The 72,089-nt window shown below is 36.2% G+C and overlaps 2 protein-coding genes and 1 long non-coding RNA gene across 3 annotated transcripts in view; 2 read left to right on the top strand and 1 right to left on the bottom strand.

Annotated features, from left to right (window-relative positions):
• WRKY75 (WRKY transcription factor 75) overlaps positions 1 to 2,513 on the bottom strand; it is a 2,598-nt gene extending 85 nt beyond the window's left edge. Inside the window, 2 exon segments of the mRNA NM_001323315.1 lie at positions 1 to 237; positions 2,136 to 2,513. The exon segment at positions 1 to 237 is cut by the window's left edge and continues 85 nt beyond it. Coding sequence (NP_001310244.1) covers positions 60 to 237; positions 2,136 to 2,476 — 519 coding nt within the window. The 5' untranslated portion in view covers positions 2,477 to 2,513 and the 3' untranslated portion in view covers positions 1 to 59.
• A 6,968-nt stretch (positions 2,514 to 9,481) lies between these two features.
• Positions 9,482 to 38,539, top strand: LOC138348525 (uncharacterized). The gene is made up of 2 exons (XR_011221177.1): positions 9,482 to 9,635; positions 38,274 to 38,539. It is a non-coding gene; the product is annotated as an uncharacterized lncRNA (long non-coding RNA).
• Positions 38,540 to 44,643: 6,104 nt separating this feature from the next.
• Positions 44,644 to 45,201, top strand: LOC138348657 (uncharacterized). Its single transcript, XM_069298221.1, has one exon. It carries the CDS (start codon positions 44,644 to 44,646, stop codon positions 45,199 to 45,201), a length of 558 nt encoding a protein of 185 aa, XP_069154322.1.
• The last annotated feature ends 26,888 nt before the right edge of the window (positions 45,202 to 72,089 follow it).

Here is a 72,089-nt window from a genome sequence, read left to right on the forward strand (position 1 = left end):
TAACTAATATATATTGAGATAAGATATAAGCCTTAGGCATTGAAAGATAAAATAAATATTTAAAAGGAATTATAGATTTGCATTTGACTCAAAATGTGCTCAAAGTTATCCGTAGATTTGTCAATTGGATGTGAATGCATGCCTTCATAAGTAGTTACTACTACTTCTTCATCCTTTGATAATCTTTGTACTTGTTTCTTCACGTTACATCCTTGATGTGTGCATCGATAATAGCTCCTGTTGAGTACCACAACAACCAAATATGCATTAGACTTTTTTCTCTATTTTTTTTTTGTATAATTAATTTCACCTAACATTTTCCCATGTCTAAACCACTAGCCCTACCCAAATAATAGTAGCCATTTGAAATAGGAAAATATATCACATATTTTTTATATTTTTTTTTTGTAATGACTATAGCCAGATTAATTTCATGGAATAGAGAGTACTCCTGCAGATCATAGTTGTAACTTGGTAGTATGTGGGGATAAATATAGATTCCAATTTACTATTCCATTTCCTACAACTTTTGATCATTTCAATTTCATGTTTTCACTTCAAAAGTTCTAGTATATCAATAACTTTTTTTCTGATAGATAATAAATCAGAATCCTGATGAAACTCCCGCTATTCAAAAAATCACTATTTTCTTATTGAAATTCACCACAGAAAAATGTTCAGTTAGGTTCCAGTCTTTTACAGTTTTTCTGATTGAATCAGTGAGAATAGAAAAAAAAGGTAGTATTTTCACATTAAAAAAAATAAATAGAAAGCTTAATTCTTAGTATTTCAATAAAAAATTTGTTTTAACAATCCTTTTTTCTAAAGTTGAATCGATGGAAATGAGATGGGAAACTCATATTTTATAACATAAATTTTACATTAATTATAATAGAAAATATTTGTGTTTCTAATAGTGTCCTCGATTTCGCTGGATCCTTACATCTCTTATTTGTCATCAAAGGGCTAAATATAAGTTTCTTTGGACGTTAGTTTTACAAAATTATAGTATCTAGCATAAACCAAGTAATATTCTGAAGTATAGAACGAAGTAGATCTAAGGCAATTTCAATTGCTTTGGATCAAATTATATAAAAGAACGAAAATATATGCATATAATGAAATCATACTTATTTTAAACAAAATAATCTAAATATTGATTCACCCTTGGCATGTGAAGTCTAGTATATTACAGTAGTTGGACAATTATTGCTATAATTCCGTCAAACGTAACATAGATCACTTTTGAGGATAGATTAACATAGTTCTTAAGATCCCTTTGAAAAGGATCAATGACGCTTTCAAAAAAAAAAAATAGTCCCAAATATTAACTTGAAATGAATCTTCAATCTTGACTTGGATTAGAACCTAGAAGATAAAGTATTGAAAATATTTCTAAATTTGGTGTGAATTATTAGTTTCATTTCTAAATAATTGACAACCTTAAAAACACCTTTAAACAACACAAATAATTAGTTTCATTCCTAAACTAATAACAGCCTTAAAAACACCTCTTTGCTTGACAACCTGAATTTAAATACACCCTCGATATATCTTGCAACATGAATGAAATACACTCCTAAATTCTTATTAAATTTAAAGTTATTTTGAACCCTTTTCTCAGCTTTTTATTAAGAGTCTATGCTTATACAAGAGTTTGAGATCACTTTCCATGTCATGTGGTAGATCAGGATACGTATGTATCAAAGTTTAGTTAGTCAAGTAAAGGGGTATCAATAGTTTAGAAACAAAACTAATGATTTGTGTCAGGGTGTATTTTCCATACTTTCTCTTTCTTTATTTGGCCTAAAAATACTCCCTCCGTCTAGTATTATTTGTCATAATTTGTATTTTTAGAGTTAAATTATAAAAATTTTGACTAACATTTTTAAGATATATTATTCCATCATATTGATATGCAAAAAATTGCAACTTATAGTACTTTACATATATTTTTAGAATATCTAATTATTTTTTTGTTTTAAATATCGAATTAATGTGATCTAAATTAAATTGACTTTCGAAAATCCCAAATGACAAATAATTCCGGACGGAGGGAGTAGTAATTAAGTTACTTGGGAATTTAATTAAAGTGTGTAAAGGTAGATTGAATATGGAATTGATATATTACTAACCTTGGGAATTTGTTGTTTTTGACAGCTTTTTGTCCATATTTCCTCCATCTATAACCATCATCAAGAATATCAACTTGACTCCTTGTTTGAAAAGCATATCTTGGTTTCTTAATCTTCTTCTTACACGATTTGATCACTTCATCTTTTTTAGTAATAATATCTCTTGGAGTTTCCATGCTTGCCATTAGTCCCAAGAAACCGGCCTTATTCTTCCCTTGGAATAATAATTCCTCTTTTGTATCGTCACTGATACTACTCTTGCTATTCATTAATGAAACATATCCATCGTGATGAGACGACGACGATGATGCTGATGGAAATATTGTTGCATAATTCTCCATTTCAGAGAGAGTAAATTATATGAGAGCTATTTCTGAGAATGTAAAAGTGGAGACGTTTTGAAAAAAAAATAGCAATGGAAAATGTGGTTTTAATGGTGAATTTATTATTAAGAGTTGGACTAGTGTGGCGGCTGCCTTGTTCAATATTATTCTATTTTAATAACAAAGTCGTAAACGACACGTAAAACTTAAATCATTATAATTATATTTATTAGTAGAAGAATTTAAGTTAACTTCTCTAAAAATATTATTATATATATACGAAATCAAATTTGTGAAGAACGGTTATTTGTTATTGCATGTTAATTTAGCCTTATGTGCAAGAGAATATACTAAACTAATAACAAGGCATGAAGTTAATTTTTCCTACCAAGTTAAAATTCACGCTCATAAGTTATTTTATACTGATTAATAGAGGTGTTTATAAGCAGTTTTGATTGGTAGTAACAATCAAATCAATTTCGTTATTATTAAAATCAAACTAAATATCATTATAATACATTTATAATTGATTGTTACTGAGTTTGATCCCATTATTCATCTATTAATTATGTAAAAAAAATTAGAAAAATAAGCTGAAAAAATAGAAGAACAATTTAGTTCAAAAAGAGACATCCATCAATACTGTCTGTCATAATATATTTTATCTTTGAAATTGAAATTTCACTGCAAATGGAGAAAATGAAATCAAAATCGAAACAGCCAGGCTTCAGCAACTGAATCATGCTCGTCATAATTTTCAATAAGGGAGTTCAAAATTCGTAGAAATAAACACACGGATTAGTCGAAAGGATTTTGACATCTACTATACATACATAAAATATTATTTTAATAATATATAAATAATATAATTTTCCGTCAAAAAGGATTCGGATGAACTCCTTGTACCAAAATTACTCTGCCCCTGGCTTCCTAGTTGATTCCACTGAACTTCTTAGATTATAAATAAATTTTAATGATAATACATATAAGATAGATAAAATGTTCATAAAAATAATATATTAGGTATATAAATATAAAAAAATATGTATATATTTGTTGATTCAATTTTTATTTTTTTTGAAAAAAACCAAAACTAAACTAAATATTACTCAATTATTATAAATGTAAAACAAAATAAACAAAACTCAAATTTAACTTTCTTAATCAATTTTTATCCAAATCATATACACCCCTGCTGATTATGAATGCAAGTTAAATTAGTTGTTATAGAAGCCCCCTAGTCCACCACTAGTATTCCCACAACGTAACGTTCCTTCAAAAATTTCATCTTCAATTGTCTATCATATACTAATTCTAAATATTTATATATATACCCTGAATTCGAAATAAATCATTTATTTATATTTTAAATAAATATAGATAAATGAGTAAAGGAGATGTGGAGAATAGGGACGGATTATTTTAAATGGGTTGGGTTATTTTGGTTAAAATAAGAAAGATTTTTTTTTTTAAAAAAATTGAGTTAAATTGGATCAATCCGTTAAATAGAGGGTAAATTTAGTAAAATTAGTAAGGAGAGGGGTAAAATTAACTCCATTTTAACGGCGATGATAAATTTAAACAATGAATTAAAGTTAAGGAGTATTTTTGACCCTTTTCACTAAAAATTATAATAATGAAGCTGATAAGACAAAAACACGCTATCTAAATAATTTTATAAAATTTTATCTTAGATATAATTTAAACTTATGACAAGATATATATATATATATATATATATATATATATATATATATATATATATATATATGCCAAGATCTCAAAGGTAAAATACTAATAACAATTGATTTTTATCAAATTAAATTTTAAAAAAGAGATATCAGTTGCCCTTTTAGCAAAATCAGTGTAGGATAAAGGAGCTGCTTCATCATATTTACCAAGAAACTATGTAACTCCTTCAATTTATCTATTATAGTTTAAATTTTAAATATGACTTTAAATGTAAAATAAATTTATATATTTGAAAATTATGTTTAAAAAATACAATAATTTCATAATAATTAATAGTAAATCAAAATATCTAAAAGACACATAAATCATAAGTAAATAAATTTATTTGACTCTCAAAATACGAATATAATTTCATATATTGAAATCGAAAAAGTTTCAATTTTTTTTTTATCTTTCTTATTTATTATCAAAACGGGTAATTAACTAACATGATAAAATTTTAATTATGCGTGTTCCACTTGGTCATTAGACGATGACTTTGGATCTTATCTTTTAAGATTTAAGATAAGATATGATTAGAAAAATAAAATAATGATATGAATTAGGTACTCCTCTTCATTTTAAATTTTATTTTAAGGACATAGAGGCTCACAAATACATTTATTAAGTACTAGCAGCGATTATAAATAGCTTAAAAGATTCGCAAATACTTTTTTTTATTTCATTTTAGTTGATTATTTTTTATTTTATATTGTATTTATAAAATGTCAATAAATAATTTACTTGTTCAATGCTTTTAAATTACTATTATTTTAATAAATAACTAATATAAAATAACTATTTTTAATATAATAATCCATTAATATAAAACAGATAAATTAAAATATATATTAATTATTCACGTGTATTGTAGGAAAATATTTGTGAAATTTAGGACATCTCTTTAGGAGCTGACGGCTATATTCCCTTTCTTTTTTGGGTCAAACCACGTGCTGATGAGTTTTTAAAAATTATACTTTAAATTTCAGACTTTAAAATTTCCAACCCAAAAAGGAAAATAAATAAGAGTGATCGTAAAAGAAATATTGGAGAACTTTGTGAGTGCAAGAGAATAGAAATTGGATATTTTTTCAGCATTTAATTTTTAAGATGTATTATTAGGAAAAAAATTAAAATACTTAATTATGTTTTATATTGTTTGATTCATGTTGATAAGTTATACCTCTTAAAAAATTTAAATAAATGTGTTTTTTACTGATAAATGATGCTTTAAAATTTTTAAATTTATTTTTTATTATTTTATATAGTTATGTAATACGAAAAATTAAAAAAATATAATAAAATTTAAATTGAACAAGTGTTACTATTATTATTATATTAACTATATAAGAAATGTCAATAAGTTGTTTTCTCTCAATGCGTCTGCTTGTCGATGGAGGGTATTCTGATAATTTTATTTATCATTTATTTTACAGTGCTGCTTCATAAAGAACTGCTATTTTATCTTCTATTTATTATACCTTTAGTAAATAATATGTGGATTAAATAATTAATTTTGGGGGCAATATATATATATATATATATATATAACGTTTAAATACATTGTGTTCATCATAAATTCGTAATACATTATGTATATTACAATATATTGCATTAAATAATATATCCTATTGATACATTGTGTAAATATTACATTCAAAAGCATAAAAGAGTAAAGGTTTTTGTAATTTTTTAATTAATAATTTTACTTAAAATTATGCTAAAATAAACTATATATAATTTGCTAAAACTTAATGTTATTAAACCCGTAACACAACATAGACTATATTAATTAGTATTCAAACAACAATTTTTACTGCATATTTCCTCTGTACAATAATACTTATTCAATATTGATTTAATATTTTTTTAAAAAAATTATGAATACAAAGATAATTTTATTATATTATCATTTAAATATAATAATTAAAGTACAATATTTTTAAAAATATAATACAAAAATAATTATAATAAATGATAAGAATAAATTAGAAATTGAGTGTAAAATTAATTATTAATTTCATAACGTAAGCAAATACTTCCTCTATCGTTTTTATATGTCATCTTTTTAATGCATTTGCATTAAGAAATGATGTAACTTTTCGCTTTTATAATAAATAAAATTCGTTAACTATTTTATTAAGAATAATAAATAAAAGATAATAATTTATATATAAGTTTTATAAAATAATAAATATTATAATTTAACTATTTATAAAAAATAATATATAAAACATAATTAAAAAAATATTAATAAATATTTCAAAATAATATAATAACCAACTATGTAATTAATAAAAAGGAAGTACATGAGAGATTCATTTAATCTAAACAATGTTGTATTGTTCCAAAGGTCATCAAAATTGGAAAATGTATGGCGGCTCTCTTCTTTTCGCCAGTCAAGATTACCACCTTTGCCTAAATGAACTAGCGACTTTTATTCAAGTTCCTCAATTCTAGATTAATGTTTGATTTTTAGTTCTTTCTAATTATTTAAAATAATTAATTATTTAAAATTTACTATTTGATTTTTTATTATTTCTCTTTTTCTTATTGTAGTTTTACAATTTTTTATTTCTTTCATTGTTATTTACTTGTTAAATATTTTTAATTTATTATTTTGTTATTGTTGGCTAATAAAGGGAGAACAATTTTTTTCTATTTTATTATATGCTGAATTTATTAACATCGAATTAATATCAATAAAAAAATGTAGAATCTAAATATGTTTAAGAATATCAAGTCCTGATGGTAAAATGGTAAAATTATTAATCAATCATTCTTTTTAATAGGTGCATCAAATTAAGTTAAAAGAGACATAGGGAGTAAGAGATAGATTGCACTAATTATAAATATTATATTTATAATTTCATAAATAATAATAATAAAATTATGATTTAAATTATATTTTAAAATATTTCTCTTAATAAATGTATATTATCTCACAAATTCAATTGATAAAAGAAGTAATCTATATTTATCAAACGTTGTCTTAAATTCCTAGTTTCCAATTTATTGATGAACGGAAGGAAAAAAACATAAAGTATCATAGTGTAGCTGCATATGTGTTATTTATGAGCTAATTTATGATATATTTTGGACATTTGGAATTAAGTTTTATAATTTTGATACAGAACTTTTTAAGTATTTTGAAGTGAAATTTGAATATTTTTTAATACATAAAAAATATTATCGCCACAATTATTGACACTTTTTAAAAAGGATGTAAAAGATATTCACAATTTTTACATAAGTTGAGAGAAGAAAAATATCTTATAAGGACAATATTCAGTCATTTAATAAAATCTGAATAAAACTTTTATATCCATTTATTTTTACTCGACATATTTAGACTTTGATATACTTATTTAAAAATTATGCATAATTATTTTTACCACACCACTCTATTCACTATTAACTATTGTTTTGTATTAAATCTTGGAACAAACATTTGGGAATTAGCGCTTAATGCTCAGAGTAAGACATAAAAAAAAAATATTCCTCCTTTTAAGATACCTTAAAATGAGAAATTAAAAAAATTTAAATAATAACCAAGTAAAAAAGAATGGATAAATTCATACGCATCAAAAAAAAACAAAAAATAATATAATAAATAAAAAAGGTAACACGTTTTCTAACTTTTTCGTTACTTCTAAATTTCTTATTCCATTGATGAATACATATAGTCCACAATTTTGGACTAACAATAGTTAATAAGTTGCAACTTTTCCACGTACATTGAATTCATTCCTGGTGATTTTTCTAGTGCACATGAGCTCTTTATTTTGAATAAAAAGCATATTTTACTCCATTAGGGTTGGTGGCAGACTGACACTTTGACTGACTTATTAAATCTATCCTTCTAGACATTTTTTTTATTATTATTTGATGATGATGTTTTATTAATTCATTTTTTCTAGAAATGGTAACTAGTGTACAAAAAAGAATTAGATGAGGTGACTTCAATATGAAGATTGCTCTTACCAAGCCATCAATGAAAATAATCAGGACAAGGACCAAGAAGTGATCAAACAGTCAACCCCAAAATATATACAGAAAATATTACGATTTTATTGGATTTAAATTTATAAATTAACTTGGATTTTATTAAATTTAAGAAAATAGTTCAAAGGTATATGACAATTTGAGATAAAATTAAATGAGTCACTAAAATTATGACAAGTGTCAAAGTTATGTGATTATCCAAGTATAATTAAATGAACCACTAAAATTATGTCACTTGTCAAAGTTATGTGACAATTTAAGTCAAATTAAATAAGTCACTAAGATCATGTCACATGTTAAAGTTAAGTAGCAATTCAAGTCAAATTTAACAAGCCACTAGAATGATGTCGCGAGTTAAAGTTATATGACAATTCAAGTCAAATTACATGAATCACAACAAACATGTCACATGTATAGATGACATGTTCCGATCAATCAAATCAAAGTTTTTTCACATAGGAATGTGATTTGTCAGTTCAAATGGACCAATCAAATCACACAAGTACCTCGCCCCCACAACTAAATAAGTGCCTCGCCCCCACAACTAAATAAGTGTTCTCATTATTCTTAGATGGAGGAGTTCAAAAGAACAAGAGCAAGAAGAGAGCTCGTGGATCAAATGTTGCAAATTCTCTACTAGCTGCAAGTTCAAGCAATCAAGTTCAAGATCAACAACAAAGGAAAATATCAAGATAATCAAGAACAAGTTACTTGTTCATGTGCATTATTCGTCATAACCATACGAGTGTTCGTAACGAATAATTCAAACCCAAATTCAAAGACAAAGATTTAAAATCAAGTTATTCAAGCCCTTGACTCTAAATCAAAATCAGTTCCAATATATTTCACATTACTCGAAGAATCAGAGGATTGTCAGGGAGATTGTAACATGCACTACTGTAACACCCCGACTTCGAGAAGGTCAAAATAGCAAGTTTCACCAGCCTTTGGTGTCCATTGACGGAGGCCAACCAAGACATGTGGACTGAGTCACGTGGGTTTGGTATGTGGATTGGCTACCCAAAAGGGGTCATGGGACCATGAACCACGGCCGTACCAACGCACCGTCGTTGGGTCCACAGTCCGTGAATCATGACCCCTAAATCCACTTTCTGGCCAGGAAGGATAGACCAGCAGGAAGGGCCGTCGGTCCAAGATGTCATGGGTAGGACAAGAATTACTTAAAGGGGTATTTGGGTCTTTTCTTGATTATTTTATCCCTATACTACATCGTTTTACCCTTCATCTACGGACCTATATAAGTGGTTTATTTCAACCCTCAAGTTAGTTCATTCACTTCATTCTCTTAAAAATCAACAAATGAAGTTTAGTCTTTCTCTCCTAAGGATAATTCTTTCTCTAAAAGCTTGAAGAAGAAGATTCTATCTAGGGTCCAAGATCAAACCTCCATTCTTTAAATACTTTGGGTTTTGATATCAAGGTATGATAGTTTTCATCCATGGATTTCTTCCATTCGTGGTGTTCCCAAATTTCCTATTTTCAAAGTTAGAATCTCCAATTGAGTTAGTATTTTCTTCATTGCCATAAATTCTCTTCAATGTTGATTTAAATGATTGAATTATGATCTCTTATGTATGGATTGATTAAATACTATATTTTTTTTATGATGATTCCCCATGAACCCATGTAAATCTCATGTTTTCCAATTATGATGATGTGATAGTGTTTTTGAATTATGAAAGAGGAGATTATGAAATTAATCATGTTATTATGAAAATTATGTATATGTTTTAAGGTTGCTTTCACAGTAAAGTATCAATGATGATGTTTTTGTTGTGTTGTTGAAAGGATTTTCTCATATACACATGAAAGTATGATTGTGAATATTTTTTTTTGACATAGTAAGGATTCTAAGGTTGAAAGGTTTTCTCACCTAATTGAATCAAAGATAAAGAGCTATCCTAATGAAACCTAGCTTGAATTGGATACTTAATTGTACCTTTCCATGATATTTATGACTTAGATCGGATTGACCAAATGACATGCCATTCCATGGATAATAAGAACAAGTAAGAACTGACTATTTTGTGAATTTTATGCTTAACACCAAGATGATATTGAGATGGAAGCTCTCCTGTTAGTAGAGGTCGAGCTTCTAGAAGCAATCTCCTTATCCCTTACCTATGTGGCACCATAGGATGTTGTCTATATAGACATTAGATGGTGGACCCACTAAAGCTAGAAATTCATGGTCCTTACCTTGGCAAGTAAGACAACCCTTTTCGGTGTGGGAGACACCGGAGGATCATGTTACAACTCATATGGTCTCTATGTCGGTTAAGGCTACTTTCCACAATTATAATGAATTAAGATTACTTCAAGAAGTATCTCATATGTGTCAAAAGGTTCTAAAGGTATTAGCCTGTGAGGGAGAGAAAGAGAGCATCTAATTATTTTTTTTTAGAAAAAGATGAATATTATACCAAAACGGAATTGGTGATCTTTGTCCTTGGATAAAGATCAATGGACGTTTCTCTCGGAAAAAAGGAAGGGGGAAAAACGAAAAAAAGCAAGACTTAGGGATTTAAGTATTGTTTGGGGCATGAACTCGTTTGGTATGCGCTTAGACAGATTGGGTTATTATTGTTTGGACTTAACATGGATCTGAACTGAATTCTTTTTGGCATTTTCCTTTTTTTCTTTAAATTATTTTGGGCTTCTAACTTAATAACTAGTATAATATATTAAAAGATAACAATTAAAAATTTACATAAGAAAAATATTAATATCACGACTTTATGCTAATATAATATACAAATAAAAAATATACTTATAAATAATTTAATAAATACAAATGTTGAAATAAAATGACCAAAATTGATTATTTAAGAAAAAAAGGCGTAAAAACTGAAAATGGTAATTTTGATGATAAAATATATATTTTTAGTGGTAATTATAAAAATACAACGACGACGATAATAATAGTAATGATTAATAGCCATAGTAGAAAAGGAAGTTGTGAAAATAATAAATTTAGAAGCTCTAATACAATGAATTTGGAAGAAAGGAGGGCTAATTGGTGTCAACAGGGACAATTGGGGAGGTATCCTTGGACATGTTGATTAGTCTTGCTACCTTTTCCATATTCTTTCAAGTCATGGCCTTTCCTTCTTTATACAACCTATTGCTTGGTCACCCATGGATATATATGGATGAAGTGGTGCCTTCCCCTCTTCGTCAATTTTGAAATTTTGATGAAAGCAGGAGAAAGTGGTATTACAAGGGGAACGAGAGCATCCTATCTATGTGGTCGAAGGGAGATATCATTTAGATGGAGAGCGAGTTTCCATATATCGAAGCTCGTCGGCAATGTTGAGGGAAAGCCTTGGTATAACCAAAAGATCTTGGATATGATGCACACGCTTGACTTTGAGATTTGGAAAGGTTTGGGTTAAGATTACAAGGAGTTGTTAAACCCATAAAATTTATTTCTAAGTCGACACTCTTGGTTGGGCTACAACTATGAAGAGTGGCTTAATTGGCGGCCACCTATAGATGGCTACAATTACCTATTGAAGAAGCTCATACTACCACTACACCAGTCATTTCGACCTTTCGGGTTCATAAGTAGTATCACTTGTGAGCTTCTAGAGGGAAAGAAGGGTTTTTCCTTAACAAAGAGAAATACATAGAAGAGCTTCGATGTCGTTATCAATGAGGAGGAGGAGGACGGGGACCCTAGAAGAATCAAGAAAGCAAAAGCCACCGTAAGCAATTGGAGTTCAACCCTATCCAGACCTCACCAGACATCTTGGTAGATTTGGAAGATGATTTTATATTAGTTTTCAAACATTTTCAATAAAATATTCATGTTTTTTACATTTCCAGTGTTTTAGTATTAGTATTATGTTGAAACTTTCAATGTTAGACATTGAGAAGTTAAAGTTTTTGTTTACCAATTTATAAATATTCTTTATTTATTTTTTCATTGTTTTCGTTCAACAAAATTACTTATAAAATTTTTGAATTTAAGATTGTGTCACATAATGAGACTGTGCAACTTAATAAAAGTGAGTTAGAAGAGGTTGAAGAAAGTGAGGTGCCTGAAAAATTAGTTAGAAAGGTTGAAGAATTTGAGAAAAGCTCAATGCAAACTTAATGAAAATATATTTTGTGAATATAGGAGATTCAAAAGAAGCACAAGGAATTTTAATAAGTATCTGCATGAGGGAAGATGACAAAAAGGAACACTTTGAGTGTCTCATGGAGAACAAGGATGGTTTCTCTTGGTCTTATGAATATCTGATATAATTAAGTACTTCGATAGTAGCTCATTGATTTTCCACTGATCCACCTTTCCCTCCTATGAAGCAGAAGCTTAGAAAATACAAATCTGAGTTTTGAAAATCAATGAGAAAATATATAAGCAATTAGGGGCTTGAATTCTTCAAGTGACTAAGTATCCAACCTGACTTTCCAATGTCGTTCTAGTGCCTAAGAAATATGGGAAACATAGAGTCTATGTGGATTATCGAGATTTTAACAAGATCAATCCCTAGGATAATTTTTCATTGTCAAATATACACATCTTGATTGACAGTTGTTCCAAGCATGAAAAACAATCATTCATGGACTGCTATGTTGGTTATCATCACATCGACATGCACATTATATAGAAAATTGTTTTCATCACACCTTGAGGTGTTTACAATTACATGTGGTGCATTTTGGGTTAAAAAAGTTGAGGCTACACACATGAGACCAATACCTACTTTGTTTCATGACATGATCCACAAGGAAATTAAAATTTATATATACGGTGTCATCATCAAATCAAAAAAGTACTTGAATAATCTAGATCTCCTAAAATTCTTTGCTAGTTTGTGCAAGTACAATTTGAAGTTGAATCTTAAAAGATATGCCCTCCGATTCTTGCTGGAGATCTACTGGGTTTCATTATCAGCCATCAAGTCTAATCCATAAAAAATCAAACTCATCTTGATCTTCATCCGCCGAAGAGCATAAAATCGGTGATGAGTTTCTTGGGACAATTCAACTATATTAATCATTTAATTTCTCAATCTACTATCATCTGTGTACCAAGTTATTGAAGAAAGATGTCACTGTCAAATGCACCGAAGAATGTCAACAATCATTTGAAAAGATTAGAGATTATTTTTAATTCTATCAGAATTTGGTAGACCATCGGTTTTGTACTTATTAGTGTTGGACAATGCCTTTAGTTGCATCCTGGGGAAATAAGATAAGATAAGAATGAGGGTGCAGGAAATTTACAATATGAGCAAGAAGTTCACATCATATAAGGCCCGATATTCTTTGTTGGAACGTACCTATCGTGATTTGAATTAGGCTGCTCAGTAGTTGCGATACTACTTCTCCTTACATACAACATATTTGATCTCAAGGATGGAACCTTTGAATTACATTTTTTTAAAAGCCCATGCCTACAAGTAGACTGGGTAAATGAACGATAGTATTGAGGGAGTTGATATAGTATATGTCAGACAAAAAGTGGTGAAGGCACATGTATTAACAGATCATTTGGATCGAAACCCGTAGAAGAGAAGTATATACCTTTGAAGACTTACTTTTCTGATGAAGAAGTAACTTTTGTGGGGGAAAGACATCTCTGAAGAGTACAATGATTGGAGGATTTTTTTTGATAGGGCTAAGAATTTAAATGGGTAGTATGAGAGTTGCGATCTCGCCAACTAGTCAGCACTATCCAACAGGAGGAAAACTTATATTTCTTTTTTCCGATAATAAGGTTGAATATGAAGCTTGCATTTTAGGACTCGAGAAATTGATCTAAATATCCAAGAGAAGTTAGTAATTGGAGATTTAGATTTATTTGTTCATCAGGTACGAAATGTGTGGGTGACCAAGAATTTAGAGCTTCTACCATATTTAGAGTGTGTACATCGATTATACAAGAGGTTCATCAATGTTAAATTCAATCATGTTTTGAGAATTCAGAACGAGTTCAGGTACACTTTATCTACTTTATCCTCTGTAATACAACATCTAGATTAGGATTACATTGATAATATTTATATTCATACACAAGAGCAACCAACTTACTACTTTCATGTTTAGGAAAATCTTGACGGGAAACCCTGGTACAATGATGTTCAGGGGTACTTAAAGAATGGTGACTAACCAAAGAATGCAAGAAGAGAACAAAAATTCATGATTTGGAGGTTGGCAAATCAATTCTTTCCAAGTGGAGAAGTCTAGTGTAAGAGGACTCTCGATTTAGGTTTGCGATGGTACATTGATGCTGGAGAAGCATCATGGTTGGTTGAAGAGTTACATGCAGGAACATGTGGTTCTCACATGAATAGTTTTACCATGGAAAAGAAGACTCTGAAATCTAGATATTTTTTATCGACCCTAGAGACATATTATATCTTTTATGTCTAGAAATGTCATCAATGTCAGGCTCATGCAAATATGATACGAGTTCCTCCCAACAAACTCCATGTTACTAGTTCACCTTGGCCATTCGTATCTTGGGGAATATACGTCATGGTCCAATTGAATCACAACATACAATGGCATAAATTCATTCTTGTTGAAATCAACTACTTCACCAAATTGGTCAAAGCCACCTCTTACAAATCGTTTACAAAGAAGATTGTAAGATAAATTTTTCAAAAGTCATATCAGTTGTTGGTTTGAAATCCGTTAATCAATTGTTACAAATAATGGGAAAAGTACTGATTTGATGAAGCCATTATGTGAGGTATTCAAGATCAATTATTAAAGTACTACAATATACATGCCACAGATGGATGAGGTGGTTGAGGATGCAAACAAGAACATCAAAAGGATACTACTCAAAATGATTAACATTTACAAGAATTGGCATGAAACTTCTCATTTACTTTGCAAGGGTATTATGCTACCGGGTTTTACACATTATTCTTTTGTGTTTGATAATGAAATTCTGATACTTGTTTGAGTGAAAATACCTGCTTTAAGGATCATTTAAGAAGTAGAGATAAGCGATGCTAAATGGGTACAAAACCAATTGAAAAACTTAGCATTAATTGACGAGAAGGATCAATGCAATCTTTTATGGTCAACTTTATCAAAATAGAATGACCAGAGCTTTCAATAATAACATCAGAACAAGACACTTCTTACATGACAACTAGTTTTGAAGTGCATTTTTCCAAATCAAGATGAGGCAAAGGGTAAATTCGCATCGAACTGGCAATGTCTATACATTGTCTTTCTGGTGTTGACATGTAGAGAACGCCTACTAGAAAAAATGAATGGTGAAACTTTTCCTAGACGTATCAACTTAGATGTTGGGAAAATAATACTATATCTAAGCTTTGATTTATGCTCTTTAGATTGTAATTTGTAATTACATTAGACATGATTTCTGTTTAAGCGGAAATACATAGGCGATCCTAACAAGTTTGATCTCGTCCTTATAAAATTCCAGTTTCCTTGATTATGTAAGCGGGGTAGATTTTTCTAAAGGGTCTCAAAATTTTTATGAAAAAGAGCATTCTCTTGCAAACCGTAAAATTCGGGCATAATTTTGTGGAGGATCTGAAAAATTCATAGCAAGCGATCCAAAACGCACAACAAAAATCAAATATCAAAAGTTCTATAATTGGGCAGAATTTTTTGAATGATTTATAAATTTATGCGATGTATATCGAAATTGAAAGGAACCCTCCCAATCGGCCGTTGTAAAGTCTCAATATGTGTCATGATGAAGGATTTTACAACATTTTATACAACTAACATTTTCATATTCTTCAAAATCTTTTTTTACAAAAAAAATTATTTTTCACTATTTTTATATCGCCTAAAAGAAAATGCCCGAAAAGATCTAAATGGGAGAAAAGGAGTATGCAAACAAAATAGAGATACAAATGAACCTGTCTTATTTATAAACTCACAATTTTCATTTGAGTGCACAGAGACATGTATATATGCAAGAAGAAATTTCAATCCGAACAATCGTCACTAAATAGCGTTCTGTCCTGCCAATAAGATGAGGGAACAAGCTACTTTTGATATTTATTCTTAATAATCGCTAACAAATGACACTGTATTCTTCTAGTAAAATGAAGGATCATGCTACTTTATACTCATAATTGTAATGTTGAGCTTGACAACTCCCACTAAATAACGCTCTCTCATTTCAATAAGATGAAGGACCATACTACTTTGATAGATATTGATCCCGACAATCACCATAAAATGACGCTCTATCCTTTCAATCATACAAATGATCAATTTACTTTATACTAAGCCCGACAATCAATAGTAAACAGAATCTAGTTCTTCCAATTTGATGAAGGTATAATATATTTCATATTCTCACCTACTATATTGGGCTTGAAATGACACTCGGGCCTTCCAATAAGGTGAATTCTAAGCTATTTTTCGCTCTCAAGCATTAAAATATACTCAAAAATTGTATTTGCCCGAAGGTTGCATTGTGCTTGAGAATTGCATCTTTCCGAGAAATTAAATGTGCTTAAATAGTAAATATACCGAAAGACTATGTTGTTCCCAATAATTATATGTGCCCAAAAAATTACATGTGCCCGAAGATTGCATTGTGCTCGAGAATTTTATGTGTTTGAGAAATAGGATAAGCTGGAAAAATTGAATTTTGCCTGAATATTGCATCCTTCATGAAAATTAAACGTGATTGACAAATGGATTGTTCTCAAAATATTGCATGTGCCCCAATATTTCATTGTGCCTCTCAATTGTATGTGCCCAAGAAATTACATGCGTCCGAGAAATTGTATTGTGTCCAAAGATTACATTGTGCTAGAAGAGTACATATGCCATAGAATGCATTGTAATCGAGATATTGCATGTTCCCAAAGAGTTCACTATGCTCGATAATTGCATGTTCCCAAAAAGTTGCATGTCCCCGAGAAATTACATTGTGCTTGAAGATCGCATTTACTCGACTGTAACATATCTTTTGAAATTTATTTCAGATATATTTAATTGTTTGTGTGTGAAATGTTATTTATTCACTCTTTCATTATTGAGTAAAAAATGTGCATTTTTAAAAATAAATTTCATATTTTAATTTGTAGATTTTAAGAGAAAGCTGCAAAGAGTAATTGGGTAATTGCAGTAATAAATATGGTTTATCTTATAATGTGTATCGATTACCACATCTTGAAGAAAGTCACCATGAAAAATAATGATCCCCAACATTCGAGAACAACATTCAGGACATATTTCATGGTGCCACTTATTTCTCTAAGATAGACCTCAGTTTCGATTATCATCAGTTCAAAGTGAGGAGAAAGTTACATTTCGAGAACAACATTCAGGACATATATAGTAATTATGAGTTTGTTGTAGTAAACTTTGGCTTGATTAACTCTCATGCAACACTCATGGATCATATGACAGAGTATTTAAACACTATTTGTATATGTTTGTTATTGTATTCATCGATGATATCGTGATTTACTCGAGGAATGAATAGAATCATGTCAATCATCTAAAAAATTCCTCGAAACTCTCAATGACTTAGAATTATATGCCAAATTTTCTAAGTGTGAGTTCTGTCTTGAATTTGTAGCGTTCTTAGGCCACATTATGTCTGGCAAAGGAATTCAAGTCGACACTTAAAAGATTAAGGTCGTGCGGAATTGACCTAAACCACCTCCCAATTGATATTGATATAATTTTTGGGGTTGGCTGGTTACTATAGAAGATCGTTAAGGGATTTTCATATATTTCTTCCCCATTGACTAAGTTGACCATGAAAGTTGTCGTATGTAAGAAGAGAAACTTATACAAAATTTTCTTTTTAGGATCCAATCTTACTGTGCAGAATTATTTCTTATTCGCACAAAAGTTGTTAAGGTGATCGATGGATTATGTTGTAGCTCTTTATGGTCTAGAGAGTGGCATATCACCAAGAAAACTCTTGTAGCCTAGGAGTAAACTTGTTGCCTTAAATCTGTTTAAGGCATTCAACTGCATAATATACAATTATGGAACCACGTAGTAGTGACAAATATGTTTTGGGAATTGGATAATAAAACATAGTGGATCAAGTGGATACATGTTGTTTTATATAAGGGACCAGAACACACAGACTCCCCATAGTTAAGCGTGTTGGATGACTAGAAAGATTATGGGCGCAAAAATATAGTTATTAAATGCAGAAAATGATAGCAAGTAAGGGAGCTTGATCAAACATATTTACTTATTTCTGGTAGGGGACCAATCCAGGGTAGGATGAAAAAGCCTTGTTGATAAGCTCAAATCACACCTCTCTAAAGAAGTATAAGCGGTCGTAATCAAGTAGAGGACCCAACTAGTAGGTTGGGGTCGATCCCACAAGGAAAATGGTCTATACTTTACTTCAATTCACAATTAAGTCTATTTAGCCAATGTCTTTCCAAAAACAAGTAATTAAAGGAGGGGGGGGGGGGGGGGAGGTTATGAAACAAGTTTCTTAAACAATCTCAGTTAACAAGTATACGAAAAATAAATGTTGAGCTTTTATCAAGTTGTGAGAATAAATAGGGTATATGTGTTCCCTACCAGTTCATAACGACGTATTCCTTGCAATAGCAACTCTTTCCTAGTGTTTTACATGTAAAGCGGCAAGTTATGTATCTCTAAATCCTTGGTCCAGCATCTAGAGAATTTCACCCCGTACCTTGGTCCGGGTACGTATTTTCAAGCTACTAACCCTTACTTTTACCTCATATTTGATATCACAATCGATTTGTGGCTTAGTTATTACTTTGTACCAATCGACACTAGCCTAGTAGATAGTATCACACTTAATCTATGTTGATAATTCTTTTCCTATTCCTACCTCCTTGGTCCGGTAAGTAGAAACAAGGTGAGTTCTAACATGTACACTCGTTAAAAAGATTTCTAAGCGAAAGAATTATCAATACATACAAAAACACTATTTAAAAGTTGCTTAATTGCTAGGAATACTTTGTTAATTACCCATGGTTCCCACAACCCTAGTTGTGGATTTAGTTACCCATGCTAGCAAGATCACAATTCATAATATTGAACAAAAAAGTTATGAACTTACTTAAAAATACAAAGAAACCTAGAAATTCAACTTGGAATTGCAAGAAAATAGCTTTAAACCATATTCAGAAATCAATTAACTGCCCAAAGTTTGCAACCAACAATCTCCAACACAAAATAGAATAATAATAATAGTAGTTAACCCAAAAATGAGGTTTTAATCCCCTATTTATGGAAAACATAGTCCTAAAGAAAAAGGAATTGAAAAAAGGAAAGTTTTGTCCAGAAATGCGACTTCAATCGACGACCTCATTGAATCGACGATCCATCGATTGCCTCCGTTAGTCCATACTTTGAATTATTTTTCTTCACCGGGTAACACCTTCTCTAAATCAAACAGCGGACCAGGAGTATAGTCCGTCGATCCACCTACGGATTGTCGGTTCTCCTCCGTCATTCCACACTTAGAATCTTGAAAAATATGGTATTGGAACCTTCTCTAAACCAATCGACGGTTCACTAGTATGGAACGTCGATTAATCGACGGACTATCATTTGTCCTCGTAGTTCCACGCATGGTAAAATTTCATGATATTCTCCTTTAGCCTGAACTGCCCATCGACACCACCTACAGTCCGTCGATGAGACGACGGACCATCGATGGTCCTTGTAGGTCTCAATCTGCACTTTTTCCAAGCTGCCTTATGCGTTTTCAACCTGGACATCTTTCATAGAAAATAAGACACAAAAATTGTTTAAACTGCTACAAAAAGTCTCTACACATACAATTCTTAAGCAAAATGTATTGAAAACACCGTGTGACCATGGTACATCACCTGTGCTTAGAAAATGGAACCATACCCAAAGAGTGATTTATTATTTGGATCATTATCCATAAGAAGTTGGCAACAACATATTGACTAACTACATGGGGTCTGATTGTACCTACATGTGTGTTAATCTAGAGCGATGAAGAATCTACTGATCACTTATTTGGGTAATGCCTATTCTCCATATGTATGTGGAACATATTACTTTTGTGGATCCAACAAGCCTTTCCAGTTTCAGATTGAAATTTGTTTCTACAATGGAGTATTTAACATGGAAAAGAGAATTCATATCAATCTCAAATATTTAAAATTATTTTGACGTTGCGTATTAAAAGGAATAATATAGTATTTGTGAACAAGAGTAGACGTGTGGAAAGTATGGCCAATGAACTAGTCTACATAACTAGTGTTAGATCCCAACCTATCATTAGAAATATTTTTCTTAGATATGATAAGTACTGAGAAATAGAGATATGTTAGAGCTGTAATACATTGGGATCCATCTAAGAACCAAGCATGATATGTTGGCAGCTTGAATTGTAATATTTTTCTACTGGTAATTAAATACAATTGTTAGGTACCAAAAAAATATATATTATAACCGATACGCAAGTATGTGAAAGATGAAGATTTTGAAGAAAGTCGTGATCAGTCATTTCACAATTATAATAATTGAAGTAGTAAAAGCATATCTTTGAAATTATTATAAAATAACAATGAAAAAAAATAGTAATGAAAAATCCTAAAATTGGGGAGAAACAACAATGAATAATAGATAAGTACTTGTGAAACTTAAAATTGTTAAGAAGGGAGTGGCGTTTGAGGGTGGGATGGGGCTGGGGGATTGTAATACCTTATAATTAAATAAGGGAATACTTTTTTTTAAAAAAAATAGGTTAAGTAAGTAATTTTCCTTGAAAAAAAAAAAGAAAATAAAAAGAAGATGAAAAATCATGGGCTTAGCCCAATAGTTACGTGAAAATACAAATATAAATTTAGGGCTGGGAAATCTGCCTTTCTATAAGCAAAAATCAAACACACACACAAAAAAAAAACTTATCCGATAAAGATAACGAATAAAAGGAGGAAGAGCGACGAAGGGAGGGTATACACAGAAGAGAATTTATCGAGTTCAAGGTAAATCTTCTTGTTCCATGGTTGTTTTGCCAAGATTTTCTGTAGACTAGATATATGTCTTTGTTCATGAATTAGCCTTAACAAGAAATAACTCGAGATTGATAAGATATGATTATAGATTTATTGAAGGAAGCTTTACAGATGGTTCCAGTGACGAGTTTGGTAATTCAACACGAGTATTATGAGTAGTAATCTTACCATGATTTGAGTTTTATAGCTTTTATAATTTATACATGGTTTATAAAGTGATTGATTTACCAAAATATTTTGAACTTGCATATGAGACAATTATTTTACTTGATATGATACCGAAATAGTTATTCGAGATGAACTCATCTTTATAAGATATAACTATTAATACTTGAAATATGATTAGAGTTATCAAAAGAGTTCAATTTTTTTTGAGAAATAGTATTTTGACATATATTTTGAACAAAATTTTATACACTATGACTAATAAGAAATTGAATGTCTTATATCGTTTTGAAATGTTTCTTCTGATTACAAAGAAAAGTATAAATAAGAGTATACCTTGATGAATTTCATAGCTAACGACGGGTTCATTAGACCTGGTGCACCTAGTTACACATTATCGATAAAGCCATTGCTAGTGGGAATGTAGAACTAGCATACTGTTATCGATATCCCTCGAGTAGTTATCTACTTGTCATGATTGAGGAGCACCCCTAGATGTAACCGACACCTTCATCCTCAAATAGTCCTTAGACAAGCCCTTATCATACTTCATTGCATTTCATAGGTAAATGAAAACACGAAAAAATTAAAACTTTACATATGAATTTAACATTTACTTCTCATATATCAAAAATAGTCTACAATGGTCTCACACAAACCTTCTAATATAAGAATGCAAGATTTGGGACATAGCCCTTACAATATTACAAAATGTATCAGAACATAGTCTTTACAAGATTGGAAATAGAACAAAGTCTTTAAACTAATCAAATAACATGAGCTAGAAAGGTAGGGTTCGTCCTCAGACTTGAGGATTCACCAACTGGGAAATCTATCCAAGCTTCTTGAAATTTGGCCTTGAAACTCTACAATGGCTCGAACCTACATAATTGTAGAATAGAGATAATATCGGTTAGTACAAACCACATATACTAAGTATGAATATATGCAAGTAAACCAATTGAAAATATGCACAAAAGGGCATTTTAGTTAAAATCAAGCTAAGTTACTTTTAAAGTTTTCATGCACATTCCAAGAATATAGTCATGTCCATAACATAATCACAACAAGACATTTTCATATTACATGTTCAAGAGAAACAATATAATAAAAACATAAGCAGTATTTCATCAATACATCATAATACCTATACCTATGATCCCAATTCAAGTCAACTAGTGCAATGTCTATGTGGAGCCCCACAACTCCATATAAACTGAGTAAACTAAGAAAGAGACTATAATCATTGCCTTTTCATCATATGACATCATTAGTCAACCTCATACATAACAATTTAGAGCAACAACATGAATATCAAGTGAAACTAACTTCATATGAGAACAATGTTATATCGAATCAACATTATGCATTTGATTCATAACATATGTATATAAATAAACCACCATAGGACTTATCCCCTCAAGATCCACATGTGAAATGCATAGGTAAAGTCCCATTCCCTTACTTGTAACAGTAAACCTCTCAAGTCATCTTAGTTATTATGCATCCTTTTACCTACATTCATTCATTTTACTTTCGAAAAACTCTGCCATAACTGACATGAAATCATTTGAGCTAAAATTTGAATCCGGTGTCAAGCCCTCACACCGAAAAGAGGGCATGGTACTTATGAATGTATGACATATACATCATAATAATGTCTATGTGGATCCACTTGCTAGGTTTCCTATGGGGGCACATAGTTAAGGAACTAAGAGGTTGTTACTAGAACCCTCTTTATGCTAATTAGCATTGTAGTTTCCACCTCATGAGAGACATAGTGTGAACCTCCCTTCCTCTGTGAAGGAACACCTCCCATTGTCAAGTTCACTCGGTGCTAAGGTAAATTCCCTTTATAAAGAACCTTTAAGTGTTTCTTAAACATTAGTTCATAAGATAGGCCCTAAGGGATTAAACCCTTATATACCATGTTCATGGCTCATATGTTATATGATGAGAATGTCCTTTCATCAAAACAAACATCACGTGAGATCATTGCTTCATAACATAGTCATAAGATGTACATGAGAATTACCTCCAATTCCATAGAGTCACACACCTATTATCATCATATCACAATTCAGCACATTCATAACCTGATCATACCTTCTTAACTTCATCATTAATATTTTAATTAATTAACATTACCAAAGATAAACCAACAGTAACATAATAACAATACTAGTTCATAACCTTGGAGGTCTTACCAATGACCTCCACGAAATCCATTCAATACCCTATTTCAAATCAATGATATACACATATTCACCCTCAACCTATTATCCTCATCATACAACAACCAATTATATAAGGACACCCTTAATTTCATCATCCCTAGCCATCAATTTACATACTCCAAAAGTTCGGGTTAAGGAAAAGAGACATACATGGATTCTTCAAGAAATATATAAAAACCCATCAATTAAGCATCAATATGAAATTTAACACTCCAAAGAAATAATTAATCATCATAATTTGTCAACAATTTGAGTTTTAGAAGAAAACCAAATTGTAAAGAAAACCCTTGGATTTGTGATTTTTGAAATAATCTTTGAATGGACCTCTTGGGGAAGAATCCTAAGAGTGAAAGTATACATACCTTAGGAAGACTTATCCACGAAATTGAGTAAGGAACTTAGATATTGGGTCTTCTTCTTGAATCTTCAATGTGTCTTCAATATAGGTTGAGGTAGAGGAGAATTTAGACAGAAGTGGAGTAATTGGGTTTCAATTTGGGATTTAGTTTTGAAGTGGGAATTGAGTGATAAATGACCTAAAATCAATATATAGGAAACCTCCAAATTACACCTCACTAAATTGGACTTTTAAAATAAAAGTCCAACTTGACCTTGACTTAGAGAGCCTGTCCAGCCTTCACGCCCACTTCGCAAGCCGTGAAGATCTCAACGACTCGAGGTGGTGCTAATGAATTGTGGGCAATAAGCTCACCCAACGTGCCGACCAGAGTATTCTAAGTACTCTTCCCGACCACCTCTCCTTTCCCGTGAACTTGTATAATGGCTCGTCAAGTGGCTCGTGGTGCCTTGGGCAGTAGCCCCTCCAAAACACTCCATTTTCCAAAATATCTAAGGCAAGACCACGACCAAGCCTCCCTTCCATCAAGTGCACCACGAGTCGTGAAGTGACTCGTGGTGCCTTGGAAAGTAGCTAGTACAAGATGACACCTTTTTTCCATGGACAAGGCATCTTCACGAGCCCCCTACTTGCCCGTCGTCATGAACTTGAGCCATGGTCATGCTCGTGAAGGTTGATGCAGTAGCCTCCCTTTTGGGGAAGCGTTGGCCTTTGGCTTTGGCTTGCCCCTCAAGGGTGGGCACTCCTCACTTAGGCTTGATCCTTAGGCCACATCTTAGGAACCTATGTACACTCCCATAATCTTCTCATGGTCAACCCCCTTAGACACCCCCTTTTAAACCATCATATCACGATTAGCACCACACTAGTTTAGGTTACTAGTTCACCGGACGTCATGGTCGTTTTTAATTTTTTATTAACCTATATTCCCAAAATAAGTTAACTAACATATAGGAACTCTAAAATCTTTATAACCCTTGAAAATTCATTGAGCTACTCATGGATCCCTAGCTTAAGTCATTGAATTAACTAGGTGTAACACTAGTGATATGAATATTTAATTCCTTTATGAGAAGTGAACTTTTATTGGTTAATTCCTAAAGAGAATATCACATGAGTTACATGATTCAACCTTGGAAACCTCCCAGTTATAATATCATGCCCCAAGGATGCACATGGACGTGGACATGTGACCTAGGATCACGAGTGACCCCATGCTAACTCTGCTGGCTTGTCATAAGTATACTATGATAATTTAAATAAGATAATTATGTGTGCAAGATAAATAATAAGATAAACTCAGATGAAACAATGGAGAATACCATACTATTTGAATATGTGAAAACTGATACTTTAAACAACAACTAAAAAGTCAAACTCTAACTCTATAGCTAAATCTAACTATGTATTAGATAAGCCTTTAAACTAATTAGAAGTGGCATATGATTCAACTAAATCTAGAAAACAAGGGAAAATAATGATGTCACTTGTTCTCAAAGAGTGAGGACTCACCACTGTAGCTGTTGAACTAATGATCAAGAACCGATCTATACGTGATCGGAAAGATGAGAACCTGGACCTACATCATGAGATGATGTAGCGCAGAGTATGTGTCAGTACTTGAAAGGTCATGAGCATACAAGCTAGAGTAAATATGAATCGTAACATAGTTGAATTGAGAAATAAGACAATAATATGACTTGAACAGGATAAGACCACCGAATATGTATTAATAATATGGTCAATGCAATAGAGTCTGACTAAACTATAGTAGCTATCAATTACTGACATAAAACTACGTGAGCTAAATATGAAGTCTGATGTATACACACCCATTAAAAGGACCCAATATACCTTTCCAAAAGTATAGAGATATGACTAGCGTTATCACTAATATGATGTCCACAGAGAGAAATTAGAACCTACGGGGCACGCAGCTGTGGGACTTATGGGTTATGACCCTAGTTCAACTCGGTGGTAAGATACTCCCAATTGATTATGTAAATAAGCAATATTATGATTAAAATATTGTAATACTGGTTAGCTCAAAATATGAACACACAAACTGAGAATGCAACAATTGTACTGATAATGTGACATTGGTAAACTAGAGCACCTATATATATATATTTTAATTAACTAACCTAGCATGTGCAATTCATGAAACAAAATAACTACATAACCAGGGTTTTAAATTTCATGCAAAGAACTAAGCAACAACATTTCAATCTAACTAGAATGATACTAACAGCTGAAACTCAATAATTTCTAATGTGAACCGTAGGTCTACATAATATCAAGGGAATCAAGAAACTAACTGAAATATAGGGACTTAGTGGGCTAAAGGAACCCTTTAGTGAAATCCCACATGCGTGGTGACAAAGTTTATAGAGAAATCTTTCGATTTTGGAGCTAGAATGGATGAAACCTTGTTGCATTCTTGGAAGGGTTTGGGTTGACTCTTTTCTTCTGTTTTGTTCTAGGTTTGATAACGTTTTGATAAATAAAGGTTTTGGGTAGGTATGACTAAGTTATTAGACTTATTTTGAGTAAAAAGATTTTATTTAGGCAAAAAATGACGAAGTTTAAGTGCCTAATATTTATGGAAAAGGACCAAAATGACTCTTACTTAATTCTGACAAAGCCCATTCACAAAGGGAACGACGGTCCATTGTTTGACCTATAGGCCGTCGGTTTGGTCAATCGGTCAAGTCTGTACGGTAGGGCATCACTAAAACAAACATAACTTTTTACTCTGAGATAAGGTTTTAGTGAAGCCGGTGGCATTGTAAAATTGATTCAATTATATGTCATATCATAGGTCATATGTCACCTAATTCCTTTTGTGTTAAGAGTAATGACCATTTTAAGTTGATTTGATTAGTTCCTTATAACTGGCTATTGACCTTTACCAATGGTCCATAAGTCTAACTATGGGTTGTACTTATCGATCGTGGGTTGGATCTGAGACTATTAAGTGCCCAATGTTTGGGTACATTTTTAGTGACTTTTCCCCTCCTTGACATTACCACTAGGTTTCCTTCCTCATTTCATTCCCTCTTGATACCCTATTTTTAGTCTTTTTTCTTCTTTGCTTTGCTCCCTTATTGGATGTGACTTTCACTTATTTTTGATCTTGTTCTCTTAAAATTATTTTATTCCATTTTCTTTTATTTTTGAATCAATTGATAATTTCACTAAATCACGTCTTTTGTTTACTTAAGGTTTTCTTTTCAACATCCAACTCTTTTCAACCCATTTTTTGGGTCGTCACTCATAATAGCCACCATCAACTCATGGTTGGTCTATGAGTCGAGGTACACAATACCCGAAGTTAGATCAGGGCCAGGATTAGGTCACTTACTACATTAGCCACCCTCAAATTGGGCTTTTGGCCTATGTCAAGGTGCACATGTCCAAGGATAAATCCTGGGAAGGTGAGTTAGTGGATAAAAAAATTCGGTCTATTAGAGGCTCATCATATTTGGATCAAAAGGGACAATTCTTTTAGTTGGTTACCTTTTTTTGGGCTAGATATGGCTATTTCGAACAAGGGCCTATGGTCACTTTCTAGATTCTAACAGAAATTCCCTTTGCAAGACTAATTGGGAGAGTTCTAGTCAGGTACAAACTGTTGAACATTCAATATCCTCATACTCTCTAAGCACATCATTACACCATCAGATTATCAGCTTTCCAGTTTAGGTGTTAGTTGAAGGTCAAGTAGTGGGTGCCTATTTATGTCATGCTTAGAGCCAACAAATTAAACTTATTTTAACCAATACATGCAAGCACTATCCAGGATGGGGTATCATTTTTTCAGCTATCATGCTTCATTTTTCATGCTTTTATACTTTTACAAACTACGACATTCCGATTCAACAGAAAATTAAACAGTCTCTTGGGGAAACAGAACACAGGCAAGAAAACCCAAAAGAGGATTGCGAGTTGGGTTACTCAGAATTCACGCTACCACTCACTTTTCATTTACCCCAGCCGCACAAAAATAACATACAATTTTCCCCAATGCAATAAATATATAGGAATATGGTGGTAGGTGAAGCAAACCTGTTGCGCATAGCGCTGAAGAACTATCAACATATGGGTGGGTCCGATTTTCTGAAACCCACTGGATCATCAACTGGAACATTCTCAGTAATGCCCACATCGACATCTCCATCATTAGTAGTGCTTCTCTAACCAGTTTCACGTACCCAACTTGATGCCCAGTAGCCATATCTAGCGCTCTCCTCTAATATAGCTCCTTATCTATCAAGGAAGCCCACCTAGCCTGCTCCAGCTCTTTTCTCTCTCTCTTTTTTGCATGGGCCTCATCATCGGCCTCAGTGATCTGGATAGAGTGGTGCCTCTTGGTCCGCTCATGCTTCTCAATCGGTGGATCAGCATAGACATTGAACAAAGCATCAAGCACCGAGTCGTTTGTAAATTTAGAGGAAGTAGTCTCTGGCCAAGTCACCCTATCTCTAAAATGGCATTTACACTGTCTCGTATGCTGACCAACTCAATCCGAATATCAGTGAGGTCAGTGGTGGGAGATGGCCATGCTAAAACCTATAGCTCAAAGGTATCTAGGCGGTAATCTGTAGCTCGGCCTGCATGGACACCCGCTTCTCAATGCTATCCTCAACCTCATGAATGGATTTCTTTATCCAAGTCTGCATGTGGTGGAGTAGGGTGGCAATCTAGGCCTCTAACTTCTTGACCAGAGCTAGAGGGACCACTGCGGCAGATGGGGGCGTCGATCAGGATGAGCTGCGGGCTCTGCTGGCTGCATTCGAAGAAGAAGCCGGAGATGATCATGCTATGGTGCATCAGGGTCAGTCCCTTGGGCTCTCCCAACAGTGTCTACCAAGTTATCGTGCAATAGATGCATCTTAATCCCGGGGCCTCTTTGTGGCACTACTACATTGGCCTCATCCTTGATGAGGCCTATATCAACTGTCCCCACCAGACAAAGGATAGTATCACAGTTCCATATTGTCACGCTGGCATCCCTACACAGCTGGAAAATGAGAAATGCGAAGGTGTAAGTGGTAGAGGTCATGAAGGCACTCTCATTAATCACCGCTATAAGTACCCGTGCGAAGTCTATATCCAGTCCCCTACCAGATCAGGTAACACTAACGCCCTATCTCATGTAACTATATTATTAGCTAGTAAGGGTGATAACGAGTGGCTGACCAGCAACCAGAAGAACCTGGGTAGAAAAGTAAGGGGCACCTTCCTAATCAGACCGAGGATCTATCACCTAATATTCCCTCTCACCATCGGTCACTAGATATTGAGCCAACCATTTCCTTGTCATCTCACGATGCACAACACTTCGACCAAATTCACCACTCTGTACAACCTGGCACCTGTAGTCAAACTCTATAGTATTGGGAATCCTCTGTGGGCCGTCAGTGGGGGCCGTAAAGGAAATAACATATGGTAGCCTCAGATAGGTCAACCTAACAGCCCAGACTAATGTATAGGTGAGAGGTTCCTATTTGGTAGATCTTGCCCGCCTGTCTAGAAAATCTCTGAGAGTAGATACATAAGAAACATAGAACTCCCAGACTATCTCCTCACTATAGGGGCCTAAATCCCGAGCTATCCAGTCAAATATGTGCGAATTGAACAGCCTGTGCACCTCGGGGACCATGTGTAAATTACCGTGAGGACTCAACGCTCCACTATAACTAGCCAGGTTATCACCCCTTTTCGTTCAATGGTTTCACATCTCTTGCACATGGTATTGACCCTAGACGCACTACCGGTTTGGTTCATCAACAACAGGTGAGAGTCATTAGATCGGGGTGCAGGTGCAGACTTTGAACTGGTAGACTTATAAAATAAGGTTTGCTGGTTTTGGCCCTCCAACCTAGTGTCTCCCTGACAAGGGGAACTGGATACAATTGTCACTTTTGACCAGAGGATTGGGACGATCCTAAAATGGAGACATACTCAGACCCGGATGCTGAGCACCCCTTCTGAAGTAGAGGCAGCCTGAACGGTGAACCAGTCAGCGCGTGCTGCTTATCAGAATGGTAGGCAGTGACTACGCCAAAAGTCACCTTCCACGGGGTACCCCTAGTGACCCTAGCTGCTGCAGCAGGTGTTGTGGAACTTAGTGGAACATAAGTTGTGTCTTGCTTTTTATCGGAATCTATGATCATCTAACGAGATGGGGTAAAAAAAATTGGATTTTCCCCTCTTGGCATAGACAATGCCCTTATTGGGAGCCATCAGTACATGTAGAGTTGTTGTTAGTCTAAACTCAGCATAATTACACACTCGAAAAATAATGGGGTGAAGAAAACTTACAACTCAAAAAAAACATATATGGTTGTAGAGTAAGATCAAAGGGCACTATCGACAGTCCGTCGTCCGACACTTAGAACTTATTCAAGAAAGGAAAGAAAACATACTTTTCTCATGGAAACGACGCTGTGTAGAATGGTTTGTTGATCAATCGACGGACAATAGTAAACTTTCGTCGTTTAACACTAAGATTTATTTTAGAAGTTGGGGAGAACAGATTCTCTGATGGAAATGACGAACGTGCAGAACGGTCAATCGATGGACCGTAGTCCTGTTCCTTTGTTTTAAACTTTAGGCATTTTCAGCATGATTCAATGGACGGACCCCATCGACGGTCCGTAGACGGGGTCTCGTATTGTTGGGTTGAGACAAATTTCAGGCCTTTTATAGGTTCCAACTTTTAGTTCCTTTAGTGACTCCTTTTTACATAATCAAGTTTTAGACATGCATTCTTAACACACTTACGTTGAGTTCGTCACTCTTAGGGTTCCAATTTCATATAATTATTAACCCAATTCAGTCTGAAAAATGAACCCTAAGTCAGAATTTTCCGACAGACAGAGACACCTACTTTTTAGATAGACCTAATAGGCTAACAACCACATTTTATCATTTCGAAGGACAAAACTACACAATTGTTTGCATGCAATTTCAGTTAATTTAGTGCCAAGGTCAAGACCCACTTCCCGATTTCTTTAAACAACTTTGAATGAGAATTTGAAGTTAAGAGAAATCAAAATACCTTCAGTACGGAGTGGTGTGGTTGTGAGATAAACTTTCAAGAAGTAGCCTACGCGCCCAAACTCGATCAGCGGCCGAAAAAGAATGGAGAATAGAGAAATTCGAAGAGATGGCATATTTGGGAAGTAAGAATTTATATTTAAGAGTGATTTGGGCCTTGGACAGAACGACTATGAATGAATAAGGATGGAAATATACGAGAAAAATGGTTATGGAAGAAAATTTCAAAAGAAATGGAAGAGGGGATGAATTTGAACAGTTATGTCTTTTAATATTATCGGCCGGGTCTGGTCGGGTCACAGGAAGATTTTGACCTATGAGACCCCATCGATTGGGACCATCGATCACTTTAATACTTAGAAAAATTGGGAACATACATGGGATCTATGAACACCATCGACGTCCCGTCAATGGAACGACAGTTCATCGATAAGATTTGTAGACCTCTACATTAGACCATTTTCTATAGATTTTTGCTTTTGCTCCCTGCACATGTAGTTCACATTAGGCTATTCATTTTTTGTTTTTGTGGAATCTTTTGTGACACGGACCCTATACTAATCTCTAGCCAACATTAACACACAAACAAAAATGATATATTTAGAAAAAAACAAAACAAAAAGCACGAATATTTCTACAAAGAAAACAAAACCTATTGTTGGCTAAAGGATACAACTTGGGTTACCTCCTAAGACACATTTGATTTAACGTCGCGACACTATGCATCCCCTTGATTACTCAGACTTCATCAAGAACATAGGACTCAACTACTTCATGCACACTCTCCGCATGTCCTAGATAGATCTTTACATTTTTCCCGTTGACTGTGAACTTTGTGCCTTCCTTATTCTCCAACTCAACTGCTCCATGTGGGAACATTTTAGGGATGAGGAATGTACCAATCCACTTGGACTTGAGTTTGGCCAGAAACAAGCGTAGCCTAGAGTTGAATAGCAGCACAAAATCAGCAACTGCAAATTCTCACTTTTCAATCCTTTGGTCGTGATACTTCTTCATCTTCTCTTTGTAAATAGCTGAATTTTATAGGACTTTAGGAAAAATTCATTTAGCTCGTTCAACTAATTTAGTCTTTTTTTTGCCGCTTTTGTCTAATCCAACATTAGATTTTCATTGCCCATATCTCCTTTTGCTCTAGCTTGACCGGAAAGTGATAATCCTTCCCATATACAAGTTGGTACGAAGACATACTTATGGGAGTCTTGTATGCAGTGCGTAGGCCCAAAGAACATTATCAAGCCTCCTTGACAAATTCGTTCTATTAGCGTTCACCGTGTTTGCAAGAATATTCTCGATTTCACGATTGGACTCCTCAACTTGCCGGCTAGTCTGCTGATGGTAATGCGTAGCAACATTATGGCGAATTTCTCTAATAGCCCTTTGAAAAACTTATTAAAGATTTGAGATCTACCATCACTAATAATGGCCCTAGGTGGGCCAAATCTGGAGAAGATGTTCTTTTTCAAGAATGCGGTGAAACTCTTTCCTTCATTTTCTGGAAGCACAATTGCTTCCACCCATTTCAACACATAATCAACCGTCACAAGAAGATACTTCATACCATGAGAACTTACAAATGGGATCATAAAGTCAATCCTCCATACATCAAATCGCTCAATCGCCATAATAAGATTCAAGGGGAGTTCTTGCCTCTTTGAAATTTTTCCATCTCGTTGGCATCAATCACAAGATTTAGGGATATAATAAGCGTCTTGGTGAATGGTTGGCCAATAATACCCACACTACAAGATCTTATGCATAGTGCGCATACCACTATGGTGCCCACCCATAGGCGAGGAGTGATATGCCTCCGAAACACTCAACATCTCGACCTCAGGTACACAACGAGGAATCATCCCATCAGCATAACTACAGCATAAGCAACGCTCATCCCAAAAGAAATTTTTCACATCATGCATAAATCTTTTCCTCTGACAGAAGGTCATGTCTGACGGAACTAAATCACTTTCCAGATAATTCGCAAAATCTGTGAATATGGGATCAAATTTTAAGAAGCGGCCAATACATGTTCATCTGGGAATGCATCTTCAATTTCATCCTTTTCTCCTAATTCAAGCATAGCTTCATCCTGAAATCTAGACAAGTGGTCGGCAACTTGATTCTCAGTCCCCTTTCTCTCTTTTACCTCAAAATCAAACTCTTGAAGCAATAGTACCCATGTGATCAACCTTGGCTTAGCGTCCTTCTTCGCCATTAAGTACCTTCAATGCAGAATGATCGGTGTAGACTATGACTCTCGTTCCATGCAAATAGGAGCAGAATTTCTCGAATGCAAATACTAGTGTAAGAAGTTCCTGTTTAGTTACTGTGTAGTTCTTCTGTGTTTTGTTGAGGGATTTACTCCCCAGTAGATGGGGTGAAGGATTTTATCCCTTCTCTGTCCCAATACCACACCAAGTGCAACCCCACTCGCATCACATACAACTTCAAATGGCTCACTCCAATCTTGTGAAATAATAATGGGTGCGGCACCAACTTCTCTTTGAACTCTCCAAATGCATTTAAATAGGATTCATTAAATCGAACTTACATTCCTTTTCGAGCAGTTTGCACAAAGGGTGTGCAATTTTTGAAAAATTCTTATTAAACCTTCTATAAAATCCAACATGCCTTAGAAAACTTCTCACACCCTTGACAGAGATGGGTGGAGGAAGCTTCTCTATTGCTTCCAATTTAGCTCGATCAACTTCTACCATGTGATGGCCTAACACAATGCCTTGTTTCACCGTAAAGTGACATTTTCCTAATTTAGCACCAAATTATAATCCTCACTCTTTTTGAGCACCTCAGCCAAATTACTCAAACACCGATTAAATGAGTCTCCCACTACAGAAAAATCATCCATGAATACCTCAATAGTGTCCTCCACCAAATCAAAGAATATCGACGTCATACAACGCTGGAAGATTGGTGGTGCATCAATAATCCAAACGGCATCCTCTTGAATGCAAAAGTCCCATAGGGGAAAGTAAAGGTTGTTATTTCTTGATCTTCTAGTGCAATAGATATTTGATTGTAGCCCAAATAGCCATCAAGAAAGCAATACAAACCTTTTCCTACGAGTTTGTCTAACATCTGATCCATGATGGGCATAGGGAAATGGTATCTTTTAGTCCACGTATTAAACTTTCGACAATCCATAAAAACTCTCCATTCGGTCACTGGCCACATAGGAACAAGCTCGTTCCTCTCATTAGGTACCACTGTCATACCATCCCTTTTAGGCATAAAATGACTGCAACATCTAACCACTTGATGATTTTCTTTTTTCACTACCTCTTGCATAGGAGTATTCAACCTTCTTTGGTGCTCAATACTTGGTTTGTGATCAGACATAAGTAGATTTTGTGGAAAACCAATAATGTCCATAATAGTCTAACCAATATCTCGTTTGAACCTCTTCAATGCTTGTTGTCTATTCAAATCTGCTGCAATTATCAGAGGCAAAGTGTCATCTCTACCCAATGGCTCTGACCAATATTTGTTTTGTTTAAGTGCAGCTATCAAATACCCATACTCTTTGATACCATCACTATCAAAATTCATGATAACCGCAGCTAGATCCTTGACACCTAGTCTTTCTTTAATTTGCACCTCATATATAGACTCAACCCTGTAGGATATAACAGATACTGTTTCGAGCTCACCATCTGCTTTATGGACCTACATATATTGAAAGTTTCTTATTTATTGTTCAACCTAAATTTCATATTCCCCTTTTCCATCTCGAATAATGCACACCCAGTTGCGAGGAATGGTCTTCTTAGAATAATTTGGACCTCAAAGTCAACCTCACAGTCAAGAATCATAAAATTTTCTTGAAATTAGAATGACTCCATTTTCACAAGAACATCACAGAGTATACCTATGTGCCTCTTCACAGTTCGATCAGCCATCATTAACCGCATTGTAGTAGGCTTTGGGTTACCCAAGCCTAACTTCTTATAAATGGACAGAGGCATGAGATTTATGCTTGCACCAAGATCACAGAGTGCCTTAGCAAAGTGAAGCAACCCAATCGTACATGGAATAGTGAAGGCACCAGATCTTCTTTCTTCTGCACAAGAGACCTGGTAGCAATAACACTACAATAGTGCATTCTATCATCATCTTCAAACAAAGGGACATTGATGGAAATTTGTTTCTGTAAGATCCCGAAAATGAATTTGGTGAAATAGAGCCTAACACGTTGGTAATAGTTGTATAAGGTCCTAAAGTGGTCTAATATATGGTATTGAGGCAGTGTCTAAGAGTTTAGGTGGATTGGAAATCAAACGTCAAGGGACAACTAAGACGTTCCATGACTAAGTCACCTATGTGCCTCATATGTGGTTCTATGTTTTTATATGTGATTCATGAGGTTATAGAGTCCTTAAATGAGTTATTATAGTGTGTATAGGCAGTGTGTCATGTTTCGTGAAGTTTGGAGGTTAAACGTCCAAGAACGTCCATGACATTTGAAAGGTTTGTCTTGAAACGACCTTGTGTGTCTAGGCATGTTTCGAGTTTTACGTGTTTGTTTTTGGTGAAATTCATGTCATAGGTACTAAACTCGTATACGATAATGTTTGGGTTGCAAACATCCCCAAGGACCATCCAAGGGTCTCTAAGGAAGGACCTAAAGTTAATGCCAAAACTGTCAAAGACAGCCAACTAATGGTTGGCAATCGATGCCAAAGGGCCAGTCGATGCCCCGTTGGTGGGGTATCATCGTTTGAGACTTATAAGTGGGTAGAGAAAGCCCATAAAATGTCTCATTACTAAACCACGGATTAGCAGGACGGTCCGTTGGTCAAGTGACGGACCGTCGATGGGCAACCATCGATCGGAGTCTGTTCCTACGTGTAGTTCACTGTAAGTTGAGGGGTAAACTTGTACTTTCACCCCACTTTCAAATAAGAGTTTTAGCGGTTACTAAAGGGTCTTTTGGATATTTTAAGTGTGTATATAAGTTTTTTACACTTAGAAGAATAATTATTTAATTTTTATTGTAATTATTAATTAACCTAAATTACCTATGAAACAATGAATTTGATGAAACCTAGTTATTGACTAAGTTATGGGTGACTTGATATTGACTTAATGTTTATGAATTCTAGCATAGACTCTTATGAGTTATCTAATAATCTAAGAATTGTAATCAATTTTGATATCTAGGTTGTCTTATATTTATGAATATTTATTGAATTGACCTAGTTTCATTGATTAACATAGTTTGTTTATTGAATTATTGTTCATGGCTATTAGTAAGGGTCTTATGGTATTGAATTGGATGATTTAGCATAGAATTGAGGTGTTGAGGATGGAGTGGTGGTACGCTGCCCTATTTCCTTTATTTTATGATTATTATACTTCAATTATATTGTTATTGGTATGGTCCACTTATGGTGGGGTATTATGTGCTTTATTTGAAATTGATGTGACGTTGTCGGCGTTATTTAGGTAATATGATAATCATGACCTTGTCGGCAAACTACTTGAAGTGTTACGATAATTATGTGAAGTATGCTAATATCTATTTACATGGTAAGTAATGTCAAAGTATATATGTTCTTTTGATGTTATGTAGATGATCATGTTAGACAGTGACTATGGCTTGTGTTTGTGTAGTCATAAGGTTGACGTGTGTTACTCCTACTTGACTATATGAGTCTATGTTGGTCATATGTATGTTGGTACATAATATATAGGATGACTTGAATATTATAAGGGTTGTTTCTATGTGCTGCTAGAATGACATGTATTGTGAGTTAAAGTGAAGTATGTGGAGTCTTTTCTTGTTGACTTGTGTTCCTTGCTTGATGTATGTATGAATCTGCATAGGTGATGTCTTAAATTAGTGTGCTAAAGTGTCTTAGTGTTGAATTTATTAATGATATGTGACTTTAAAAATGTTAAGAGGGTCTTTTATGTGAAGACTTGAACCTAGTGGTCAGGTTATGAATGTTGAAGTCGTAAGCCATAATGGTATCCTTCAAAGTAAAGAAATGATAGACTTAAGGTAATTTGCTGGAATGGCTCAGACTAATCCTTAGGAAAGTCGCCATTGGGAGGTACCCCTAGTGGACCTTTCTTTGGTAGGGTTAATGTGATTGGGTTATGAACTTGATATGGAACCTTTTTATATGAACCTTATGTGTAAATTACTCTATGAGAACAAAGGCTAGGACCGAGTGAGTATGGTAAGGAAAATAGTTCTAGTTAAATACTGAGACTAGATTACAAAGCATGCCCTTCATATTCCTTAACCATGTGCCTACATGGGGTGTGTCTAAGCTCTATCATTGACGAGTAAAACACCCTCATCGGAGTAGGTTAGAACTTCAGATTCCATGACTTTCTATCATGTTCTATGTGATATATTGCCTATTCTAATCATATGGAGTACCTATTAGCACTAGAGAAGTTCTTTGAAGTTTAGCTAGTGGTATGTGACTCTATCTAAACATTACGCAATAGGCTTTGAAGGTGAACGTCCTTTATGTGTTGAATGTCTCCTAAATGAACTAATGAATGTAATGACTTATGTTAAGCGAGAAAGTATGTTAAATGAATAAGTACTTATCTAGAGTAGTTAAGGGTTGTGTAGTTAAGGTGTGAAGGGGGCATATGAATGGTCACTTCGTATCATACCTAGATGAGTCTTAAGAATGACTCTAGTTAGGGAAGATATTAATTGTATTGACATGATCTAAACTTAGAAAGTATGAAGGATTATTTAGGAAGTCTTAAAGAGGGCAATCATGAACGTTATCTTCTTAATTTACTTAAATAAGTCTTTTGATAGCCTTTGGTAAGAAAATGTCATAATATCTATATGTTAATATTGTTGATGTCTTGTAAAGTATGTATATATCTTTTTATAAGTATTCTTGAGGGTCATTTAGTTATGCTTAGGGAGGGTGGTCTCTCTTTGTGTTGCTTAAGTGGGTGTTAGGATAGCTTTTAGTGAGAAGACTACATGCTAGAAAGTGTCTAAAGAAGAAGTAGACAACTTCATTCACTGTACAGTGAGTTGATCTTACTGTTAAGTTAGCTAAAAAATGTGCAGAATTGTTTAAATGTTATCTTATGTGGTTCTAAGTTGTTAAATGTTGTTTTTATGATTATATATGATTTTTAAATGAAAAGATGCATATTTATAATAAATGTCCTTTTCATGATTTTCATGCATCATGACATACTTAGTACATGTGGTTGTACTAATCCATGCTTTTATCTATCTCTAGTTATTGGTAGGTGAGGAGCATTTGGGAAGGAAAACTTGGACCGTAGCATCGTTCAAGAGATGTTGAAGTATGTCCTCAATTGACTCGAAGGCATACATAGATGTCTTTTGTGTTTTTTATTAAAGTATTGTAATACACTGAGTATTTCTATATTAGTACTGTAGATGGGACATGTACCAAAAGTATTCGTGTGTCTTAAGTTTGATGAGTTTGAGACTTAGTATTTCCTATGACTTTATATAAAAGAGTTTTTAAAGATTGTGAAATGTTGTGTATAAAGTTTGAATTCTGCAACTAATTTTCATTATATGTATATGTGATGAATGATATGTAAAGACTTGTACAAGACCTCCGAGAGGTCACGTACGCCAGTTGCGATCCGAGATCACCCAAACTTCTAGGGTGTGGTTTTGGGATGTGATAGTTTCAACATAGTGATAAATCGCCGGTATTTACCATCGTCAGTCTTCTTCACTAATCTCTAAATGAATGGTGGTGGAGGTCTAGATATGGGGACCACTTTCTTAGATACCTCTACTTCTTTCTCCATTTTGTCCACCAACTCCTCACTAGCTTCTACTAACTTTTTGTTCTTTTTCATTTCACCTTTTACTAAAGATGACATAGGTGGATGGATCGTGGTCTTCTTACCCCCTCGAGTAGTGACTGCCATGCAATGCCCATCGTTTTTAGGATTCTAGATAGTATTGCTAGGAAGAGTGCTAGGTTGGCGTTGGTTAAGAGTAGTAGACAACTGAGCCATCTGTAACTCAAGGTGCTTAATCAAATCCACATACGCATCAACTTTTTGTCCAATGTTAACTAGGTCACCTTTCATCTCCTTACATTATCATCACTAGCATCAAACCTCCTCATCATCTTTTGCAGCATATCCTCAACTAGCGCCATACTCCCTCTACCTTCCCTAGGAGTTACTTCCCAGTTTTGAAGGGGAACATAGGGCCCACTCCAGTCATTTCTATTACCATAGTTATTCCAGTTAAAGGTGTTGTCACGGTTGTAGTTCCCATCTTGTATATATCTAACCTCTCGATTGTAGTTACCATTGTTTTGAATTTGGTTTCCTTGACCGTGGCGCCAATTCTCTCTGCTTGGAGCCTTGGGAGTTTGCGCGAAAACCCCCCATCTGATCGTTGACTGCATAGGCATCCTCATCATAATAGTATTCATCTCTCAGTGTTTGTGGTTTAGTCAAATAGTTCACTGTCTTTAACTTCTCTGCACCTCCACTCACATGTTTCAAGACAAACCCAAGCTCAGTACTCATCTGTGCCAACTCTTCACGCATCTCATCTGTTGTTGGATTGTTTGTAGCTTGTACCGTAAAGGTGTTTCTGCTAGTATCCAACATTTCTAGTGTTCTAAGCCTTGTTGTTGCGAGATATCTTCTCCAACTTATCTTCTATGTCAGCATATGTACGTTCTCCCAAGGAGCCACCCTCAATAGTATCGAACACTGCTTTGTTGTCATCTTGATACCTATAGAAGTATTCTTTCAACGAATCATCATCGATGCGGTGATTTGGGATGCCTCTAACGAAAGAAGTAAATTTGTCCCAAGAGGTGCTCACTGACTCTCCCGATAGTGCCAAAAAATTATTCCCCTTATCCTTGGGGTTGAAATTTTTGGACATAGGATAGTACTTTGCTAAGAACACAACTCTCAGCTTTTCCCAAGTATAGATGGAGTTGTAGGGTAGCTCAGTAAAACATATGGTGGCATGTCCTATCAATAAAGAATACACGCGCAACCCAATGACGTTCATATCAAAGTGCGGTCTACCCAAACAACTTTTGCGCACGTACCTTAGTTTAGGGTTATGAGCATGTGGGTCCTCAATGGCTGTCCCAAGAATAAACCCCTCGCAATGAGCATCTGTTTCAAGCTACTCGTCACCACAAATGTGTGCCCAGGTGGCAGGGGGTAAGGCAATAGTTCCATCAGAATCTATAAATTCACATTACCCCTATTGTAATCCTGAAGTAGTGGGGTTGGAGGCTGCATTCTTATTCACATTACCCCTATTATACAACTTATTAGAAACACGAACATGGTTGTGTGCCTCAACTAGTCATGGAGGTTCTTGGATTGCCTCATCACCTTAATTCCTTATATTGGGGTTGGCTGGCATCTCTTGACTCTTCATTCTTCTTAAGGTTCAATTAATTTCAGGATCAAATGAAATTAGTGGTTCTCCTCAGCTCCATGTACTTGAGATACACTAAATCTAGACCTGAAAGAAACAAAAAGAAAAAAAAAAGTAAAATCAGGAAATTGTTGACTAAATCTCAATAATATAACGAAAGTTAATCTAAAAGCTAGATTCCCCGACAACGGCGCCAAAATTTGATATACTCAAATTATACCTCCCTAAAGAAGTATAAGCGGTCGTAATCAAGTAAAGAACCCAACTACTAGGTTGGGGTCGATCCCACGAGGAAAATGGTCTAGACATAACTTCAGTTCATAATTACATCTATTTAGTAAATGTCTTTCCAAAAATAAGTAAATAAAGGGGGGGGGGGGGTTTATGAAACAAGTTTCATAAACAATCTTAGTTAACAAGTAGACGAAAACAAATATTGAGCTTTTATCAAGTTGTGAGAATAACAAGGGTATATGTGTTCCGCAATTGTTCATAACGACGTATTCCTAGCAATAATAACTATTTCCTAGTGTTTTACAAGTGTAGTGACAAGTTATGTATATTTAAATCCTTGGTCCGACATCTAGAGAATTTAACCCCGTACCTTGGTCTGGGTACGTGTGTCTAAACTACTAACCCTTACCTTTACTTCATATTAGAAATCATAATCGATGTATGACTTAGTAACTACTTCACACTAATCGACACTAGCCTATTAAATAATATCACACTAAATCTATGTTGATAATTCTTTTCATATTTCTACCTTCTTGGTCCGACGAGTAGCAACAAGATGAGTTCTAACGCGTGCACAGATATACCGTGGTATCACGGTACTTTCAATGCTTAAGATTGGTGTGTATAAAGCCTTTTTATAGTAATTTTAATATGTTTTTGTCTTTGTTTTGCAGGAAAGTTGCCCAAAACTAAAATGCAGAAGGCTGTGAAGAATCAGTGCATAAGTGACCCACGAAGGCCATCGACGGCACATCGTCCCATCGACGGACAATAGGTGGTGAGAGATCGATTAGAGGTTCAGGAATCTGGAAGCAACTCAGAAAATTCTGACTTAATATGGGGCTACCGAAGGATTGACTGTCCGTCGGTTGATCGATAGACCCTCCTGGCAAAACTTCAATGATCAGAGAATGTCCTAGTATCCAATGTTGAAGAAAAGCTAAGTATGGAACGACGAGAAACATCGACGGTCCGTAGGTGAATCGACGGACCATGTTGTTGGTCCGTCGACTGAATCAGAGAAGATGCAAAGTGAAGGCTGAGAAATATGCTAAGTATGGACCGACAGAGGCAGTCGACGGTTCGTCGTTCTATGGGGGTCATCGATTGAAGTTGCATTTTGGACAAACTTTCCTTATTTGATCTCCTTTTAATTTAGGACTCTATTTTCTTATAAATAGGGTGTAAAACCTCATTTTTAGAGTTGAATCCTTTTACTAATTTAATACTTTTGTTCCTGGAGATTTGTCTTTGTAACTTGGGCATTAATTCAAATTCTCAGATTTGGTTTTTAAGATATTTGTGTGATTTCAAGTTGAATTTCTAGATTTTCTTTGAATTTATCAAAGTAAGTTCATGATTTAATATTTATCAACTATGAATTGTGTTCTTCTAAGCATGGGTAACTAAATCCACAACTAGGGTTATGGGAACCAAAAGTGATTAACAAAATAAACCTAGCTAAATAACAATTTTCGAATAGGTTATTGCATGCATCAAAAACTCTTTTGTTTAGAAGTCTTTTTAACAATTACACGCGTTAGAACTGACCTTATTGCTACTTGTCAGACCAAAGTAGTTTTGTTAATAGTAAGAATTATCGACATAGATTTAGTGGATACTATCTAATAGGCTAGTTTCGATTGGTGCAAATTAATAACTAAGCCACATACATCGTATATGATTCTTAATATGAAGTAAAAATAAGGGTTAATAATTTAGACACACGTATCCGGACAAAGGTACTGGTAAAATTCTCTAAATGACAGACCAAGGATTCAGAGATACATAACTTATCACTTTGCATGCAAAACACTACTGAAGAATCGTTATACCTACGATTATGGCGTTATGAACCTATGGGGAACACTTACACCCTAGTTTCTCTCACAACTTGATAAAAACCAATAATTAACTCTTGCTACTTATTTTTTTTCACAATATTATTATACTTTTGTTTCACAAAACCCCCCTTTTTATTACTAGTTTTCAAAAAGGACTTAACGATAAAGAAGTAATTGTATATTGTAGTTAAGTCTAAACCATTTTCCTCATGAGATCAACCCCAACCTAATAGTTGGGTTCTTTACTTGATACGACCGCTTATACTTCTTTATGGAAATGTAATTTGAGTGTATCAAATTTAGGCGCCGATGTGGGGGAAAGTGGCTTTTAGATTAACTTTAATAACATTATTGAATTTTAGTTAGCAATTTCCTAATTTTATGTTTTTTTGTTTTTGTTTCTCTTAGGTCTAGCTCTAATGTATGACAAGTACACGAAGCCAAGGAGAATCGACACTTACATTTGATCCTGAACTTAACTGGACACTCCGTAGAATGAATGATCAAGAGAATCCCACAAATCTAGGTGATGGGATCAACCGTTAGCTTCCTCCATCAGTTGATGCTCACAACCAATTTATTGTGGAAAACCCTGTTGATGATGCTTTGAGGAGGCAACCTCCAGTCCCACGCCATCATGAGTTCTATAGGGGCAACATTAACATCAATGACTCTGATAAGCACACATTCGTGGTAACTAGTAGCTCGATGCAAATTCTCACCGCCAGAGGTTTATTTTCAGGGATACCATTTGAGGATTCATATGCTCACATCGCTAAACTGAGGCCGGTGTGCAACATTTGTGTAGGGAAAAAAGATTTGGACATGGACGTCATCGGGTTAAGAGTGTTCCCTCTTACACTAACGAGAGAGGCTGCAATATAGTTTACTGAGTTGCCATGTAACTCGATCTATACTTGGGATCAAGTGGCACTACCCGGTCTCTAAAAATCTCAACCACAAAGATAGAGTGAACAACTTTGTGGCATTACTCAGGGAGTCGCTGACTAGATATTGGGATAGATTCACCGCATTTGTGAGAAGTGTCCCAAACCACCGCATTGATGATGAGTCATTGAAAAAGTACTTCTATCGGGGGCAAGTTAAGAATAACAAGGCAATTTTTGATACTATTGCGGGTGATTTTTATGATGAGCATACATATGTAGAGATCGCATAGAAGTTGGAGAAAAACTCTCGCAACAATAAGGCTTGGAGTATTAAGAAGTCAGACACTGGGAGAAACACCTTTGCAGTGCAAGCCACATACAATCCAACCACAAATTAGATTCGTGAAGAGATGGCTCAAATGAGAACTGAGCTTGGGTTGGTATTGAAACATGTCACTGGAGGAGCAGAAAAAGTAATGAGGTGAATTACTTGACTAAACCATCACCGCAGCGGATGAATACTATAATAAAGAGGACTCTTATGTAGTGAATGATTAGACTAGGGTTTTTTGACTGAACGCCCAAGGATCCAATCAGGAGAATTAGCGTCAGGGTCAAGGAAATCAAGTTTACAACTTTGGGAATTACAACAGAGAGGGACATTGTGTTCGAGATGGAAACTACAACTGCGATAACAACTTCAACTGGGTAACTATGGTAACAGAAACGATCAAAGTGTGTCCTATGTTTCCCTCTAAAAATTAGGAAGTTGCTCCTAGGGATAGTGGAGGTAGTATGGTGCGAGTTGGAGATATGTTATATAATATTATGAAGAGGTTTGATGCTAGTGATGAGCACACCAAGGATTTGAGAGGTGATTTAGATAATACCGAGCAAAAGGTGGATGCACATGCAGTCTCAATCAATTATCATTAGTTGAAAATTGCCCAATTGTCTACTACTATGAACCCACGTCAACCGCGTACTCTTCCTAGCAATACCATTCAAAATCCAAAAAATTATGGACATTGCATGATTGTCACTACTCGAGGGGGTAAGCAAACCATTGGAAGATGAGGTGAGAAAATATGAAGAGGTAGTTGAAACTAGTGGTGAATTGGTGGACAAAGTGGTAAAAGAAGCAAAAGTACCCCCAAAAGTGATCCCCATTCCTAGACCACCACCACCATTCCCTTAGAGATTTGTGAAGAAAACTGAGGATGGTAAATGCATGCGTTTTATCATTATGCTGAAACAACTTTTCCTCAATGTCCGTTTGATAGAAGCTTTAGAACAAATGCACGGTTATGCAAAGTTCATGAAGGATATGGTTACAAAAAAGAGATCGGTGAGTTTTGAGGATGATGACCGAATGCAACATTATAGTGCTATTGCTACAAGGTCTCTTGTGCAAAAGAAAGAAGATCTGAGCTCTTCCACTATTTCACGTACCATCGGTTTGTTACACTTTGCTAAAGCACTTTGTGATCATGGTGTTAACATAAATATCATGTCTCTATGCATTTATAACAAATTGAGTTTGGGTGACCCAAAGCCCACTGCGATGCGGTTATTGATGGCTGATCAAATAGTGAAGAGGCCTATTGGGATACTCCAAGATGTGTTTGTGAAGGTGGAGTCATTTATATTTCTGGCCGATTTTGTGATTCTTGACTGTGAGGTGGATTTTGAGGTGCCTATTATTCTTGGGAGGTCGTTCCTTGCTACTGTTCGCGCCTTGGTTGATATGGAAAAAGGGCAAATGAAGTTTAGGTTAAATAATGAATAAGCAACTTGTCATGATCGGAGTCTAGACCCCATACGAGACCGGCATCGTTGACCTCTCAGAGGTCGCAGACAAGCCTACATACGTCATCATTACTTTATCTTTGTCAAATTTAGTGGAAAATTTGAACTTTTTGTTACTTAAAATTCACATAAGACATTCTACTTAAACTCATAAACGTTCACAATCAACCATCTAATATTAAGACCATCAAATGAAAGAAATAGTTTCATACTACATTTAAGGTATACTTTCCAAAATGGCACCAATACAATGTCCGACAAAAATTAGAAAGAAATGCTAGTGGAACATACTCCACTAACCCAAACCTATATACGAGCTAAAATATTATGGGAAAGCGTCCTCGAAAGCATGAGGGCCTACCAAATCTTGATGAATGCTCCACGTCTGGATAGCTTCAGCGCCGACATGTAAGCTCTAACGTCCACCTGTGCTTGCACCTAAAAATATAGAGTTGTATGGGATTAGTACACACTTGTACTAAGTATGGGTATATGCAAGCATACACCAAGGACATGCATGATTAAGAAGAGCTCTTTCCTATTGATATGAATTATGGAAAGTCAAGCCAGCAGACTTGCCAAATTTGGATTAGGAAAGTCATGCCATGAGAATAACATGCATCATCATACTTATCATTTTGAAAGCAACGCATAACATATTACACATATCATATCACGTTGTTCATATCATTCTATCATATGACATGAGACCTTGGAATCATGGACTTGACATTAGGACTTCCCAAATTAAGGGCTCAACATATGGGACCTCAACTAAGGAGCCTTCTTCAGAAAACACAGAGTCTGCTTCGTTCGTTCATACGTACATCCTTTTCATTCATTCATATACTAGTGAAATCACCAGTCATACCTAGGATGAAGTTTTAGACTCTCATTGGTTTTGCTGTGCAATGACCAAGAATGACCTTGTGTCATTACTTAAGTCTAGCTCACCTCTTGATTATCCTATCCTAACACCTTTGGAACCGTTCATTACATTATGTGCATCATTTAAGAATGGCCTTATTTTTTTAAGTAACTTTTACCTTTACCGACATAGATCATGTGAGGATCATGAAATTCTTCTGCCCCAAACCAAAAAGTGGTGGAATCACCGGCCAAAGTGACCTGAACATCCTAGCGTATATAGGGATTCAAACCTTGCTAGATCCCTATATTGGTGGTATAGGTTAAAAGACTAGGATATATAAAGAGTCACATACTTGGCATGCCGGAAAATCTCATCTCATGATAGTTACGTGAACCTCCACCCTTCCCGAAGAAAGGCACCACCGCTCATCGCTAGCCAATCGGTGCTCAGTATAAAGTTCCATCACATTCAACTCATACATCATGGAAGTTGGATTATAGCATGAGGAAATCATAGCTCATTATATTATTTCTCATCTCATCATTAGTATTAAGTATGCATTAACTTTAATACTTTATTAGAGTGTTCATAGAGACTGGTCTCTTTATTAGATTTACACTCTCATAGGTGAGTACGTTTTGGTAACATTAACTTAGGCTAATTTTAGATTGCTCTCACATTTCACATTATCCTCTTATCATATTGTCACTTCATTCATTAAATTTAACACATTTGCTTTTCATGATTAGTCACCCCTTCGCGTGAATGTTCATTTCATCATATGTCAATGCACTTGGCCATTCAGTGTGTTTCACACTCTTACTTAACCCTTCTAGGGTTACATCATTTTATAACATACATCTTAGGTTCACTTACTTTTAAATGTATGCTAGTCTTATGAGTCCACATATAAAATCCATGAGGCCTCATTCATAGTTTGTCTAAGTGATTCATGTTTACTCAAAGATTATGTGGTACAAGACTTATGCATCTTGTAGATATTCCAAGATATTAATTTCAATCTTTAGAGGCAACATTCATTAAATATTTTTTTTACGTATGACTTATGTTTCAATACGGAATTAGGAAAGGGAACCCGATTTCGAATCCCTTGAACAACACTTAATCTTATTTTAAATTTGATAATTGCATTTTTCAGATTTGGAAGACCCTAGTTTGATTCCCATCAACCCCATGACATTTCTTTCTTGTTCTCCTCTCTTTTTCCATTTTAAGGCAATGAGTTTGTGGGTTCAATCCCCACTCTCCACATTTTATTTTTTCCTTTATTTTTCTCCTAACTCTCTCATCCATTCAAGAGGTTATGGGTTCAATCCCCCCTCACCACATCTATTTTTCCTTGCATTTTCTCACAAGTTTGTATGAAATCTTCATTTGGTGAGGTTATGGGTTCAATCCCCAATGACCTCACATTTTAAAAAAGTTTTTTAAATGAATTTCATTTTTTTAAAAGTTGGCCGAGACTACAATCTCCAGCAAGCTGGAAATTTAGTCTCCTCCAATCCATTTTTGTCTTAATCTTTTGTTTATTTTTTTTGTAGCTTTTATGTAATAATGTCTTGGGTTCAATCCTTAGTGATTTCAATAATTTTACATTCATTTTTCATTGCATTTTATACCACTTTGGTTGGCCGAACCCAACCTATCAAATGCTGAAAATTTGTTCACTATTTTCAGCTCCTTGTTATCATCATTTGTTCATTAGATCTTACCACGTTTCATGAATCATTTGGGGCATATTTAAGTATATTTTTTTCATAATTATATTCAGACAAGAATTACCATTAAATCCAGCAACATTACACCACTTTTACACATCATGAATTATACAAACATTTGCACAATCATCACTTTTTCACATACTTTCGGTTGGCATAAATTAACATGCTTACAATTCCATGCACAAATTATCACGAAAATCATACTTCATACTTAAAATACCAAAAAATATACCAACAACATGATCTTTAACCTATTTCATATTGAAATCATATGGATACTAGGGACAAGGAGTTCGACAAGAACGGGAACAACCCTAGCTTTAAAATTCGTTGAATTCGTGGAAAGGAAATTCTCTTGGAGAAAGTAGTCCGGGAGAGAAACCCATACCTTACTTTAGTGTTGTTCAACACACGACCTTCTGTCCAAAACCCTCTCCAAATGCACGTCCAAGTCCCGAAACTTTAACACAAGACTTCACGGAAAACCCTTCTTTTTGCTTTACGTTTTTTGTTAGCTTTATGTTTTTAACGTGTAAATTCTTCAAGTATGAAGAAATTTTTGTTTTGTTTTCAGTTTCTTGTATTTCGTCAGTAGATAGAAAGCAAAAGTGAGAGAGATGATCATGAAAGAGAGAGGATAAATGTGAGAAGTGAGTGGTTCCTTTGGACTAGGATTGTATTTTAAGACTTAGTCAAAATATGGTTTTGTTAAATTATACAAATTTCATTTATTTAAATCACACGTGAAAGGAACTTATTGCCCTTACAAAAAAAAAGATTTTAAACCCCATTTTAATTCACTTGGGCGTCGCTTTTGTTGAGGATCGAACCCGTGACATCCCCATCGCGAAAACGGGTACTTTCGGGTTGATCAGACCCAAACCGCCCCATTTATTAATTAATTATTAATAATAATAATCTGATTTTCTTTTTCCTTGAATTAGAATTTAAATATTAATTAATTAAATTAATTCTCCAATATAAATAATCAAGCTAAATCATTGCTCCCACCTAGGTTCGAACACGGATGGAGCAAGATTTTGCTCAATGGGCATTTTTGGCCCTTTCCACCCAAAATTCCCCTCCACCATATTAATTAAATCATAAATTAAATATTTAGGGTAATTACAATACTACCCTTATCCTGGAAAAAGACCATTTTACCCCTAGACTCTCCAAACCTAAGATTTCCCCTTTTTACGTCCGGTAAAGACTCATCCGGGTAAATCTTCATATTCGGGAAGCCTACATGGCTGGAACTAACCTTTTCTAACTCAAATAACTCCCCAAGTTAGTTGGCTTGGATATAGCAAGGATTCAGAGGTCTGGTTTCACGCGCATCACAATTCGTGTGAGTCTAGTCTACCGTAGGCATTCTAGACACACTACACACTACTAAACATATTCATTTTTTTTAGGGTTGTTACATAAATTTCAACATTTTTAGGTCCATGAAGCAGAGTGGTGAACTCCAAACGGTATCAGCTATATCCTACAGGGTTGATCATACGTCTGAGGTATAAATTGAAGAGCGCCTTTGTGTTGAGGCACTAGCGGCAGTGATCATGAATTTTGAGAGTGATGATATTGAAGAGTATGGGTCATTTGTTGAGGCACTTGATCGAGGTGAATTTGGTTCAAACGAAAAAAATTGGAGTTAGATATGAAGCATCGTGACTTTCCACCCGCAAAATCATCTATTGCGGAGTCTCTAAAATTAGAGAAGGCTCTACCACCTCATCTGAGGTATGCGTTCTTGGGAAGAGATGACACTTTGCCAATAATCATTGCATCAGATTTTAATGTGGAAAAAGTAGAATGCCTCGTAGAAGTGTTATAGAGGTTCAAACGAGCCATTGGTTGGACTATTGCGTACATTATTGGGATCCCACCCGGTATTTGTTCATACGAAATCTAACTCATGTGCGATCACAATCCAAGTATTGAGCACCAAAGATTTTTGAATCCACCTATGCAAGAGGTAGTTAAGAAATAGATTATTAATTGGTTGGATGTCGGAGTCATATATCCTATCGCAGATAGTAGTTGGGTATGCCCTGTTCAATGTGTGCCCAAAAATGGAAGAATGACAGTGGTTGCTAATGAGAAGAATGAGTTTTTCCATTGAGGTCGGTGACCGGATGGAGAGTTTGTATGGATTATCGAAAGTTGATTGCATGGATTGAGACGGATCATTTTCCTATGACCTTGAAGGATCAGATTTTAGATAGATTCGCAGGAAAAGGATGGTACTATTTTCTTGATGGTTATTCGGGTTACAATAAATTATCTATTGCACCAGAGGATCAAGAGAAAACAACCTTTACTTTCCCTTATGGGACATTCGAATTCAAGAGGATGCCTTTTGGGTTGTTTAATGCACCGACTACTTTTTAGAGATGTATGATGTTAATATTCTCCGATATGGTGGAGGACACTATTGAAGTGTGTATGGATGACTTTTAGTTGTGGCGACTGTTTTGATCGTTGTTTGAGTCACTTGGCCGAGGTTGTCAAAAGATGTGAAGATTGCAACCTTGTGCTAAATTGGGAAAAATGTCATTTCATGGTGAAAAAGGGTATTGTATTGGGCCATCGCATCTCAGAGAAGGGGATAGAGGTTTATCGAGCAAAAGTTGAGGTTATAGAGAGACTTCCTCCACCCATCTCTGTCAAAGGTGTGAGAAGTTTTCTTGGGGATGCGGGCTTCTATTGGAGGTTTATTAAGGATTTCTAAAAAATTTTACATCCTCTGTGCAATTTACTTGAGAAGGAATGTAAATTTTATTTTGATGAATCCTGTCTGAAGGCATTTGAAGAGTTGAAGGACAAGTTGGTGTATGCACCCATAATTATTTTCTAAGACTGGAGTAAGTCATTTGAGGTGATGTGTGATGCTAGCGGGGTTGCTCTTGGTGTGGTATTGGGACAAACAAGGGATAAAATCCTTCACCCCATCTATTAAGCTATTAAGGTCCTGAATGAAGCATAAATGAACTACACTGTGACTGAACAACATCTCCTTGCAGTGGTATTTGCTTTCAAAAAAAATTTCTTCTATTTGCTTGGCATGAGAGTTATAGTGCATACTGACCACTCCACTTTAAGATATTTGATGGAAAAGAAGGATGTGAAACCAAGGTTGATTAGATGGGTGCTACTATTACAAGAGTTTGACTTTGAGGTGAAACATAGAAAAGGGACTAAAAATCAAGTTGTCAATCAGCTGTCCAGATTAGAAGATGAAGTTATGCGAGAGTTGGGTGAAAAGGCTGAAATTGATGATACCTTCCCTGATGAGCATTTATTTGGCGTTTCTCATGACTTGATCTATGGTTCACCGATTTTGCGAATTATTTGGCTAGTGCTATAGTCCCATTGGACTTGTCCTTCCATTAAAGGAAAAAGTTCATGCATGATGTGAAAAAGTTCTTTTGGGATGAGCCTTACTTATACCGAAGTTGTGCTGATGGGCTTATTCGCTGTTGTGTGCCAGAAGTTGAGATGCTAAGTGTTTTGGAGGCTTGCATTCCTGGACAGTGGGTGGGCATCATAGTGGTATCCGGACTTCCCATAAGATTTTGCAGTGTGGGTACTATTGGCCAACCATCCACCAAGATTCTCATGAGTTCGCCAAGGCATGTGATAGGTGCCAAAGAGATGGGGAAATTTCAAAGAGGCAAATCTCCCTTTAAATCCCATTCTAGTGATTGAGTTATTTGATGTATGGAGCATTGATTTTATGGGCCTGTTTGTGAGTTCTCATAGGATAAATATATTCCTATGGCGGTGTATTACGTTTCAAGATGGGTGGAATCCATGGCACTTGCCAACAATGAAAGAAAGAGTGTCGCCGCGTTCTTGAAAAAGAACATCTTCTCTAGATTTAGCGCACATAGGGCCATTATAAGTGATGGGAGATCTCACTTTTGTAACAAGTTTTCCAAAGGTCTATTGGAGAAATATGAGATTCGCCATAATGTAGCCACTCCGTACCATCCACAAATTAGTGGGCAAGTTAAGGTATCCAACTGAGAAATTAAGTAGATCCTGTCGAAAATGTTGAATGCTAATAGAACAGATTGGTCAAGGAGGCTTCATGATGCTTTTTGGGATTACCCGACTGCATACAAGACCCCCATAGGTATGTACCCACACCAACTTGTATATGGTAAGTCTTGTAACTTGCCTGTTGAGTTAGAGCACAAGGTCATGTGGGCGATAAAGAAACCGAAGATGGATTGGAATGAAGTAGTGGAACAGAGACTTCATGGGTTGATTGATCTTGATGAGTTTTGCCTAAAAGCATATGAAATACCATCCATCTACAGAGAGAAGATGAAGAAGTACCATGACCAAAAGATTGAGAAGCGCGAATTTGCGGTTGGGGACTTGTTGCTTCTATTCAACTCTAGGCTACGCTTGTTGCCGGGTAAACTCAAATCCAAATGGACTGGACCATTCTTAATTACTAAAGTGTACCCACATGGAGCGGTTGAGTTGCAGAACAAAGAGGGTGCAAGGTTTACGTTAAATGGCAAAAAATCAAGATCTATTTAGGGCATGCGGAGAGTGTCTATGAAGTGGTTGAAGCATATCGCCTTGATGAAGTCTGAGTAATCAAGGATCTTGCATCGTGTCGCGACGTTAAGTCAAGCACTTCTTGGGATGCAACCCAATGTGTATCCTCTAGCTAATAATAGGTTTTTCTTTTCTTTGTAGGAATATTTGCATTCTTTTGTTTCATTTTGTTTTACTCAATTTCATATGTTAATTTTTTTAGTGCATTGGCTATATAGTAGTGTAGATTCCGTGTCTAAAAAGTGTCCAGAAAACACAAAAACAATGGCTTAATGGGTGCTCAATGTGTCGGACCAAACCACAAGAATTTTACAGAAATTTGTCTTGTGCACAGATCTACAGACCAACCGTAGGGCCGTTGTTCAATCGACGGACCGTCGATGGTGTCCGTAGATCCCAGGTATGTCTTGAAATTTTTTGTAAAGTTTGATGACAATCAACGGGGTACTGTCAGTTGACAAAAACTAGTGACCCGACCGGACCCGACGGGCTATATTAGAATATACCTATTCAGTTTCCCTCCACGTCTTTTCAAATTACCTTGCAATCGTTTGCCTCCCCTTATTCCCTTCTTTATCCGTTAACTCCCAAAATCAATCCCTTCCAATGTCTTCCCCCCCAAAAAAGAAAAAAACTAAATTCTCCCGAACTCCCTAAAATCCCAAAACCCTAACCCCTTAGTTTCTACTATGTCTCCTTTGTGCGTTCTTTGGTCAGTGTTTGAAAGAGGGCACGTAGGTTGGTATTGGAATATCACCCACTCATTCACTTCACTACAACTTACATGTATTTCTTTTTCCTTGTTAAAATTGGGTTTATGTCCCTTAGAATGATAGAAAGTGAATGGATTGGAGGTGGAATCTGTGTAAATTCAATATGCTTGTTGATTTACTGACTTAGGGCTTGATAGTCTCGTATAATGAATGAATGAAATTGCAAAATCGAAGACTTAAGGATGACAGATTGGTGTTATGCTTGTTATTACATGTTGGATGAACTCGTGATGTGCTTGAAATTATCCATATCTGGGGTTAAATCCAAGTCCTAAAAAACCTATCTCTGACCAGCTATAAAATAGGACCCCGTCTATGGACCGTCAATTGATCGACAGACCATCGATGGGGTCCGACGATGGCTAATTACTTAACTTTGGAACGACGGAAGTGGAATACGTTTCATCAATTGACCGATGGGACGTTCAACACGTCCGTTGTTTATGCCTGAAACTTTGATTTCTGAACAAGTCTGAATTATTCTAAGTGTTCGACTACGGAAGTTGACTACGGTTCGTCAATTGATCAATGGGACATTCTGCACGTCTGTCGTTTCTAACTGAGAGGTCTGTGCCTAGTTGACTTCTCAAATTTTCTCCGTTTCCACTAACTTGATGGTCCATCGATAGTGGCTGACTCCCAATTCGGCAATTCTGCAATGACCTATCTTGTGTTTCTAGATTCTATCTTATGATGCTTGTGTAGATTGATTACAATGAGACTACCAAGGTGTTTTTCAGGTACTTATGGCCCCAAAACCAGACATCGTCTATTCTAGGGGGAGTTCTAAGTCTGTGGCTCATTTCAATTGGTTGATAGGTATGTCGGATGATGAACATGATTCGAAATACGTGGCCCAGGCACCCGGACCCCTACACCAGCTGCTAGAGCCACTCGAGGCACCCCAAGAAGGTGTCACCTGGCGCAGTCACTGCCTCCCAGTCTGATGAAGAGCGCACACTGACCGACACACCATCTGGATTAAACTCGGGTTCTGAGGGAGTGTCTCGCTTTGATGAGGCTTCAGGTTTAGAGTCGGCCCACTCTATAGGGTCTAATGAGGCCACTATCTCTGGTTCTTGATCACAGGGAGCCACTCTCCCAAACGTGTCTGCCCGCAATGCCTCGTCATATGAGGACTAAAGTTAGCCGTCTTCTCAGGCACCCCAGCATGAGGTCCCTACATCGGTTGCTGATGAGCCCAATCAATGGTTCATCAATGGCCAGTACCAGGTATACAGGGATGCCAAGTTTCTGAACTATAAGGGGGTGATGACTTGTATGTTGACAGTCGAGTCGCGAGTTCTTACATAGAGCCTACACACAGTCCTGCAGTGTATGACTTGTTTACCAGCCATCGGCTCTCCAAGGTTCTTTGGATAGGCGGTCGAACCCCGCCAAACACGCCCCACTCACAGATGTTCGAGTCTGAGGATGATCGGTGGAAATCTCTACTACTTCTAGCTGTCGCTTCCTATACGGTGGGTCCACTGATGCTGCGAGGGTTCCTCTCACCTCAGAGTTTGACTACAAGAGGGACGTGGTCAAGATTGGCCATTTTTAGCATGGCAAAGATCTGAGACAGTCCACAAAGAGGTGGATTGCACAAGAGCTCTCCACTAACGGTGAGGGAGTAGACTGGGTGTTGGACCCTAGAGACCTTATCAAGAAGCCAACCTCACTTTTGTGGCCAATGGGTATTTTTCAACCACCGCCTATCCCCCACGGCTGCAGATAATATACTTACTTGGGATAGAGCGGTCTTAGTAGTAGCTTCGACTTCACGAGGTTGTTGATCTCCATGATACATGAGAGGGCCTTTAAGGCCTCTACCACCTACCCGTTCGCCTGTATGACTTTCAAATAATGCAGGGATGATGGAGTGCCCCTCTGGTACTGTGATATCCTTTATACTCCGATCAGGATTGTGGATATCAATCTCATCAGGGATAAGACCAATGTGGCGGCGCCACGGCGAGGGAACGTAGTTGATTTGCAGCGTTGAGTGAGAACTTGGCGGATACGGTAGATCAAACCCAAGTGGCTGAACTTGTCATTTTAGATCCTACCGATATCACCCCGACCGAGTCTGCCACATACACAAGTAGGACGCCTAGGTACTCCCGGTCTACTCCACCATCAACAGCATTGGTCCCGATTGTTAGGGTCCAAAATTTAGAGGCCCAGATGGCCACCTTGTTGCATCACATCTAGCCTTGGATGCAGAGATCTATTGCCGAGGCTGAGGACCAGATTGAGAAGAGGGTGGCTTAGTCAACAGAGGGACAAGTTCAGGCAGTCCACCAATGCTTCAATGCATTTGAGTTGAGAGTTCTGTCATGCCCAGCCCCCACCATTGATTTGATGACTCTTCAGGAGGCTGTGGCGAGTCTGCGAGAGACGTGGATGGTATACTTGAGATGAGAGGACCCGAACTTGATAGAGAACATGTGAAGCTCGCGGAGGACATTGTGCTTGCTGAACTGTTCCTACCAGCACTACACTGTCGGCTGTGCAACGTGATCGTGCCAATAGGCACCGTTCTAGCCGTACCAGTGAGGGTGAGGATGCTCGTGCTCGGAAGAAGGAGTAGATGGATTTGGAGGCTATAAGAAAAGCCTCGTTGCTTGATGAGGAGGCCCGTCATATGAGAACTAGAGAGTTGGCTGCTGGGAATCCTAGATCGGAGTGGAGTTTGTTGAGAGTAGCACCACTGAGGGTACAAATACTTTTGTGGGCACTACTGAGGGTGTCCCTAGTGAAGGTGCAGGTTCGAGGAAACTGGACCCGTCTGTTTGTTGATCTTCGGTGCTATGCACCTCAGGTTTGCTTCACCTACAAACCTATCTTTATATTTCTTATAAATTTGGGACAATTGTATGTTTTTTTCTTGGGGGTGGGGTAAATGAAAAGTGAGTGCTAGGGTGAAATATGTTAGTCCAACTCATGACCCTCTCTTGGTGGTATTCTTGCCTGTTGTCTTTTTCCCAATAGACTGATTATTTTACTGTTCAATTGGCATGTGTCGTAACTTGTACAAAGTACAAAAAAATGAAGCATGATGGCTAAATTTAAATTATATACCATTCTAAGAAAGTACTTGCATGAATAGGTTTAATGAATGTCTAATGTTGGATCTAATCATGACATAGAGTTGCACCACTTCATGATCCTCATTCTAACACTCAAACTAGCTGACCGATAATCTGATAGTGTAATAAGGTGTCAAGAGAGTGTGAGGAGATTTAATTGTTCCCCTGTTGGTACCTCGCTAGAACTTGCCCGCTTGGTCCTGCCAAAGGAATATGTGTTACACAATTAGGAAAGGATCATAGGCCCTTGTTCAAAATTATTAAACTTCTAAACTAAAGTGAAGTGAGCCGAATGAAATTTTTATCCCTTTTTTATCCAAATAGTTTGAGCCTGTAATAGACCTTTCTTTTCTTCACCAACTCAACTTTCCTGGGTATAATGTGTTGGCCCTGGTACCTCCTTGGACATGTGCACCTCAACTTAGGTCAAAAGCATAAGTTGAGGGTGGCTAATGAAGAAACTTACCTCATCTTGGCCCTGACCCAACCTTGGGTAATGTGTACCTCGAATCATGGCAAATACATATGTTGAGGGTGTCTATTATGAGTGATGACCCGAAAAGTGGGTATGAAAAAGAGTAATGTGGAAAACAAAAGGGACGGTGAAAGAAAGGAGAAAAAGGTAGGACACTTAGCCGTAATGTCAAGGAGGGCAACAAGTAACTAAAATGTACCATATGTACCATACCTGACCCAGAGCTTACTTACAAGCCAAGAAAGTCCTATCGTGATCCTAAGAGTCTAATATGTTGAACTTAAGCAGTGAAAATAAGGGCAAGCCTATGGCGACGAGAACTAACTAGGTGTGAATTTGTTTTGAGCATGAGTAATGAAAAAGGATCCTTATACTAAAAGATAAATTCACTGTGTGGAAAAGGAGGATATCTTTTGAAGTGGGGCACTAGTTACAATATCAGAAAGTTGATACCTTGGCGAAAAAAAAAGAGTAGCGGTGTCAATGCTTGGTGAGTCTGTGTGATGGTCTGATCTACATGAGTAAGCCTATCAATCCAAAGACAAGAAACATTCACTAAAGCAAAGAAAAAAGTTGGGATTGATAGCCATGTGATTATGGAAGTTTAAAAGATGATACTTGTGTACAAAGTGTTGTGTTGAGTCATAGCGTGTCGCTTGAGGACAAACAATGAATATAAGTTGAGAGTGTTGATGTACGGTGGTTTCACGGTACTTTCATTGATTTTTCCTTAAGATTGGTGTGTGTCTAGAGCCTTTTTTTTAGTAATTTTAATATTATTTTGTCTTTGTTTTGCAAGAAAGTTTTTCGAAACTAAAATAGAGGAGGCTGTGAAGAATCAGTGCAGAAGTGACCCACGAAGGCCATCGACATCCCGTCGTCCTATCGACAGACTGAAGGTGCTGACCGTCGATTGGAGGTTCAGGCATTTGGAAGAAACTCAGAGAATACTAACTAAGTGTGGGGCTACAGAAGGATCGATGGTCTGTCAGTTGATCGACAGATCGTCCTGGCAAAATTTCGATGTGATCAGAGAATGTCCTAGTACCCGATGTTGAAGAAAAGCTAAGTATGTAATGATAAGAAGCATCAACACACCATGTTGTTGGTCCATTGATTGGGTCAGAGAAGATGCAAAATGAAGGCTGAGAAAAGATGTTAAGTATGGACCGACGAAGGCAACGATAGTCCGTCATTTGATCGACAGACTGTCTATTGCTTTCATCGATTGAAGCCACATTTTGGACAAACTTTCCTTATTTGACCTCTATTTATTTTAGGACTCTATTTTCTTATAAATAGGGTGTAAAACCTCGTTTTTGGAGTTTGATTATTTTACTAATTTTATACTTTTATTCATGGAGATTTGTTTTGTCAAATTGGGCATCAATTCAAATTTCTGGATTTGGTTTTTAAGATAATTGTGTGATTTCAAGTTGAATTTCTGGATTTTCTTCAAATTTGTCAAAGTAAGTTCATGATTTATTATATATAAACTATGAATTGTGTTCTTCTAAGCATGGGTAACTAAATTCACAATTACGCTTGTGGGAACCATGGGTGATTAACAAAATAAACCTAGCTAAATAACAATTGTCAAATAGGTTATTGCATGCATCGATAATTCTATCAGTTAGAAGTTTTTTTAACGAGTGCACACATTAAAACTCACCTTATTACTACTTGCTTGACCAAGAGGGTAGTTAATATGAAAAGAATTATCGACATAGAATTAGTGGATACTATCTAATAGTCTTGTTTTGATTGGTGTGAAGTAATAACTAAGTCTTACATTGAATATGATTCTTAATATGAAGTAAAGGTAAGGGTTAGTAACTTAGACACACGTACATGCACGAAGGTATGGTGTGAAATTCTCTAGATGTCGGACAAAGGATTTAGAGATACATAACTTATCACTATGCATACACAACACTAGGAAAGAATTGTTATAGATAGGATAATGGTGTTATGAACATATGGAGAACACTTACACCCTAATTTCTCTCACAACTTTACAAACACCAATAATTAACTCTTGATACTTGTTCGATTTCACAATATTACAATACTTTTGTTTCACCCCCCCCCCCCCCTTTTTAATTACTAGTTTTCGAAAAGGGCTGACTAAATAGAATAATTGTATATTGCATTTAAGTCTAAACTATTTTCCTCGTGGGATCGACCCCGACCTAATAGTTGGTTCTTTTTTTGATACGACCCCTTATACTTCTTTAGTGAAGTGTAATTTGAGCATATCATGCACTCGTTAAAAAGACTTCTAAGCGAAAGAATAATCAATACATGCAAAAACACTATTTAAAAGTTGCTCAATTGCTACGATTACTTTGTCAAATACCCATGGTTCCCACCACCCCAGTTGTGGATTTAGTTACCCATGCTAGCAAGATCACAATTCATATGAATAAAGAAATCGTGAACTTACTTAACAATACGAAGAAGCCTAGAAATTAAACTTGAAATCGCAAGAAATAGCTTCAAACCAAATTTAGAAATTGATTAATTGCCCAAAGTTTGCAACCAACAATTTCCAACAAGAAATAAACCAAAAATAATAGTTCTAACTCCAAAAACAAGGTTTTAATCCCTTATTTATAGAAAACATGTCCTAATGAAAAAGGAATTGAAATGAGGAAAATTTAGACCAGAAACACGGCTTTAATCGACGACCTCACTGAGAGACTATCAAATCGATTGCCTCCGTCAGTCTATACTTGGAATTCATTTTTCTTTACCGGATAGCACACTCTCTTAATCAAATGACGTACTAGCAATACAATCTGTCAATCTACCTACAACCCATCATGCTTCTCCGTCATTCCACACTTAGAATCTTAAAAAGTCAGGTACTAGAAGCTTCTCTGAACTAATTAATGGTTCACTAGTATGGTCCTTCGATCAGTCGGTGGACCATGTTTTGTTCTCATAATTCGAAACTTGGTCCGATTTCCCTGATATTCTCCCTTAGCCTAAACTGCCCATCGACGGTCACCACCTATGGTCCGTCGATGAGACAATGGATCGTTGATGGCTTTTGTAGGTCTCAATCTGCACTTTTTTTCTGCTACCTTATTCGTTTTCAACATGGACATCTTTCGTGCAAAATAATACACAAAAATTGTTTAAGCTACTACAAAAAGGCTCCAGACACACACAACTCTTAATAAAAATGCATTGAAAATGCCGTGTGACCACGGTTCATCACTTGTGCTAAGAAAATGGAGCCATACCTAAAGAGTGCGATATTATATGACTCATTTTCCATAGGAAGTTGGCAACAACAGAATGACTAACTAATGGGGTCTGAATGTACCTACATTTGTGTTAATCTAGAGCGAGGAATAATCTATTGATAACTTATTTGGGTAATGCCTATTCTCCATATGTATGTGGAACATATTACTAGTGTGGATACAACAAGCCTTTCCAGTTTCAGATTGAACTCTTTTTCTACAATGGAGTATTCAACATGGAAAAGAGAATTCATATCAAGCTCAAATATTAAAAATTATTTTGACAGAATCTGTGTATGCGTTGTGGATTCAACGGAACAATAGAGTATTTGTGAACAAGAGTAGACATATGGAAAGTATGGCCAATGAACTAGCCTACATAACTAGTGTTAGATCCCAACATAACATTAGAAATATTTTGCTTAGATATAATAAGGACTGAGAAATAGAGATAAATTAGATCTCTAGTACATTGGGATCCTTCTAAGTACTAAGCATGCTATGTTGGAAGCTTCAATTGTAATGTTTTGTTACTATTAATTGAATACAATCGTTAGTTACAAATAAATAATATTATAACAAAAACCCAAGTACGTGAAAGATGAAGATTTTGAAGAGAGTCGTGATAAGTCATTTCACAATTATAATAATTGAAGTAGTAAAAACATATCTTTGAAATTATTACAAAATAACAATGAAAAAAAATAGTAATGAAAAATCCTACAATTGGGGACAAACAACTATGAATAATATAAGTACTTGTGAAACTTAAAATTGTTAAGAAGGGAGTTGTGTTTGAGGGTGGGATGGGGCTGGGGGATTGTAATACCCTATAATTAAATAAGGGAATAATTTTTGCTTAATTGTTTTTAAAAAGAGGTTAAATAAGTAATTTTCCTTGAAAAGAAAACGAAAATAAAAAAAAGATGAAAAATCGTGGGGTTAGCCCAATAGTTACGTGAAAATACAAATAAAAATTTGGGACTGAGAAATCTGCCTTTCTATAAGCAAATATCAAATAGAAAAAAAACTTAACAGATAGAGATAGCGAATAAAAGGAGGAAGAGCGACGAAGGGAAGGTATTCACAGCATAGAATTGATCGAGTTTAAGGTAAATCTTCTTGTTACATGGTTGTTTTTCCATGATTTTCTATAGACTAGATAATCTATATTTGGTGTTTTAATTTAGAGACAAAAGTAGATGAGTAAGTTATGAAAATTGCCGAAGCAAGAGATATTACATCAATGAAATAACTTATGACTTGAATAACTATAATTTAGCAATTTGATGGACAATAGAGTCCAGAAGGGTTGGAAATATGTATCTTCGTTTATGAATTAGCCTTAGCAAGAAATTAACTCGAGATTGATACAATATGATTATACATTGATCGAAGGAAGGCTTACATATGATTGAGTAACGAGTTTGGTACTTCAACGAGAGTATTATGAGTAGTAATCTTACCAAGAATTGAGTTTTAGAACTTTCATAATTTATACCTGGTTCATAAAGTGATTGATTTATCAAAATATTTTGAACTTGTATATGAGACAAATATTTTACTTGATATGATACCGAAATAGTTATTTGAGATGAACTCAATTTTATAAGACATAACTATTAATATTTAAGATATGATTAGCTTTATCAAAAGATTTCAAAATTTACTTGAGAAATAGTATTTTGACATATATTTTGAATAAAGTTTTATAGACTATGACTTGATAAGGACTTGAATGTCTTATACCATTTTGAAATGTTTCATCTGATTACAAAGAAAAGTATAAATGAGAGTAGTTGTTGATGAATTTTGTAGCTAGCGGTGCGTTCGTTAGATCTGATGCACCTTGTAACAAATTATCGTTAAATCCCTTGCTAGTGGGAAAGTAGAACTAGCATATTGTTACCGATATCCTTCGAGTAAGGATCTAGTTGTCACGATCGAGGACCACCCTCTAGACGTATTCGACTCCTACATTCTCGAAGAGGCCTTAGACAAGCCTTTAGCATACTTCATTGAATTTCATAGCTGGAAAAAACACTAAAAATTAAAACTTTACATATAAAGTTCACATAGACTTCTCATATATCAAAAATAGTGTACAATTGTCTCACACAAATCTTCTAACATGAGAATGCAAGATTTGGGACATAGCCCTTACAATATTACAAAATGTCTCATGCGAGAATAAAACATAGTCTTTACACGATTGGAAATAGAACAAAGTCTTTAAACTAATCAAATAACATGAACTAGAATGATAGGCTTCGTCCTCAGACTTGAGGACTCACCAACTTGGGAATCTACCAAAACTTCTTGAAATTTTTCCTTGAAACACTTCCATGGCCTGAACCTACATGATTGTATAAATAGAGAGAATATCGGTCAGTATGAACCACATATACTAAGTATAGATATATGCAAGTAAACCAATTGAAAATATGCACAAAGGGACATTTTAGTTATAAGCATGTCAAGTTACTTTGAAAGCTTTCATGCACATTCCAAGAATATAGTCAAGTCCATAACATAATCACAACAAGACATTTTCATATTACATGTTCAAGAGCAACATTATAATAAAGCCATAAGCAATATTTCATCAATACATCACAATACCTTTACCCATAATCCCAATTCAAGTCAACTAGTGCAATGTCTATGTGAAGCCCCATAACCCCACATAAACTAGGTAAACTAAGAAAGAGACCATAAGCATTTCTATTACATCATATGACATCATTAGTCAACCTAATACATAACAACTTAGACCAACAACATGAATATCAAGTGAAATCAACTTCATATGAGACCAACATTATATGGAATCAACATTATGCATTCCATTCATAATATATAAATATAAATAAACCATCCTAGGACTTATTCCCTTAAAGTCCACATATGCAATGCATAGGTGAGGTCCCATTTCCTTACCTACAAGAGTATACCTCTCAAGTCATCTTAGTTATTATGCATCTTTTTACCTTTATTCATTCATTTTACTTTCGGGAAACTTTGTCATAACTGACATGAGACCATGTGAGTTAATATTGGAATCCGGCGTCAACCCCTTACACCAAAAAGAGGGCATACTACTTTCCATTGTAGGACATATACATCATAATAGCGTCTATGTGAATCCACTAGCTAGGTTATGGGGGCACATAGTATAGGAACTAGGAGGTTGTTACTAGAAACCCTTTTTATGCTAATTAGCATTGTAGTTTCCACCTCATGAGAGATCATTACTTCATAATATAGTCATAAAATGTACATGAGAATTACCTTCAACTCCACAGAGTCACATACCTATTATCATTATCTCACAATTCATCACATTCATAACATGATTATACCTTAATAACTTCATCATTCATATTTCAATTAATTAACAATACCAAAGATAAACCAACAATAACATAATAGCAATACTAGTTCATAATCATGGAGGTCTTACCAATGACCTCCATGAAATCCATTAAATACCCTATTCCAAATCAACAATGTACACATATTCACCCATAAACATATTATGCTCATCATACAACAACAAATTATATAAGAACACCCTTAATTTCATTATCCTTAGCCATCAATTAACATACTTCAAAAGTTCGAGTTAAGGGAAAAGAGACATCCATGGATTCTTCAAGAAATATATCAAAACCCATCAATCAAGAATCAATATAAAATTTAACAATCCTAAGAAATCATAGTTCATCATAATTAGTCAACAATTTCATTTTTCGAAGAAAACCAATTTGTAAAGAAAACCCTTGAATTTGGGTGATTTTTGAAACCATCTTTGAATGGACGCTTGGGGAAAGAATCCCAAGAGTGAAAGTATCCATACCTTAGGAAGACTTATCCATGAAATTTATTATGGAAATCCGAGATTGGGTCTTCTTCTTGAAGCTTCAATGTGTCTTCAATGCAGGTTGAGGTAGAGGAGAGTGTAGAGAAAAGTGGGAGTAATTGGGTTTCAATTTGGGATTTGGTTTTGAAGTGGGAATTAAGTGATAAATGACTGATATATCGTGGTTTCATGGTATTTTTAATGCTTTTTCCTTAATTTAGTGTGTGTCCAAAAGCCTTTTTGTATTAATTATTATGTAAGTTTCTCTTTTTTTGCAGGAATTCTGTCTATAGATGAACGCGGAAGTTTTTGAGCAAGAAATGCAGAAAAGTTACCACCTATGGAGCTTGTGATGGTCCATCGTGCCTATGACGGATTGTAGGTGGCATCGTAGTGAAGTTGCTGAAGGAAGATGGGGAAGTCTGACCAAGTGTGGGGTTAGAAGTGCATGACAGACTGTCGTAGCCATGGTAGTCCGTCCTGCTAGTTCGTCGTGATAATGAGAGAAGTAGTCCCAGTACCCAGATTCCAAGAGTTTAAGTGTTATGGAACGTAGGCCCTCGACAGACCATTGTGCCTGTGAGGATCCGTCATACCTGCCGTCGAGGGTAATGAAGAGAGCTGCAGAAGAATTTGCAAAGTATGGGACGACTGAGTCCAAGATGACCCATCGTGACAACGACGACTCGTCGCGAGGTCCATCGACCTAGCCGCATTTTGACAGGTTTTTAGCAAATAGAGTCCATCTTTTATTAGGTTTTTGTTTTTTATAAATAGTTTGAAAAAACTCATTTTTGGGGTTAGACTCTCAGATTGTTAGACTCTCTTATAGTTAGACTCTTGGTTATTAGACACTTTCATGTTAGATTCTTTGTGAGGAGATTATTTTGATTATTACACTTTGGATTATTACACTTTTCTCTGGAGTTGATTGTTGGTAATTTTGTCGATTAATCTAGCAAATTTATGGATTTTATTCTTTCTCATTGAAGTAAGTGCATGAATTCTTATATCATATATATAAATATTGTGATTATGACTATGGGTAACTAAAACTCCATAACTAGGGTTGTGGGAACTATGGGTGAATAATAAGGTAACTAAAATAACAATTCTAGAATAGTGTCTTGCATGTATTGATAATTCTTTCGCTTAGAAGTCTTTTTAACGGATGGTCAACGTTAGAACTTGCCCTAAAGCTACTTGCGGACCAAGGAGGTAGATAATAGGAAAAAAATTATCAACATAGATTTAGTGTATATTATCTAATAGGCTAGTATTGATTGGTACGAGGTAATAACTTAGTCAAATATCGAATACAATGCTTAATATGAGGTAAAGGTAAGGGTTAGTATAGCAACACACGTAGCCGGACCAAGGTGCGGAGTGAAATTTTCTAGATTACGGACCAAGGATTTAAAAATACTTAACTTATCACTTTGCATGCAAGATACTAGGAAAGAATTGTTATAGTTAGAATTATCAAGTTAGGAACCTATAGGGAACACGTAAACCCTAGTCACTTTTATTAATTGATTAAACTCCAACATTTGAATCTGTTAGTTGTCTAATTTAGTTTAGCTAGTTATTTTCATTCATTTAGAAATAAAAACCCCTCTTTTATTGTCTTTGTTTTCTAAGGAAATAATTGACTAAATAATAGTAATAATAGATTAAAGTTAAGTATGAACTATTTTCTTCGTGGTAACGATCCGAACCTCATTAGTTGGGTTCTTTACATGATACGACCGCTTTACTTCTTATTTGAGAAGTAAGTTTGAGCGTATCAAATTTTGGCGCCGCTGCCGGAGAAAGTAGCTTTTAGATTAACTTTAACTTATTACTATAGTTTAGTTGATATTTTCTTAATTTTACTTACGATCACGAGTTAGAGCAGACACTACGCAACATGAATCGAAACTTGGGTATTAATGATGATGATCCAAACCAGAACATCCCAGCTCCGCTTGATGTTCATGGTTAGTTATTACCCGATGCTCTGGGTGATTACCAATAGAGGGGAAAAAATCCTGCTCCACGTCCCCAAGAATACTTCAGAGGCTATAACAATATAGAAGACTCCAATGGTCCACTTACCTTGCCCCCTCTACCACCAGGCCACACCTTTGTGGTAAGTAGTATCCTGATGCAAATGCTCACTGCCAGCGATTTGTTTTCAGGGCTACCTTATGAGGATTCACATGCCCATATAGATAAGGTAAGGGCAGTGTGTAAAAGTTATGTAGGGAGGCCTAACTTGGACATGGATGTAATACGGCTAAAAGTGTTTCCTCTTTCACTGACGGGAGAGGCTGTTATTTGGTTCACTGAGCTCCCTTATAACCCAATTTTCACATGGAACCAACTAAGGGACGTTTTCTTAGCACGCTACTACCCGGTCTCCAAGAAACTAAACCACAAAGACAGAGTGAACAACTTTGTGGCACTACCAGGAGAATCAGTTAGTAGTTCTTGGGATAGATTCATATCGTTTTTGAGAAATGTCCTAAATCACCATATAGATGATGAGTCACTGAAGGAATACTTCTATCTTGGACAGGGTGATAATAATAAAGCGGTGTTGGATACTATAGCAAGTGGTTCCTATGGGTAGTGTCCTTATGTTGAGATTGCCGGAAAGTTAGAGAAAATCTCCTGGAACAATAAATCTTGGAGTACTAGGAAGTCAGATACTGGGAGAAATACCTTCATAGTACAATCCACTCACAACCCAGCCACAGATGAGATTCATGAAGGGATGACACATATGAGAACTAATCTTGGGTTGGTATTAAAACATATCACTGGGGGTGCAGAAAAGATAAATGTAGTTAACTACTTGTCTAAACCACCACCACCAAATGATGAATGCTATTATGCAGAGGATTCCTATATGGTAAATGAGCAGATGGGGGGTTTCTAACTGAGTGCCTTAGGCTCAAATCAGGACAATGGGGGCCAAGGTAAAGGAAACCATGGCCGGATCTATGGTAACTATAACCGTGAGGGTCATTATGTCCGAGATGGAAACTACAACCGTGATAACAACTTCGACAAGGGTAATCATGGTAAAAGAATTGATAAGAATGGGCTCTATGTCCCTCATCAAATCATGAAGCTATTCCTAGGTATGGTGGAGATAGTATGGCACGAGTTGAGGATATGTTGAAAAAAATGATGAGGAGGTTCGATGCTAATGATGAGCATATTAAAAAGTTAAGGAGTGATTTAGCGGGTATTGGGAAGAAAGTCGATACATATGCAATATCGATTAAGCAGATTGAGTTGCAAATGACCCAATTATCTGCGACTGTGAACACACGGCAACTGGGCACTCTTCTGAGCAACACTATCCAATATCCAAAAAATGATGGACACTGTATTACAATCACTACTGGGGTGGTAATCAAACCATTGACCCACCTATGCCGTCTAAGGAGAAAAAAGGCGATAAAAGATAATGATAAGGTGATAGAGGGTAGGGGTGAAGTAGAATATAACACTGGAAAAGATGTTGAAGTGCCTATAAAGGTAATTCCCATGCCTAGACCCCCCTCCCTTTCCTTAGAGTTTAGTTAAGAAGACCGAGGATGGTAAATATCGGCGTTTTATAACAGTGTTGAAGCAGCTTTCTATCAATGTCCCTTTGGTAGAAGCTCTAGAACAAATGCTCGGTTATGCCAAGTTTATGAAAGATCTGGTTACAAAGAAAAGATCGGTCACTTTCGAGGATGATAATAGAATGCAGCATTGTATTACTATTGCTACAAGATCTCTCGTGCAAAAGAAAAAAGATCCAGGTGCGTTCACTATTCCTTATACAGTCGGGTCATTACATTTTGCGAAAGTATTATGTTATCTGGGGGTAATCATAAATCTCATGCCTCTCTCTATTTACAAGAAGTTGGGTTTGGGTGACCCAAATCCCACTGCCATGCGACTACTGATTGCCGATTGAATGGTGAAAAGTCCTATAGGGATACTCCACAATATGCTAGTAAAAGTGGAGTCGTTAATATTTCCGGCAGATTTTGTTATTCGTGATTGTGAAGTCGATTTTGAAGTGACTATTATTCTTGGGAGGTCATTCCTTGCTACGGGTAGAGCCTTAGTTGATATGGAAAAAGAGCAGATGAAATTTTGGTTGAACAATCAAGAAGCGACCTTCAACATTTGTAGGTTCATAAGGCAGAGTGGTGAGCTCCAATCGGTATCTCTTATATCCTACAAAGAAAAGATGAAGAAGGATTATGACCTAAAAAGTGAAAAACGAGAGTTTATGGTTTAGGATTTGGTGCTTTTAGACAATTCTAGGTTGTGTTGGCTTCCGTGCAAGCTCAAGTCCATATGGACTGGCCGTTTCTTGATTATCCAATTATTCCCTCATAGAGGAGTTGAGTTAGAAACCAAGGAGGGAGTGCGGTTTAAGGTGAATGGAGAACGAATAAAAATCTATTTTGGGCATACTAAATTGGCAAATGAAGTGATCGAGGCATACCATCTTGATGAAGGTTGAGTAATCAAGTATCCTCAGTCGTGTCGCGACGTTAAATCAGGCGCTTGTTGAGAGGCAACCCAATACTTATAGTTTTTCTTTATAGTAATGGCAGAATTTTCTACTAATGGGTTTTAAATTTGCCGGCACATCACCAGGAAATTCTGCAGAAAATCACTCTACAACAGTCACTGACGGACCCATCGATGGCCCGTCACGAACGCGACGGAACATCGCATAAATTCGTCATGCAAGGTACGTCTTTAAGTTATTTTCAAAACTAGGGCACACGCGATAGAACCATTGACGAACCGTCGCAGTTGCGACGGACCATCGTCGGGAACTTGTCGCGTCATTAATGAGCGTACCCAATCCGACCCGGATGGGAACTTCTAAAAATTTTCAACCTATAAAACCTCCCACCCCTTCGTTTGAACGGTTTCTTTCCCTCTTTCTCCCATTCCCTCCCTTTTAAACTTCCCACTTCCTACCTATCTTTCAACTGATCATTTCCTTAAATTCCCCAATTCCTAAAATCCACTCTTTACTAGGCGGAGTCTGTTGTGGTTCTGTTCTTGCTAACCAAGTGCCTCACTTGCTTGTGTTTCTCCTATTATCAGGTATGTGTCTCTGATTTCTACACATTTACATTGCATTTTTGTTTTTCAATTAGTATTAGCCTAGTTCTTATTGATGGGTATTCATCCTTTGATCCAAATTTGTCTAACCAAGGTTGAGAATCCTAAAATTGCCTTGTTAAAACTCTAGAAATAGGCGCTTTAGCATTGCTAGTTTACTAGGTATTTGGGTAGAAACGTAAAGGTTAACACTAAGTATTCCATGTGAGTCACAGAGGAGGAATGTGGCATCCTCAGTTCTGTCACTGAATGACAGAACAAGACCCCGATGACGGTCCATCGTACCCACGACGGACCATCATAGGGTCCGTTTCGACACCCCACTGTCCAATTTTCTCCAAGTGTCCACCAACAAACACATGCGACGGACCATCTTCCCCACGACGGTCCGTCCCGCACAACCGTTCTGGTTGTCAAAGACCCTTTTTTATAAGGTGTCCTACTTTTTCTAATTGTTCTCTAACGGACATCTACGACGGACCATCACATCCTCAATGGTCCATCCTGCACAACCACCGAGATGTTCAGAGACCCCTTTCCTAAGGGTCTCTATACTATTTCTAAGTGTCCTCTGACGGACATCTATGATAGACTGTCACATCCTCGACAGTCCATCCTGCACAACAGTCGTGACGCTCAGAGACCCCTCTCCTAAGGGTATCCATACTTTTTCTAAGTGTCCTCTGAAGGACATCTACGATGGACCGTCACATCATCGACGGTCCGTCCTGCACAACCCTCGTGACGGTCAGAGACCCCTCTCCTAAGGGTCTCCATATATTTTCTAAGTGTCCTCTGACAGAAATCTACGACGGACCATCACATCCTCGACGGTCCGTCCTGTACAAACGTCGTGACTGTCAAAGACCTCTCTTCTAAGGGTCTCCATACTTTTTATAAGTGTCCTCTGACGGACATCTATAATGGACCGTCACATCCTCGACGATCCATCCTGCACAACCGTGTTGACGGTCAGAGACCCTTCTCCTAAGGGTCTCTACGACGGACATCAATGACGGACCATCATTGTCGCGACAGTCCATCCTGCTTATCTGTCATACTTGTCAGAGACTTTTCTTCAGGGGTCTCCACATCAGCAAAGTTAAAGTAAGACATGATGGACCCCATGACGGTACGTCATACTCACGACGAACCGTCACCTTGTCCGTCGTGTTTTACTGTTACTGCAGAAAAGTCATTACAACTCTTATATTTATTTATGTTTCATTTTTGCTCGTCTTGTTTGCTCCTTCTCGTACTAATATTGATTCTTTACAGGTACTATCTACTATGGCACCAAAACAAGATCGAGTTTACACACGTGGGCCATAAAAGTCTATCGCCCCATCCGCCCGCCTGGTCATTAGATTTGATGATGAGCGTGACCCCGAGTACGTGCCCCCAGGCACTTCCACTCCATCCCCAGCTGCACTTGCCGCCAGAGCTACGCCAAAAAAGTGGAGTCCGGCGTAGTCAGTGCCTCCCAGTCTGATGAGAAGCGCACACTGACTGGCGCACCTGCTGGGTCAGCTACACATGAAGAAGGAGCGTCTGGCTCCTTAGAAGTTTTGTGGTCGGAGGAAGCCTCTAGGTATGGTGAAGTCCCTACACCCGCCACAGCTGCACAGTCTGCCTCGTCTTATGAGGAGGACAATTCTGAATCCAATCCTGGCTCACCGACTCGTGCTCCCACCCCAGTTTTTGACCAGTCCAACCGGTGGTGTGTCGACGGGCAGTATTAAGTTTATTCAGATGCAAAGTTTCTGAATGATAAAGGAGTCATGACATGGACCCTTACATTGGAGATGCGGGTCCTTACGGGAAGTCTCTCTACTATGCTAAAGATCCACAATCTCTTCACCAGACACCGATTGGAGTGGACAACGCGCTCTTTGGGCCATTTTAGTGAAGAGTTGGTCCGAGAGTTCTATGCCTCCTACGTGGCTACTCTCAGATCACAGATTGACAAGCAGGCTTCCCCCACCAAACAGGCCCCACTTGAGCATGTCCGGGTACGTGGTATTCAGGTTGATATCTCTCTGCTGCCATCCACCGATATCCATACGGTCAGGATGTTGGTGCAAACCGGACCCCTCTCACCGCCAAGTTCGACTACCAGTGGAAAATTGTCAAAGATGGTCAATTCTTGCGTGAGCCATCGCTGAGAGAGACCACCAAGAGGTGGATGGACCTGCACTTGTCTATTGATGGAGAGGGTGCCGAATGGGTAACCAAGCCGAAGGGAGCCATCAAGAAGGATAACTTGACCTTCACAGCTAAGTTCTTATGGTTGATTGTCTGTCACTACCTTTCCCCCACATCCGCTGATAATATACTTACATGGGATTGTGCAGTTCTGATGGCGGCGATGATAGCCGGGTTTGAAGTGGACTTTGGTTGGCTTCTCCAGGCGGTCATGCACGAGAGGGATTTTAAGGTCACAACTACTTACCCTTTTTCGTGCATGATTTTTTCTTTATTCAGGTCCGCGGGTGTGCCCATCTGGCACATTGATCAGCTCAAGACTCCGTTGGGCACGGTTGATATCGGTTTCATTAGGGATGAGGCCAATGAGTTGGCTCCACGCAGAGGGCCCCGTCCAGAGATGCCTCCAACTGGTGAAAATCTATTTGATACGGTAGCACAGGCTCGCACGGCTACGCAGGCTGCTTCTTAAACCACTGAAACTACCCTGATCGAGTCTATCCCAGGTAGTAGCACTGCCACGAGCTCCTCTCGCTCATCCCCTTTCCCCGCTCTCGTCCCACTTGCTAGGGTCCCGAAACTAAAGGCATAGATTGCTACACTTCTGCATCACATCCAGCCTTGGATGCAGAGGTCTATTGCTGAGGAAGAAGAGCGCTTGGAGCTGAGAATGGTCCAGCACATAGAGCGGAAGAACACTGAGGTTCATCAGTGCTTGGATGCTTTTGAGTTGCGGGTGCTAGCCCGTCCATCCCCTCAGGTGGATGTGTTCACCCTTCAGGTTGCGGTCGAGAGTCTTTGAGCAGACATTGATATGATTTTAGAGGCTAGGTGCCTAAGTCTGAGGCCATTTCTGCAGAACCTGCTGAGGATACAGTGA

Source organism: Solanum lycopersicum, chromosome 5 (genome assembly GCF_036512215.1).
Source record: "Solanum lycopersicum chromosome 5, SLM_r2.1".
NCBI lineage: Eukaryota > Viridiplantae > Streptophyta > Magnoliopsida > Solanales > Solanaceae > Solanum > Solanum lycopersicum.

Coding starts and splice junctions, on each gene's coding strand:
- LOC138348657 (XM_069298221.1), top strand. CDS start 44,644: ATGCGTTTTATCATTATGCTGAAACAACTTTTCCTCAATGTCCGTTTG.